This window comes from Triticum aestivum, chromosome 6D (genome assembly GCF_018294505.1).
Source record: "Triticum aestivum cultivar Chinese Spring chromosome 6D, IWGSC CS RefSeq v2.1, whole genome shotgun sequence".
Classification (NCBI taxonomy): Eukaryota; Viridiplantae; Streptophyta; class Magnoliopsida; order Poales; family Poaceae; genus Triticum; species Triticum aestivum.
In genome coordinates, this window is record NC_057811.1 from 26,642,319 (window position 1) to 26,714,407 (window position 72,089).

At 44.5% G+C, this 72,089-nt stretch overlaps 1 pseudogene; it reads left to right on the forward strand.

Annotated features, from left to right (window-relative positions):
* The first annotated feature begins 24,169 nt into the window (after window positions 1-24,169).
* On the forward strand, window positions 24,170-38,633 carry LOC123142868 (uncharacterized; annotated as a pseudogene).
* The last annotated feature ends 33,456 nt before the right edge of the window (window positions 38,634-72,089 follow it).

A 72,089-nucleotide genomic window follows, 5' to 3' on the forward strand; every position in this document is an offset into this window, starting at 1 on the left:
GGAGGTAGCCAAGCTCTTGGCGGCTGGGTTTATCATTGAAGTATTTCATCCTGAGTGGTTGGCTAACCCGGTGCTGGTACTTAAGAAGAACGGCACTTGGTGTATGTGTGTGGATTACATAGATTTTAACAAGGCTTGTCCAGCTGATCCCTTTGCTCTCCCTCAGATTGATCAGATTATTGATGCTACGGTGGGTTGTGAGCGTTTGAGTTTTCTGGATGCTTATTCCCGTTACCATCAGATCAAAATGGCAGTTAAGGACCAGGAGAAGATAACTTTTATAACTCCCTTTGGGGCCTTCTGCTATGTATCTATGCCTTTTGGGCTCAAGAGTGCCCAGGCGACTTATCAGCGCTGTGTGCAGAATTTTCTTCATAATCAGATTGGGCGCAATGTCCATGCTTATGTGGATGATATTGTGGTGAATTCCAGAAAGGAGGAGACGTTAATAGATGATTTGAAGGAAACTTTTGATAATCTCCGGGAATATAAGATGATGCTTAATCCGGTCAAGTGTGTTTTTGGTGTACCGACAGGCAAGCTCTTGGGGTTTCTGGTGTCTAACAGGGGCATTGAAGCTAATCTGGAAAAGATCAAAGCTATTACGTCTCTGGCTAAACCGGCGTATATCAATGATGTTCAACGTCTGGCAGGTCGTATTGCAGCGCTGAGCTGGTTTATCAGCTGATTGGGAGAGAAAGCTATCCCTCTATATCAGATGATGAAAAAGACAGACAATTTTGGCTGGAGTGATGCTGCTAATTTGGCGTTTGAGGACTTGAAGAAACAGTTAGCTAAGCCACCTGTCCTTGCTGCTCCGGTCGATAAAGAGCCGTTGTTGTTATATGTGGCTGCTAATGCCCGGGCTGTCAGTGTGGCCATTGTAGTAGAGTGCAAGGAGGCTGGGAAGGAATATCCGGTTCAATGGCCGGTTTATTATATCAGTGAGGTGCTTATTGTATCCAAACAGAGGTACCCACATTGGCAGAAACTGGTGTATGGAGTTTTCATGGCAAGCCGGAAGCTTAAGCAGTATTTTCAGTTCTGCCCCTTTAGGAGATATAATCCAAAACAGGGAAGCAACTGGCCGGGTTGCCAAGTGGGCCATTGAGCTTGGACCTCACGGGTTAAAATATGTGCCTCGTACGGCAATCAAGTCCCAAGCGCTTGTGGATTTCATCAATGACTAGACAGAGTTACAAGCGCCAGAAGAAAAGCCGGATCATACTTATTGGACAATTGGAGGGCTCGGGGGCTGGAGTCATGTTAACTTCCCCACGAGGTGATAAGGTTTGTTATGTTCTCCGTTTAATGTTCCCTTGCACTAACAATGCAGCTAAGTATGAGGCTTTACCCCACGGTCTTCGAATGGCTAAGGAGATGAATTTAAGCCGGGTTAAGTGCTTTTGTGACTCGGACCTGGTGGCTCAACAAGTGTCTGGTACTTGGGATTCCAAGGACCCGCTCATGGCAGCATATCGTCGAGAGGTGGATATTGTTGCTGGTCACTTCAAAGGTTATCAGGTTGATCATGTCGACCGGCGAAAGAACGAAGAGGCGGACGCTTTGAGCCGCTTGGGTTCCCAACGTAAACTGGTGCCCCCCAATGTTTTTTTTGGATGTTTTGCATAACCCGTCGGTCAAGCTGCCTACAGAGGAGGATTTGGTTGTTCCTGACCCGGAGGCTCAGCTGCTGGCAGCTCTTCATGTTATCCCAGATTGGACGGTCCCATATTTGGCGTATATGAACCGGGGCGAGCTGCCGGAGGATGAAACTTTGGTCAGGCAGATAATCCGGCAATCCAAGTCAATGACTATTCTCAATGGAGAATTGCATCATTGCAGTGTAATAGGGGCGTTTCAGCGTTGCGTATCTCCTGAAGAAGGCCGTGAGATTTTGCGTGAGATCCACGAAGGGGATTGTGGTCACCACGCCGGTTTAAAGTCCTTGGTAACTAAAACTTTTCGTCATAGCTTCTATTGGCTGACGGCTCACGCTGATGCTGAGGACTTGGTGAAAAAGTGTGATGGTTGTTAGAAGTTTTCACGTCGAGCTCATGTTCCGGCTCAGGAATTGAGGATGATTCCAATCACTTGGCCTTTTGCAACTTGGGGGCTGGATATGGTTGGGCCCTTTAAGAGGTCCAAGGATAAGAAGACCCACCTTCTGGTGGACGTTGACAAGTTCACTAAATGGGTGGAAGCAGAGCTAGTCAGTAAGTGTGATGCAGCTACGGCGGTTCAATTCATCAAGAAGGTGATTTTCCGGTTTGTTTGTCCACACAAGATCATAACTGATAATGGCACTAATCTGTCCAAGGGTGCTATGAAAGAATTTTGTCAACGTGAGCACATCCGGCTTGACGTATCATCAGTGGCTCACCCCCAATCTAATGGTCAAGCGGAGAGAGCCAATCAAGAGATCCTGAGAGGTATCAAGCCCCGGCTTATGGTTCCTTTACAACGGACATCGGGTTGTTGGGTGGAGGAGTTACCTTCTGTGTTATGGAGTATCAATACCACACCCAATAGATCTACGGGTTACACGCCTTTTTCCATGATCTATGGAGCAGAGGCGGTTCTCCCTAGTGACATCCGTCATGACTCGCCTCGGGTGGCGGCTTATGTTGAGGCTGACAATGAGAAAGCACGTCAGGAAGCACTTGACCTACTAGATGAGGAGCGTGACATTGCAGCGGCTCATTCGGCGATTTACCAGCAAGATCTACGTTGTTATCACAGCTGCCGGGTTAAAACCAGAACTTTTCAAGAAGGCAATCTGGTGCTCCGGTTTATCCAGGATCAGACTAATATGCACAAATTATCCCCGCCTTGGGAAGGACCTTTTGTGGTCAGCAAGAATCTGCATAACGGGTCATACTACCTTATCGATGTTCGAGAGCACAAAGACTCAGGTAAATCAGAGGAGGAGACCCACTGGCCATGGAATATCGCTCATCTTCGGCCCTGCTACACCTCAGCCATAGGCTCCTTTTATGTACATATTCTTGACAATGTATATATTATGATCAATATAATAAACCGGCATCCCTACTAAAGCAGGGCCTCTGCCGTTCTTCCTTCAAAAGTGTTTGGTTACATGGGGGCTTCTGTTTATAAAGCGGAGTTCTTATTACCCATTGATCCGGCTTATAAAGCCACACAAAATATTTGGGGCTTGTTACCCAAAGGTAAAAGGGGCAAAAGCACAACTCAAACATAGGCACCCATTGAGCACAACTCAAAATATTACTCGGGGGCTTTTTGCTTCTACAAGAACAAAAGTCTATAACATTCTAATAGGCTATAAAAGCCAGGCTTGGAAGTCACGTGTATTCACTTAAAACCCCGGGTTATCCTGCCTTTTTTAAGTAAGCCACTCCGCCAGGTAATCCTGGTAAGACCTGTCTAACGTTTGACAAGTCAATCTTATAAAGACCCTGAACTTGTCATAGTTAAAATGACGATTGGTTAATGTCAGGTCCATCTTATAAAGGATTTGTAAAATGGTTAACTCAGCGGCCTAGCAGCCCATGAAAATCCACGTCTTTTTCCATATTTTCTTCAGATTTTTTCCTTTTTGAGATTTATTTTGAGGAGGTTTATACTAATCTAGTGTTCATTGACCCAGTCTAGCTGTTGACTATATGTCGGCTGAACAAACTAAAAAGATTGCTGGTGTCTATTGGCCCGGCTTGGCTTTCGATTACAAATCGCCAGCGATAATCCAGTGTTTATTAACCCAGTTTGGCTTCGATTACAAGTCGCCAGTATGATATATGGATAATTCGGTGTTTATTACAACCCGGTACGGCTTTACTACAAACCGGCAAAACATGGGAGGAGTTATCAGTACTCAAGATCTGGGTTATCACCCTTACTACAAAAAGTTGGTAAACCAACGATGTGATTCAATATCACAGGTATGATATATTTCATATTTGATTATTCTTAAGTACAACCTTGGTTATAAACCAGGTTATATGTTGGGCATTATGACCCATCCGGCGGTAAACCGCAGGACACTTTAAACTTGTTGTATGCAGAAACAGGTTGAATAAAGCTGCTAAGGATCGTAAGCAGGCATAACATATCTTAAATCAAGGCAGATTAACAGTGTCATGCAAAGGGAACATGCACGATGGCATAGCAGACCAAGTATTTAAACTAGCCTATTACAAGGCGCTTTGAAGCCCAAAAGGATAATTGTTTATCACAAGCATTGCAGTGTGCAGAAGTTAAACCGAACTCCGGATCATGATTCTTCACCAGGCTGACTTGAAGGTTGTGGATCATCCTGCGCCGGTTCATCCTCCTCCTCTCCACCCAGTGGCTGGAAGTCACTGGTTGCCCAGTCAATCCTAGTTAAGGCTTGGAAGACAGTTTCGTCCCTCGTAAGGGTGGACGGTTCAACATCAGGGGCGTAGGTATGCTTACGGATTGGCGGGATAAGGTTTTGCACATCATAAGTTGGTGCGTTAACCCGTTTGTTTTTGGCGTCGTAAATCGACTGGTAATATGACAAATCAGTGTCTTCAGCCAATTTGCTTGCTAGTGGACGCATTTCCCTCGTTAGGGCCCTGAGGTCGTCATTATCAAAGTCTGACCCGTCCTCTTCCTGGCTTGGATAGCTGTTTCCAATATCCTCCGGATCAAGGTCAGATATCCATGCCTTGGCCCGAGTCAATGCAGTAAGAGCACCGGCCCTAGCAGCTGATTTCTTCAATTCCTCAAACCGGCCAGGCATCATAGATAACCTTTTCAATGTTTCCTTGATTAAAGTTGGGGGCGGTTTATTATGCCAAGCTGTGCAGATGACCCGTTGAGAGCCGGTATACAATTGCTCTATCAGTGTATAAGCAGCCTTCAGTTTTTTGCGCATGTCCGAGCCAAGATGAGTAACGCGGCTACCTGCAATGATCAAAATATTGGTAAACTGGCAGTTTCATGGATGTTGTTTATTTAAAGTTTTTGAAGAGGATATTTACCGAAGACAGCAGTGGTCATAGCATTGATTTGGTGCTTCAAGCCAGTCAGTTCTTCTGCTGCCGGTTTAAGGGCTGGTTCAGCGTCCTCCGCCCGCTTTAGCAGCGTTGCTCTTTCAGTGTCCCATCCTGCCCATTCGCTTTTAAAGCTTTCCTTCAGTTGTTCCATGGCTGTCAAAGCGCTGGTCATCTCTTCTTTAGCCTTGGACGTTTCTGCTTGCTGGGACTTGACATTTTCTTGAAGGTCGGCGATTTGAGATTCCTTTTTGCTCAGATCAGCCTGCAAGAGACATTTCAGGAGTTGGTACTGCATATTTGAAGTCCCAAGCACATAACAAGTTATACACTTGGCACTTGGGGGCTAATGCATATTGCTTCTTATCAACGGTTATTTTAAGTCCCAAGCACATAACAAGTTATACACATGGCACTTGGGGGCTAATGCATGTTTGCTTAAGTCAAGGTTATGGATTTTTTCCTCTTCAAACAAATTACAAAGATGATTATTAAGAATTTTGGAAGCTTCATGACAGAAAGGTACCGGTTCATCCTAAAGGTATAAACCGGTCCCTGGGGGCTACGCAAGCAAAAGTAAATATTGTTCTGCTACAAGTCCCGATTCACATTAATATTATGAACCGGCCCTTGGGGGCTACTAGAATTGATAGTCTAAACCGTTCGTAAGGAAAGTAAGCTTATACATAGTGAGTGATATTTACCTCATACCGCTCCTTCATCAGACCCACTAAACCAGCTTCATAGTCCCGGCTTGTGTAAAGGCGGTTTAAGAATCCAGAATGAATGCCTTGGGCATTGAGGTGGGCATAGCTTGATAAATCTGTTTTCCACTTGCCCTTGTCCATAGCAGAAAGTTCTTCCTTGGCACTATGTTTTGATAAAGCGACAGGATTGCCATGGGTGGTGTGGCCGATGCCGGTTATCATAATATCGTCTGTATTATCATCAGCAGCTTTGGCTGGACTTGGCGGTTTATCAGCCGTTTTTGCTGGGCTTGGCGGATCAGCAGCCTGACTTGTCGTATCTGTTTCCACTGGCTCAACAAAAGTATCATGAACTTGAGGTACCAGATCATCCAAGTCAGCATCAGCATTTGGGTCCAGTGGTTCTGGGTCTTCTTCCAGTTCAGTGGCCGGGTTATCACCAGTCGCTTTATTCAGTTTGGCCTTCTTTCTGGGTCTGGCCTTGGCACTGAAAGGTACAAATATAAAGGTTAGTACAATAAACAAGTATAAGGCATAAAGGGTGAAGTTTCATATGCTCACCTAGGAACAGTCTTGAGAGGAGTGTAGGAGATATGCCCTAGAGGCAATAATAAATGATATTATTTATCTCCAAGTTCATAATTATGTTTATGTTCCATGCTATAACTGCAATGATTCTCGAGTCTGCAATATCCACGAGGCTCGGAGGGAGACTCATATGCACGTGTGGAATAATAAACGGTAAGAAGTATTCCTAGTCTGGCCTCTAAGACTAGCTCAAGTGTTGCATGATGGTTCTGTTTTCCTTATCATGGGCATGTCTGCCATCAATTTTGAGAGCACAATGTTAAGAGAACATTTGTGTTGAATCAACCTGGATTGATGTTATGCTATGAGATTCATTTGTCACAAGTTAATGGTACATAACACAGAGATGGTTAACGTTTGCATGATTCCTTAGACCATGAGAGTATTGATTTTCTTCATGCTTGCTTCCTGAACTTTGGGGTTTGTTAAACGTCATCCGTAAATGGGTGGCTATTACGGCGGCTTACGGGTTCATGGAAAAGTATGTCAAGTAACTTGATAGATCAAGATTGGGATTTGCTCCTCCGACGATGGAGAGATATTCTCGGGCCCTCTCCGTGTTACGGTATCCATAATCGTCTGGCCAGAGACCTTGTGATTTGATCACTGGGATGCCGGAACACGGAAACGAGAAAAGAGAACAAAACTGGTAACGAGGTAACTTGCATGGTGGACAAATTGTTCGTCCACGTGGATGCAATAAATCTCACCTCGGGTGTTTGTGACATATCGCGAAGCAACAGGAATAGCTCACTGCAACTAGAGGTTCACTCGAATATTTATTCGTGTGGGTATAGGGGTCAATATGGGTGTCCACGGCTCCGATGTTGATCATTGATAGGAAGGGGTTCCGGGTCATGTCTATATTTCACCGAACCTATAGGGTCACACGCTTAAGGGTCATCTATCAGTTGAATACTAGACAGGAAGTCTGAGAGAAAATCACCGAAAAAGTTTCGGACATCGAAAAGTTTCGCACAGAGAGGTTATCGGGTGAGTTTTGGTGAAACCAAAAAGTTGTTTCGGGATATACTATTAAGTCAAATTGGTTTCGGCACATGCCTGATAATTCTTGGAGGGTGCCAGAGTCATTCTGGAAACTTTCTGGAATTTTCCGGGATAAAAGCTGAAATTGCTCCGGAGCTGCCGGAACCACTTCAGATGCTTTTCGCAGATGAAAATCACTAATCCGGAATTGTTTCGGAACGCGTTGAAAATAATTTGAGTTGGTACTGGAAATGTTCTAAGCCCACATAAATATTTCAGTTCGAACGGACGCTGAAAAATGTCGTCATGAATAGTGAAAGTGCTTTTTGGGATATTTATGGAAAGCCACCTTTTGGGGCTTTTCCCAAAAGGCTTCTAGAAGGACTTGGGGATCAAGGAACCCCCTTTGGGGGGCCCCCATGAAGGTGGGACGTTGGAGGTGCAGCTCCTCCATGGGGCTCCACTTGTCATCCCTTTATGCCCTTTATGCCCTTTATGTGTGACATAAATTGTGGGCATTTTTTGGGTTTTTCATGAGTCCCCTACCCCTTGGGTTTTCCTATAAATACAGTTGGAGAGGCACTCTCCACACTCACTCTTTCTCACATACAAGTGCGATTGCAATGATCTGGCTTCTCTCTCCCTCCCTGCGAAATAGTTTCGTAGAGCCGAAAGGTTGTCTGGGTTCCGGCAGGAACTAGTTCTGGACGGCGAAGCCCTGCCAGAGAGATGACACCGTATGTGTGCAACTATGTAGAGAGATTGTAATTTCGGTCTTATTTCGAGAGTGCCTCCCGAAGGGCTGTCCATGTGACCATCCGAGTTTCAAATGTCCTCCCGAAGGGCTGTTTGAGTGACCGTCCAAATTTCGAAGGTCCTCCCGAAGGGCTGTCCGCGACACCGTCCGGGGGACTGTTCGACCACCTCCCGGAGGGCTGTCCGAGGGGCAGACGAGGGTATACATCCTCGCGGTTGGGAGGTTGTAAAATCCTAGCTGCGGGGATCTGCACCGCCGATCGTCATCGACTCTACTTCCCGCTGCGTTACGAGTCGGTAACAAAAAAGATCAAACCTTGTATGCAGTCTCCATAGTGGTCCTGGGCTGGTGCGTAAGTCGGAATTTTTTTTCTGCTACGTTACCCCTACAGTGGCATCATGAGCCATGCTATGCGTAGATGCAGGTAGCGATCTAGAATACATAGAGATGCATGGGTGTTGCACAATATAATTTGTAGTAGATGAGTTCTATTACTGAAAATTATTTGTGCGGGTAGCAGATGAAATCTGTTACCCGATGTTCTTATTGCTTCCCTGGAATTTGCATATTTCTGATCTTGATAACGGCATGGTGGATTTTCAATGTTCTGGCAATCCGCGATCCTGATTGATCAACGAAGTGCTAATAGTTTGTTGAAATCCACCATAGTTAGAAAGAAAGATGAAATTTCGCAGACAAAAGGGCAATGCAGATCTGACCTGCACGGGGGTCATGCGTATGACGAAGTTCAGTATGGGGCTTGAGATTTTATGATCTCGTGTTTCATACACCCCGCAAATTTAATCTAGCGACTTGAATTATCATAGTTGATGATGGACGTTGGTAGCTTCGGTTTGTTTCGAAACCTTAGAAGCCACGAAAAACAAGTTTTTGCTTGAACCGATTAGAGGCGTCTAACTTGGTTTTGCAGGAGGGTTTTGCATGTGCATGTGATGTGGTATAGCAGTGCTCATAATAATTTGATTATGTATGAGATGACTATATGATGTAAATTGATTAACATGACCTGCGTGTCATGATTCGGCATGATGGCTGGAGCCATATGATTGTCACTTTAATGACCTGCGTGTCAACCTTAAGTAATGCACTTATTTTATTAGCTATAGAGATAGCAATATTATCTGGTGCATCGATAAGGTGGTGGCAATCTTCGTGAAGGTGAACACCGACGCGAATGCCGAAGACGAAGGAATGAAATACTTCTCCATCAGAAAGGGCTATACCATATCATGCTATTATGAATTGCCTAAGATGCTTATCCCTTATGATGCACCCTTCTTGATTGCGCGGTAGCCGCTTTTTATTAGGGTAGTCTCTCACTTAAAATATCAAAGTAGTTAGTGTTCACCCAAGTGTAGCACCGTCTGAAATTCGTATCTTTTCGGGGTGCGCCATGTACGCATGAGCACGAACGAATCGAGAGGAATGAGGCGGGTGATGTCAGACATCGCAGCAAGATCACTTGGTTGTCTTTGACGTTCAGGCAGGAGAGCCTGAGCTCGGAACACGCCCATCGAAAGATGAACAAGAATCACATAGAGATGTGATCGGCAAGTTGGCCTACCGATTGAAATTCGTGTCATTAGTGATGAACCCATCAATGGCATCGAATAGAAATATGGATCTTGAATCACTCTAAATCAGAGAGATATTGAATTGAGTGGGAGCGCACTATAGAATTAACTTGTTTAATTCTCAGTGCAATTAATTATGAACACTGTCTAAGTGTTTCTTGCAAAATAGTTGTAGAATAATGGCTCGCGATTCCACTTTCCCTGTTAAAATTGAATAGCTGTTAAATATCTGGTTAAAACTTTACGATTGGTAACGTAATATGAGGATTGTCCTCAAAAGTGCCGAGAAGGACTTTGTCCTATCACATGCTTTCCGTATCCTCTCGCTAATGCTATGGATCATGTGACTCTCGTCCTTCGATCCAAAAGCTAGAATTCTGTTATGGTCAAGTGGAATATGTTTGCTTCCATGACACCCAAACTTTGAAAGTTGGGATAGTTATATGATATTCATGGAACTGAAAATTATTTTCAGATACAAACAAAGCAATGTTTGTTTGCAAGTATTAGTAAAAGTGTTTACTATGCATTTGACTGTTGGGAAAGGGATCCAAAAGAACGCCTGTCATATAATGAAAGGTGAATAAAACAACAACTTAAAGAGAAAGGAAGTGTCCAAAGGGTGTTAGTATGACTTACACGCCTAGGAAGTCCGGGGCTAACGCCACTCTTAAGTTGGGTGCTTCTTTTGCGAGTAGGAGAAATACTAAAAGTTAAACTGTTAGAAGTATAAAGGCAGAAAGAAAGATGACTGGAATATCCAGCTCATGTATGAATGTCATACAAGTTTTTGATGTATAGTAGGCTGGTCAAAGATATAGTTCTTGGGAATTATGGTTAAACATGTTAATCACTAATTCTTGGGTATTGTGAGTTAATCACAAAGATACCCGCTCGATTGCATTCTGTTGCGAATCAATGTAAGAGCTACTATGGCCTAAAAAGACTAGCCAGAAATGAGGTTAAGGTATACACAGGGAACATAGTAAATGTTACTATACCTTCCATCGGTGTATTGCCGTCTGTATTTATTTTCATAATTCATTTAGAGTTTTACAAACTCTAGCCCATTGCATAAGGTATCTTGCAAGAAGGTTGTTCATAAGAGAACTTTTTATGTTCGATGTTATGAATAACACAAGGGCCATACTTTCATTATGAATGAGATGTATGTTATGAATATTGATAATAATACAATACCTCTGGGTTTACTTTCATAATTCATTTTAGAGTTTCATACACTCTAGCCCATTGCACAATGTTTGTTGCAAAAGAGTTGTTCATAAAAACAACAATTGTTGTTAAGTATTATGAATAACATGAGGGCCATGCTTCCATCCAAGATGGGATGTATGTTATGAATATTGATGGTAATATGATACATCCATAACACTGACGCTAAATGTCGCAAGACTAAAAGAATACCACACAAGTGTGGCACTACATTTGGTCACATTGGAGAAACCCGCATGGAAAATTCCATTATGATGGATTTTGAAGTCTTTTTGATTTTGAATCATCTGACACTTGCAACTTTCCTCCGAAAAGTGAAGTGACTAAAATACCGTTCACAGGCCATAAGGAACGAACAACAAACTTATTAGTGATCATACATTTGATGTGTGTAGTCCGATAAGTGTTGTTAGTGGTGGATTTATTTATCTTCAGAAATGACTCAAGTAGATATATGGATATTTACTTGATTGACGTAAGTCTGGATCTTTTGAAATCATTCGAAAGGTTTTCAAAAATGAAGTAGAAGTTATTGTAACAAGAAAATTATGTTTCTGCAATTTGATTGCACAAAGGAATATTTGAGTTACATGTTTAGCGAATGTCTGATGAGTTGTGAAAGGGTTTCATAACTTGCACCTCCCGGAACACCACTGCAAGTGGAAAGTCCGTGGAGATGTAATCTAACCATTTATGACATGGTAAGGTCAAAGATGACATAAATAAATTTGCCATTATCCCTTTTAAAGTGATGCTTTAGAGACTGCGGCTTTTACACTGAAAAGAGCTACATCGGGTCTGTTGAAATGAAGCCATGGTATGGTACGCCCAACCATGTTATATCTTTTCTTAACATTTGGAATATGGGGCTTGTGTAAAAGGTTACAAACCTATTCCAAATCAGACAAGTGCTACTTTGTAGGTTATACCAAAATGTTGGGTATTCCTCCCTCACTATACCGAGGCAAATAGTTTTGCCGCGAAACGGTGTGCTTTTAAAGAGAATGGTTCTTTCAAAAAGGTGAGTGGGAGAATAGTGCAACTCGACGAGATAAACAGTATCTTCGTCATCAGATCAAAGGAAAGAGACCTTGGAAGTAATTCCAGAGTTTCCTACTGCGACTGATACGGAAGTCTCTACAATAAAATGTATGAACTTCGGTCGAACTTGTAGCTGAACCACGTAGGCAAGGCTCGTGCAAACCTCTCAGGTGCGCAAACGAGATATTGTTGTTAGACAACATTATACCTACGATACACAAGGAAGCGTTGATGGGCCCTGACTCCGGAATTGGCTAAAATGCCAATACAACCCGAGTTAGTTTCCATATAAGTGATTCAAGATTAAAACCTTGATACACCTTTCGGAAGACTTAGAGTCTAACGAATATTTATGGAACTTAAAACTGATACGGATAAAAATGTTTTATCCATAAAGCTCGACTTGTTGAAATAACAAGTTCAAGAGTTGACTACGATGAGGTTGTTTTCATCGTAGCGATGCTTAAAGTCGGTTCGGGTTGAACTAGCAATTAATACATATTTCAATCATAAGATATGAAACATGGAGGACAATAGGATTTCCATGTGATGGAAATGAAACCCAGGACTTGCATGTGTTACAGTCCAAGGCATTTTGTCTATCTAGAGGATGCTAGTAAGGGTGCAAACTTCAGAGTTCCAGCGATGGACAGAAGAGAGCAAAATGGAGTTGGAATCTTCGTGCTTTGATGAAATGGTCAAAGGGGTTTGACTTCATCAATGGGTAACGAAGATGCTTGTAATTGAAGAAAGTAAGTGGGAGCATAACAATATTTCTAAAAACCTTGTGTGCTTGACACATTGTTAATTGGAAATAAATTTCTTGACACGAATTAGGACTTCATTTGAAAATAGTTTTTTGATGAAGTGCTTAGGCTAAATAGCCTCAATATTAGGCATAATGATCTATGGAGATAGATTTACCTAATAGGGCTAACCAATGAATACATATTGACAAGGTGCTACAACCTTTTAGCATTTAAAACCGCCAAGGAGTGATTCTTGCCGGAGTCACATGGAAGAGTTTTTTGCAAGACTCGATGTCCCAAAACACTGATGAGCAAAATACATGATGCAGATTCCACACACTTTTGTGTTTGGATTAATCATGTATTCCATGGTATGGAAAACAACCAGATATGTCCGATACTCCCAAGGTGTTGCGAGTATCGATACTAAAGTGATCAAAGTACTGATCGTGGGACAACAGTGAAAGATGTCATTGAGTACTAGAGTAAGTACTGATGATATGTTTTCTCGCAAGTGGAGATCATGAAGAGTTCGTTGTAAAAGGTTACATCGATACAATCTTCATCATTTCACCATGCGATTTTCGATTTAAATTGAGGGTTTTGTGTAACACACAATATGGTGGTGCAGTTAGTTGGAAATTGTTCCAAACAAGTTACTGTGGCGAATTCTATAACAGAGGCGAAGTATGTTGCCGCTTTAGAAGCGACAAAGACAAAGATGTTGAATCATATAGTTCATTCATGAACTTAGTATGGTTCCAAGAAGGCTTTTGTCAATGGGACACTATTGCAGATAGTTGCTCCATAACTCAGTCTGAGGAATCAGGTTTCGACCAATGATTCACATCTATACAAAGCCAAGTCCGCACAAAATATGAATTTTGTGAAAGCGTGAAAACACGAGGATATGCAGAGATACACATGGAGCTGAAGTTGTCAGATCCGATGGACATCTGGCTATACCACATGCGAAGCATTTTTTACACCGGTATGCCATAGGTGTAAAGTGCATTAGCATTAACTAAATTATTGACTGTAGTGCAAGTGGGAGTCTGAAGGAGATATGCCCTAGAGGCAATAATAAATGATATTATTTATCTCCAAGTTCATAATTATGTTTATGTTCCATGCTATAACTGCAATGATTCTCGAGTCTGCAATATCCACGAGGCTCGGAGGGAGACTCATATGCACGTGTGGAATAATAAACGGTAAGAAGTATTCCTAGTCTGGCCTCTAAGACTAGCTCAAGTGTTGCATGATGGTTCTGTTTTCCTGATCATGGGCATGTCTATGCCATCAATTTTGAGGGCACAATGTTAAGAGAACATTTGTGTTGAATCGACCCGGATTGATGTTATGCTATGCGATTCATTCGTCACAAGTTAATGGTACATAACACAGAGATGGTTAACGTTTGCATGATTCCTTAGACCATGAGAGTATCGAGTTTCTTCATGCTTGCTTCATGAACTTTGGGGTTTGTTTAACGTCATCTGTAAATGGGTCGCTACTACGGCGGCTTACGGGTTCATGGAAAAGTATGTCAAGTAACTTGATAGCTCAAGATTGGGATTTGCTCCTCCGACGATGGAGAGATATTCTCAGGCCCCCACGGCTTTACGGTATCCATAATCGTCTGGCCAGACACCTTGTGATTTGATCACTGGGATGCCGGAACACGGAAACGAGAAAAGAGAACAAAACCGGTAATGAGGTAACTTGCATGGTGGACAAATTGTTCGTCCACGGGGATGCAATAAATCTCACCTCGGGTGTTTGTGACATATCGCGAAGCAACAGGAATAGCTCACTGCAACTAGAGGTTCACTCGAATATTTATTCGTGTGGGTATAGGGGTCAATATGGGTGTCCACGGCTCCGATGTTGATCATTGATCGGAAGGGGTCACACGCTTAAGGGTCATCTATCTGTTGAATACTAGACAGGTAGTCTGAGAGAAAATCACCGAAAAAGTTTCGGACACCAAAAAGTTTCGGACAGCCAAAAAGTTTCGCAGAGAGAGGTCATCGGATGAGTTTCGGTGAAACCGAAAAGTTGTTTCGGGATATACTATTAAGTCAAATTGGTTTCGGCACATGCCTGATAATTCTTGGAGGGTGCCAGAGTCATTCTGGAAACTTTCTGGAATTTTCCGGGATAAAAGCTGGAATAGCTCCAGAGCTGCCGGAACCACGCTTCAGATGCTTTTCGCAGATGAAAATCACTAATCCGGAATTGTTTTGGAACGTGTTAAAAATTATTTGAGTGGGTACTGGAAATGTTCTAAGCCCACATAAATATTTTCCATCCGAACGGACGCTGAAAAATGTCGTCGTGAATAGTGAAAGTGCTTTTTGGGATATTTATGGAATGCCACCTTTTGGGGCTTTTCCCAAAAGGCTTCTAGAAGGACTTGGGGGTCAAGGAACCCCCTTTGGGGGCCCCCATGAAGGTGGGACGTTGGAGGGTGCAGCTCCTCCATGGGGCTCCACTTGTCATCCCTTTATGCCCTTTATGCCCTTTATGTGGGACATAAAGTGTGGGCATTTTTGGGTTTTTCATGTGTCCCCTACCCCTTGGGTTTTCCTATAAATAGAGTTGGAGAGGCACTCTCCACACTCACTCTTTCTCACATACAAGTGCCATTGCAATGATCTGGCTTCTCTCTCCCTCCCCGCGAAATAGTTTCGTAGAGCCGAAAGGCTGTCTGGGTTCCGGCAGGAACTAGTTCTGGACGGCGAAGCCCTGCCGGATAGATGACACCGTATGTGTGCAACTCTGTAGAGAGATTGTCATTTCGGTCTTAGTTCGAGAGTGCCTCCCGAAGGGCTGTCCATGTGACCGTCCGAGTTTCAAAGGTCCTCCCGAAGGGCTGTCTGAGTGACCGTCCGAGTTTCGAAGGTCCTCCCGAAGGGCTGCCCGCGACACCGTCCGGGGGACTGTTCGACCACCTCCCGGAGGGCTGTCCGAGGGGAAGATGAGGGTATACATCCTCACGGTTGGGAGGTTGTAAAATCCTAGCTGCGGGGATCTGCAACGTCGATCGTCATCGACTCTACTTCGCGCTGCGCTACGAGTCGGTAACGAAAAAGATCAAACCTTGTATGTAGTCTCCATAGTGGTCCTGGGCTGGTGCGTAAGTTGGAAATTTTTTGTTTTCTACTACGTTACCCCTACAAGGAGGGAGTTGTGTAGTCGTTGACTCGCCAGATGATGAATGAGGTGTCCCCTGATTATTTGAATCGGACGGATTAAGAGGTTGTCGAAAATAACCCGCCTTGGGATAAGAAGTATCAGAAATATATGAGACCTCGGATCGACGTTTCCGGACTGGAGTGTTCGGTAAACCGGCTGAAGTAACTACTTGGCCGCTATGCCGGGTTGTGCGGCGAGCTTCGTTTTACTGGTTCTTTAAAAGAAAGTTTGGGTCCAAGTGAGCTAGGGGATGAGAAAATCTTACTTACCGGTTTGCTTGACGGGTTTTCTGTGTTGGCAGAGGATCTGAACCGGAGGAAAGAATAATTACCTCTACATCATCAGCTTGGCTGGCTTCAGCGTCATCCTGATAATAGTCATTGTCAATGAGGTGTATGAAAAAAGAACCAAGAGAATCAAGTTCTACCTCTGATTCCGGATTATCCGGATCATCATCAACGTTTGGTTCAGAGGATTCAGCGGTTTTCTTCTTGGCAGGTTTTTTAGTCTTGGGGCGAGGTGTCTTTGCCGGTTTATCCTGTGGTTTCTTCTTCCAGAACGGATCATCACCCTGTCAAAGATTGACAAAATTTTGAGGGAATATTTAAAAGGATCAGGTTAAAACAAAACTTATATAATTCTTACAGCTGGCGCTTTATTGGAAGCGCAAAAGGGACTTAGCCCTGTCTTGCTACAGACAGCCTCCGGTTCATTCAGTATTTTCTTGACAGCCTCAGTGATTTCAGCTTCTGTTAGTTGAATGTCAATATGCCGTTGAGGGTCTTTTATGTCCTCCGTGTACTCGCACATTAAACCGGGGCGTCGGCTTAAAGGCAGAATACTCCAGGAGATCCAACAGCGAACAAAACCAATGCCTGTTAAACCGTTTGCAACGAAGGCCCGAAGCTCTGAAAGCTGTGGAGCGTACTTGGCTCGTTCTTTGGCGCTAAGTCGTTGGGGGAATGGATGTGTGTTGGTAAGCCGGTGAGGACGATAACCCAGCAGAGGATTCTCATCAGTTGGAGACGTATCTCGGCAGTAAAACCAAGTCTGATTCCAGTCCTTGGGGTGACTATGATGCCTGGCGTGAGGCAAACTAACATCTTTCCTCTTCTGGATTGAAACCCTGCCAAGCTCAGTATTGGGCCCATCTGTAAACTCAGTGCAACGGTTCAAGTAGAAAAAGTCTCTGAACAGCTCAACGATGGGTTCTTCTTGCAGATAAGCCTCGCAAAATACTTGAAAATTACAAATATTGGTCACAGAGTTAGGTCCAATATCTCGAGGGTGGAGCTGGAATCTAGCAAGCACATCACGGAATTTTTTGATCCGGGAGGGCTAAAACCTCGACCCAGATGATCAACGAACACGATTACTTCTCCATCCTTGGGCTCAGGAGGATTTTCCGGACCAGGAGCCCTCTAGTGAATGACTTCCTTTTTTGCTAAAGCGCCGGGTGCGACACATCCATTTAACTGCTCTTCAGTAACCCGGGAGGGGACGCAGTTGCAAGCATAGAATTGTTTGGCCATTTCAAAAAAAAGCTGGAAAAAGATCAATGTCGGTTTAAGATTCATGACTGACAAGTATAAAGCGTCGCAAGGTCAGAAGGAGAAGACATTGAAGCATATATACATGTTAAACCAGATTCTTACATTGGCAGGGTTACAAAAATGACGAATCGGCGGTTTAATAGAGGGCTAATGGTACCTGGCGGATTATAAATTTCTAAAAGTTAAACCGCCTACTTTGGTATGGAAGGTACAGATCTGAAATAACTAAGTAATGGAAAACATGTCTCACAGATTGATATGATAAATTCAGATCTGCAGCGTGTCTGCAAATCAAACTATATTCAGACCTAAAGTATGAAGAGGATGCTCTAATGATGAAAAAGGGGAACTATAACTACGACTGCACAGGAAAACATGAGATCTGAGCTCGCCATTTACACTACGGAGAAGATAGGGAAGAACAGCACTAAGCTTCGACGAACTCGCAGAAACCCTAACGGGATCTGTGGGAGGAGCAAAGGAAAGACTTACCGGGGATGTTGAACGCGGAGGCGTGCAGACAAAAATATGGTCAAATCAGGTTAATGCGGCGGCCGTTGTTGGGGCTGAGGCGAAGGTCAACGGCAGCGGCAGCACTCGAGTACTGAGGCGACGCGAGGTGGAAGAAAGACGAAGAGGCAAGGGGAGAAAAGGAAAGGGACCCTCGGCCCTATTTATAAGACGAAGGGATAAGCGACAGGCAAGGGGACGACCCGACGGCGGTTCAAGGACAAAAAACAACAACTCGAGAGCCAGGTCAAGCGGATTCGCTCCCTGGTCATCGAAACCCTAGTAATTCAACATCAACTAGATTAGGCCTTTACCTTCACCGCAAGGGGCTGAACCAGTATGAACTCCTTGCGTCCTTTGTCTCGCTTTAACCCCTTTAAGCTAACCCGTCGTGATGGCTCCACGACTAAGTCCTCACACTAGGACATCTGCCGTGACTAACCCACGACAAGTAGCGTGCTATAGCATACGAGGAGAGGCCACACTGAAGTTTGGCAATTTTTCTTATGATGGGGCTATTCCCGAAATAGCATGCTATATTGCGCTAAAATGGTATAGGTAGTAGTTACTATTTTATTGGCAGCCCATTATCCCAAAGACACATGTCTGACCTAGCCCAAATAGGAAAAATAGCCAATCCCCCATCTGACCAAGCGCTTCCAGTCCCCAACTCTCTACTTTATTCTCCACCCAACCACGCGGTCCTGTGCGCCGGCGGTTGCGGCTTCTTCTTCCTCCTGTTTGGCCCCTCTTCTTCCTTTCCTCGCTGGTCTTCCTCTTTTCTTCGTCGGTCTTCCCTCGTTTGCGGCGGCACGAAGTCGCAGCAAGCTGCGCTGCTGACAAGTGAGGCACCAAGCAAGTTCTTTGAGCTCGCATGTCCGTGATGTATGTGTTGGATCATGATGTTTGCTTGATATTAATTTCAATTATCTTACAAGTTATCCATCTTAAATCCAAGCACTCGATTGATTGATCGTCGCTTTGTTCAATAGCTAGCTACATGGAGTGCTCCAATATCCGGCAATGAGAGGTTATTCTTTAGCAATGGAGATCCCGGCGGCACCTGATTCTAAATTTGTATATTTTTTCTATGTTGTTGCCTCATGGGTTGTTGATGTTAGGCCGCATTAAAGCCTTTTTTGTACTTTATTATTGAACTACATCATTTATACTTGTTAAAGTTCTTTAATTTTAGGCTATACATGGCATTACTTTGAAACACCACCTGTAAATAGCACGCTATAGCGTGTATAGCATCTGGAGGAGACCACCCCTATTTCTCTTAACACGATATTTTTTTGTTGCTTTTTCGAAAGGCACAATCACTTATTGTTACTGCTGAATGCACACTGATCACTCTCACAAACAATTCATCATTGAAAATGAGGCCCGTGCACAGATTCTTCTCCACCTTTAGCTTGTATCTCTCGTAGTAAAATAAAATATCAGAAAATATGTAGCCTGGAACACAACATCAGCTCACATATGCTTCTGGGGGAAGTTGTATAGGTAACTAAGGCCTATACATTTATCTGCAAAATAAAATGTTGCAGGAGGATTATATACATAAGGCAACATGATTTAAATGAATGTAAAACAACACATTATATTTCTAATGCGCTGTCATCTCATTTTTAAGATGATGATATGAAGTCTGTCTTTGGTTGCACGTCTCCGTTTTCCTGTACAAGTCTATGGGATGGTGTGAACCAACTTAAGACTACCACGGTGCCTTCACGCCTTCTTTAGAAGGTGAATATGTACCATGGTTATGCTTTCAAGTGATATTTTTTGACGTAATTCTTATCAATGATTTTGTATAATGTCTTCATTTAGAAAAGTAGCAGATTTTGTTTTGATAACGATCAACCATGTAAAAATGATTGTTGTTTTGCTCTAATGTAGGTGTATTTTGATGAGTTAGGACAAATGGCAATATTGACAGATAAGATAATATCTGAACCACAGTGAACATTAAGTTTGTGTCAAAAAAATTAGCCTTTTGAATTTATTACTACATGGCTTCTAGTTCCACTCTTCTTTGGAGATGGCCCATTATTAGCTACAAGTCATGTGAAACTAATGCTGATTTTAGAACAATTAGTTCCTGTGCAATGTTTGGTACGTCATATAATGGTCTTAAACAATGTTTTCTCATAATTCCTCAGTGCAAAAACCACTAAAGCTATGTTTAAATAGGGATTTTTTCCCTTAGGCCACATTTTTCTTAGATATCCCATTTTCCATGTTGCTTTTAATTACTTGAAATAGTTTTAGGCCATCCAACGGTAACGAAGCAGCCAACCAGATCCACCTCGCATGCAAACCTTCGTCCTGTAGTGACCAGTGGTAAAAAGATCCATTAGTTTTACTACTGGAAACTAAGTGTATTACGATCAAACCTAAACCAAGAATTAAGTTGTAAAAGTGTCTACCACATTTACTACAAAAATGCAAAGAGTTTTACCATGAAGTTCTATGGAAGATTAAGTAGTAAACGAATCTAGTATTTCTTTACTACAGTACAACAAGCATATTACGGAATGAATAAAAAATTAGTCCATGGGTTTTTAGGCTGCACGCACGTACGCCAGAGCACTGAATAGCACCAGCATATGTATTAAAAAGATTATTAGCTTTTACTACATGTTACACAGGGCTTTACGACCGATAGTTCGCACAGGCTTTCACAGTAAAGATATCAATAAGTTTTACTATATGTTACATGATACATTACTGTCAATTTATGCCCATGCCTGTGAGTAATGAAGTTAACACTTTTTACTACATGTCACACGGGCTATTACTATCAATATATGACCAAGCATCTAGAGTAATGAAGTTAACACTTTTTATGGATGACGGTGTAACTCAGTTGACGTTATTCACACTAAGATTTTGTTGTCTCTTGAGGGAACATCTGGAACACTCTCTTGATCTCTAGGTACAGCCTACAAGTATGAGTGGATATACATAAGCGTGGCGCTTTAATTTCGTCCAAACACATACACACACCCCACACATAGACTCAACCCAACACTCCCTCGACTTCTCAAAAAAACACTCCCCCTGAGATGGGAGATAAGTATCTACATTACCATGTTGTTACAAGCTAAATTATATTACTTGAGTCCTAACCCTTAGTTAGACAATCTACTACATGATTCCCCAAGCTTATGTGATTTAATTCTACGAGCAAAGATTCCTCTGCGTTGCAACGGGAGAAAAAAACATGCCCCTAGCCCAGTAAGCATGGCTCAAGACTCCCACGGGTCTACATCCTCTATTTCAATATGGCGCCCTACCCGTGTCACTACTTATCCATCTTTCCACCCTCACTGATAATGAGCGTGGTGTCCACCCTATCACAATATGTATGATGGTCAATCCCAAGCCGATGATCTCAGCCACCGCATGGCTCAACCTCATTGAACCGCAAGATTGAAAGAGAATGTTTGGAACATCTTGCAATTTGTTAAAATGTTAGCTTAAATATCATGGAGCATCGAGGAAAAACAAATTTCCCATTAAACTATTAGCCAAAATAGTTGCTTCTATATTGGTGTGGCTTCCTTCTATTTGTATCTCGGGTATGAGTGAAAAAATATTCAGTCTCGAAAGACAACAAATAAATGAGAGCAAAAGAGAGAGTATTATTAAAATTGCATGCACGCCTTATATACTCAAATGAGACTGAAGAAGCAATATGCCCTTTAGTCATATACACACAAAGGAATAGGGCCATTTAGAAAATGTTTGAATTATAAGCATCAACTTGTATGTTGTGCCACTTACAATGATCTGTTCTACCAATTGGTCCACAATGACTTCACTAATGCTGGGAGCATGTATCATCTGAATGGCTTTGTTTCTTTGTTTCTGAAGAGACAATTCATAACTCGTAAATCGAACACCATTGACCCCACCTACGAAAGACTGGCTCATCATTCTTTAGCAAAGCAACCCCTATTATTGTCCATTGTTTTTCTACATGTTGCTCATGTGTTAGCTAGCTTTAGTTACGTGTTAGTTTAATATTTCACATCGAGTCAAGTAGATGTTCACTTTCACAGTTGAGCTATTGCTAATTGTCTTGTACAAAACATAACTAATCTTCCTGAAAGAATTCTTAGTATGGTTCATTCATTCACTATATATCAATAACTATTTCTAGAATTGTCGTTACTGATAAAAATTCACAAAAATGCTCAATGCCAAATTAATAGAAGCAAATTTCAAGTGTGTCAAGTCCACTTTCAATAGCATGTGAGTGAATTTATCCTACCAAAACCATCTCTTCAGAATCAATGCCCATGCAAAATAACTAATATCTCAGAATATAATTCACATCATTTTACCAAGAATTTCATCTACTAAAAATCATTTACACAGAAATGATTTAAAACACAATTAAAAAAGTTGTATTATTTCATTTTCGTTAAACTAGTATATAACAAAAAAAAGGTAAAAATATATGGAAAACACACTTTTTTTTTACAATGAGAATAATAGTAACCTAATACGACATTATAATTTCATAATAAGTTAACAACGGATAATGATGATCCCCGTGCATCAAACATGCCTAAGACAAAACTATGTTCGCCAAAGGTGCGTATTTGAGAATGTGAGCACATTTGGATGCAAGTTTCCTTACACAAATGAAATCATATGTGTTCATGATACAACTTTATAAAATTCTAGCCTGCACATGGGGCGGGCCACTATGCTAGTACAGTGAAAAGCACAAACATACATAAGTAATTGGAAAGCAATAACACTAATTACCTTCGATCCTTGGGTTCCTTATTTTATAGTAGTTTGGCACTGATCCCTCTCTATGAATAATAGTGACAATGCTAATGTCAACCACAACTTACTCCTTAAATCTCAAGTATAGGTTACAATCTTTTCTCGAGTATTTTTCATCTCCAACATAAATAGTCAATGCATATTTGGTGCTTTTAGAGAAATAAATACGCCATACTCTTTCCATCATTCAGACTTGAAGATCATGTCTTTTTTCAATGAAAAAATAGTGCACAATTTCTTTACTAGTAGCGCGCTATAGCATACGAGGAGAGGCCACACTAAAGTTTCGCAATTTTTCTTATGATGGGGCTATTCATGAAATAGCAAGCTATATTGCGCTAAAACAGTATAGCTTGTAGTGTGATGTTTTATTGGCAGCCCATTAGCCCAAAGACACAAATCTAACCAAGCCCAAATAGGTAAATAGCCAATCCCCCATCCGACCAAGCGCTACTAGTACCCAACTCTCTACTTTATTCTCAACCCAACCACGTAGTCATGTGCGCCGCCGGCGGCTTCTTCTTCCTCCTGTTTGGCCCGTCTTCTTCTATTCCTCGCTGGTCTTCCACTGTTCTCCGCCGGTCTTCCCCCGTTTGCGGCGGCATGATGTCGCCGCCAGCTGTGCCGTTGACAAGTGAGGCACCAGGCAAGTTCTTTGGGCTTGTAGGTTCATGATGTACGTATTGGATCATGATGTTTGCTAGATCTTAGTTCCCAATTATGTTACAAGTTATCCATCTTAACTCCTAGCACTCGATTGATTGATCGTCGCTTTGTTAAATAGCTAGCTAGATGGAGTACTTCAATATCCCGCAATGAGAGGTTATTCTTTAGCAATGGAGATCCCGGCGGCACCTAATTCTAAATTTGTATATTTTTTCTACGTCGTTGCCTCATGGATTGTTGATGTTAGGCCACATTAAAGCTTTTTTAGTACTTTATTATTAAACTATATCATTTATTCTTGTTAAAATCCTTTAATTTTAGGCTATATGGCATTACTTTGAAACACCATTTGTAAATAGCACGCTATACCATGTATTGCATCTGGAGGAGGCCACCTCTATTTCTCTTAACACACTATTTTTTGTTGCTTTTTCGAAAGGCACAATCATTTATTGTTATGGCTGAATGCACACTGCTCACTCCCACAAACAATTCATCGTAGAACACGAGGCCCGTGCACAGATTCTTCTCCGCCTTTAGCTTCTATCTCTGGCAGTAAAATAAAATATCAGAAAATATGTAGCCTGGAACACAACATCAGCTCGCAGATGCTTCTCAGGGAAGTTCTGTAGGTAACTATGGCCTATACATTTCTCAGCAAAATAAAATATTGCAGGAGGATTATATACATAAGGTAGCATAATTTACATGAACTAAAAACAACACATTATATTTTTAATGCACTGTCATCTTATTGTTCAGGTGATGTTATGAAGTCTGTCATTGGTTGCATATCTCCGTTTGCTTGTACAAGTCTATGGGATGGTGTGAACCAGCTTAACACTACTAAAGTGTCTGTTCTCGCCTTTTTTAGAGCGTAAATATGAACCATGGTTATGCTTTCATGTGATATTTTTTGACATCAGTCTTATCATTGATTTAGTATAATGTCTTCATTGTCATGTCTTAGAAAAGTAGTAGATTTTGTTTTGATAACAGACAACCATGTAAAAATGATTGTTGGCTTGGCTTACCAAATTGTTGTTTTGCTCTAATGTTTGTGTATTTTGATGAGTTAGGACAAATGTCAATATTGACAGATAATATAATATCTGAACCACAGTGAACATAATGTTTGTGTCAACCAAAATTAACCTTTTGAATTTATTATTACATGGCTTCTAGTTCCACTCTTCTTTGTAGATGGCCCATTATTAGCTGCAAGTCATATTAAACTGATGATGATTTTTAGAACAATTAGTTCCTGTGCAACATTTGATACGTCATATAATGGTCTTAATCAATGTTTTCTCATAATTCCTCGATGCAAAAACCACTACTGCTATGTTTAAATAGGGATTTTTTTTCCATAGGACACATTTTCCTTAGATAACCCATTTTCCATGTTGCTTTGAATTACTTGAAATAGTTTTAGGTAAAACTATGTCTATCATAGCTTGCCATAGAACTAGTTAAGGCTTGCTAGACATTTAACGGTTTATAAGTTATTAAAATATGAAATAATTAGGGGAGCCTCACACTAATATAATAAGATGATCCAATGGTGTGATTGTGAAAATATACATTTATTTGTCCTCAGCGAAAAACAAGCATTTCAGCTCACTGCAGGATCAATATATACTGAAACATTTGTTCTTTTTGTCCAGGACACATCCAGTAATATTTTTTCAATCACTCCGTTGGATCATGTTATATTTTGGGTGTGTTTATTCTTTTTTCAGGATTTTAGAGAACTTTTACACCGTCGAAAACCTTAACTATGCCTGTCCGGAAATAATTTATTCTACGCTCCGGCCGTCCCACGGCAATGAAGCAGCCAACCAGATCCACCCCGCATGCAAACCAACCTCCTGTAGTAACTGGTGGTAAAAAGACCCATCAGTTTTACTACTGGAAACTAAGAGCATCTCCAGCCGTTGGCCCCCAGGCGGCGATTTTACGCGCCCCCGGGGGCGAGCCGGTGCTAAAATCGGCGCGGGGCAAGCGGGCCGCTCGCCCCAGGGTAGCCCCAGACGCGTTTTTTTTAAATCTGAATTCGGCAAAGATCAGCTAATATACGGCAAACTTGGCATTCATATTCAACATGTTCGGCCTTTTACATAAATTATTGAAAAAAAAGGTATCTACAGGGCGAAGAAGTTGATCAGTGCGGCGAAGTCACCGACATCGCCGTCGTCCTCGTCGTCGTCGGCGGCCTTCTCCTTCTTGATGGCGCGGCCGCCCCTGCTGGACCCCTGCCGGCGTCTCCATGGCGGACCGGTGGTGGCGGCGCATTGTCGTCATCGTCGCTGTCGTCGAGGACGACGATGCCTCCCTCGTCCCGGCCACGGCGACGAGCTTCGAACCGCGCTAAGGCGGCGCACTGGCGCTCCCTCTCCGTCTGCAACCAGTCGTCGCGCGCCCATTTAAGGGCCACTTCGTCGTCGAGCGCCTCCTCCTTGACATCGCCGCCGAGCCCGCGCTCCGTCTTCACGACGCGGAGCCCCGGCTCCGGCTTGACGGCGGCGAGCCCCGGCTCCGTCTTCGTCTTGAGAAACGCGGAGGTGCTGAGGAGGAGGGACGCCGGCCACCCTTGTTGATGACGATGCCGGCGCTGCGGGTGCGCCAGCCGAGCGACGTCTCCGCGGCGGGCTCTGCCTTGATGCCGAAGAGCGCCGACGAGCCGGGGGAGTGGGAGGAGGAGCGGGAGGAGGAGGAAAAGTGGGAGGAGGAGGAGACGGCGAACCTCCTAGGCACCTACGGTCTGGCGCTTCAGCGGGGCCGGGGCCGGCACGACCGCCGCGGCAGGGTACGCCAGTGGCAGGTTGTTGCCGCCCTCGAGGTGTGCTATCACCTCGTGCAGGGTGCGGCCGGGGACGCCCCACCAGACGCGGCGCCCATCGCTGTTTTTTAGGCCACCGACCACCGGCGCCCCGTTCGTGGACGCCAGCCGTTGTGCCTGCCGCCGCTGGAAGTAGTCCGCCCACGCCGCGTGGTTGTCGGTCGCGTACTGGGGAGGGCGTGCTGCTCCTCCGACAAGGACGACCGCATGCGGTTGACCTCGGCGGAGAAGAGGCCGGGGCGCGCGTCGACGTCGGCCACCGGGGGGATGGGGACGCCGCTGTTGCTGAGCTTCCCCCCCGCCGACCCGGCGCGCATGTCCGGCGGCCGCGGGATGTTCGCCTCGAAGAGAAGCCACGACTCACACTCCTGGAGCGTGCGGCGGCCGAAGCCGTTGGCCGCCGCGGCGTCGCCGGGGAAGCGTTCGGGAAAGGAAGAAGGGGAAGGGGAGGGAAGGGGAGAGCGGCAGAGCTCGGCGGCGGAAGGGAGGGACGGCGGCTGGTTTGGGCTCGGCGGACTCGAGCTGGTGTGGCCAGCGGCGAGGGAAGCCTCTGTTTATATAGCCCCAGGCCGTGTGAACGCGTGGCGGAAGGGGAGGCGTCGCCGTGCCAGCCAGCCCGCCATTGATTCTCCGCGGGAAACCGAGGCGTTCGGGGGGAAGACGAGGCGCGTGCCGCTGACTCGGTGGGCCCGCCGCGCATTCGCGCCAAAACCCCTCGCCCCGGCGCCTCCGAGTGCCCCCAGTGTGCCGAGTTCGGCCTGGGGCCGCCGGTGCCGATTTCGGCCCAAGCCGGCGAGAAACGGGTTCCTGGGGGCGCGACTGGGTTGATTTTTGGGCGCCGGCGCGGCAAAAACGCCTGGGGAGGGCCTGTTGGGGCTGTGGCTGGAGATGCTCTAGGTGTATTACGATCAAACCTAAACCCAGAGTTAAGTTGTAAAAGTGTCTAGCACACTTACCATCAAGTTTAATTCCGGATTAAGTAGTAAACGAATTTAGTATTTTTTTACTACAGAACAACAAGCATATTACAGAATGAATAAAACAATTAGCCAATGGGTTTGCTAGGCTGTCCGCACGTACACCAGAGCACTGAATAGCACCTGCATATGTAGGAAAAAGATTATTACTTTTTACTACATGTTACATAGGACTTTATGACCGATAGTTCGCACAAGCTTTCACAGTAAAGAAATAAATAAGTTTTACTATATGTTACATGAGAGATTACTATCAATTTACGACCATGCACCTGAGTAATGAAGTTAACACTTTTTATTACATGTCACACGGGCTATTACTATCAATAGATGACCATGCATCTATAGTAATGAAGTTAACACTGTTTACTACATGCCGCATAGGCTATTACGACCAAATGTATAGAGGAGCACGAGGATGGGCGCATGTTTTCTAGTTGATTGGGTGCACCATACGGTCGAAGTGCAGAATAAGGATTTTGCGCTCGGGCGCAGATTAGCGCCACCATATAGTAAAAGTAGAATATATATATCATGGATGACGGTGTAACTCAGATGACACTATTCACACTAAAATGTTGTTGTCTCTTGGGGGTACATCTGGACCACTCTCTTGATCTCTACTACAGCTTACATAAATAAGCGTGGAGCTTTAATTTGGTCCAAACTCGTACACAAACCCCACACATAGACTCAAACCAACACTCCCCCTCAACTTCTCAAAAAAAAAAACACTCCCCCTCAAATGGGTGATAAGTATCTATCATTACCATCTTGTTACAAGCTAAATTATATTACTTGAGTCCTAACCCTTAGTTAGACAGTGTACTACTTGATTCTCCAGGCTTATGTGATTTAATTCTACTAACAAACATTCCTGTGCGTTGCAACCGGAGAAAAAAATGCCCCTAGACCAGTAAGCATGGCTCAAGACTCCCACGGGCCTACATCCTCTACTTCAATATAGCGCCCTACCCGTGTCACTGCTTATCCTTCTTTTCACCCTCACTAATAGTGAGCGTGGTGTCCACCCCAATATGTCTGATGGTCAATCCCAAGGCAATGATCTCGGCCACCGCCTGGCTCACCTTCATTGAACCGCACCAGTGAAAAAGAATGTTTGGAACATCTTTCAATTTGTTAAAATACTAGCTTAAATATCATGGAGCACTGAGCAAAAAAATTGCACGTTGAACTATTAGCCACAGTAGTTGCTTCTCAATTGATGTGGCTTCCTTCTATTTGTGTCTTGGGTATGAGTGAAAAAATATTCACTCTCAAAAGACAACGAATAAATGAGAGCAAATAAGAGAGTATTATTAAAATTGCATGCACGCCTTATATACTCAAATGAGGCTGAAGAAGCAATATGCCCTTTAGTCATATACGCACAAAGGGATAGAGACATTTAGAAAATGTTTGAATTATAAGCATCAACTTGTATGTTGTGCCACTTACAATGATCCATTCTACCAATTGGTCCACAATGAATTCACTAATGTTGGGAGCATGTATCATCTGAATGGCTTTGTTTCCTTGTTTCTGAAGAGAGAATTCCTAACTCGTAAATCGAACACCATTAACCCCACCTACGAAAGACTGGCTCATCATTCTTTAGGCACCCTTCCCTCTCTTTTCATTGTCCTCTAGCGATAGAACAAACACTGTGAGACGCAACCTAATCAACTATTAGATCTGCAGAATAAAACACACTGCATCATGCTTACTCAAGCACATGTAGGATGCATCAAAAGCCAATCGTGAACTTTTAGTTGAATTTTAAAATCATCAACGACAGATCAAAAGCAGATCATGAAATTAAAAAACCATCAATGAACTCCACCAATCCACCTCGTCGTTGGTTCTACCCACCTTGAACTCTTCGGCAAGAGGCCCGTGCCACAGACGCGATGGCGGCCTATAACCTCCTCCTTCTTGATAGGGCACAACCACTGGGAGCAATCTGAGCGAGATGATGGCGCCCTGATGTGGAACTACAGTAGCACGTCTCCACCATACTCACCGTGGACCCCTTCCATGAGGTGAGGCTTGCAAGCTTCCCAGTCTATCTCCTTCATCTCTGGCTAGTACCTCCACCGCAATGGAATCGTTGATTCCGGTGAAACCCTACTCGATTCCTCCTGCATACAGCCTCCTCAACACCTCTGACAGCCTCCTGGCCAGGCAGCACACACGATAGTATGCGTAGAGGCTCTAATCTTTATACCACACTTCTGGTGAAGCCTTACCCTACAACGGCGGCCGCAAGCGGCCATATACTGCAAATATACAACACTTCGGCCACACCTAAAAGCTTCCCTAAAATAGAACACTTTGCGCCACAAACGCTTCTCCAAAAGCTTCCCTAAAATAGAACACTCACAAAACGACAGCTCTAGTGTATTTTAGGGCACCAATTTTAGGCTGTTGTTGTAGATGAACATTTTCTGGCGCCCTAAAATTCACTTTTTTGAGCCTCGAATTTTACTCCAACTGCTTTTTTGCGCCCTATTATAGGGCTATGGCTGAAGATTCCATGAGTTTTTTTAGGGTTTTTGAATTGGCTTCTCAATTTTTGAATTTCCCCCATTGTCCAGTCTCACTAGAAAGCACAAAGAGCAAGGAACTATGTCTCCTCTCTTTTTCCCTATGAGATATTCTCTTTTGAGCTTACTTGAGCAAGAACAGTTAACAACCAGGTTCAATGCAACTAGCACACCAAGGCCCTAAATCCACCACGCTGCTCTACCACAAACACCGGCCACACCTCCTACAAGAAGTTCTCATTTGCCTTCTTTCAGCAACCAGCAAAAAACTTCTCCTTCAATCCACTATAAGACAACAACATTAGCAGCCCAAAAACAGATTCAGGCAACACAGCTCTTCTCTGCTTCTTTGCTACAATACTCACTACACCAGCATCCCTACCTCCAGTGGATAGTATCTGTACATACATCACCCATCTCTCCTTTCACCACCACAGACCAACACCGCAGATCTACAGGTTCTTTTACTTGCACGCACTATCGACGGTCATCTCGGATGAGCTTTTGATTTCGAGCAACCAGCCAGCCACACGTCCGCCTCTTGCTGCTACCCCCAACACCCACGACCTACAATTCTTGCACGATCCACAAGGAGGGGACCGGTCCCTTGTTGCACACCAAAAGCTTCAGTACCAATTTGTTGTGTTGCCCCGCACTCCTGGCCACAAGCACCTCTTCTCTCTGCTCTAGTCCACCACCACCAAAGGTTCTCCCCCCTACTCTAGACCAGTTCCTCTGCTAAGGACTACGGATGTGCTGCAGCTTCTCCCATGAAATTTTCCCCTCACTCCAGAAGTTCCACTAGCACCAGAACCTCCCTTCACCCACAACTACGACTACGAGCACCAACTTTCCTCTCACAACAAGCAATGGCTTTAATTAGTTGTAACCTGGGTGTCATGCCATATTTTTCTTACAGGGACCATACCATGTTGTTTCTTGGGGGGAAATCGGTAACACTCTCTTGCTCTCTAGCTATAACCTACATGTATGAGTAGGGTGGGACTTTGGGCCAGACCCATACAAACACCCCACACATACACTCAACCCAACATATATCCTTACTAGGATGTTGATTGGTAGAAGTTTGCACCGTGTTTCTAAGTTATGTAACTGTTTACTACTCAATCCAGTCAAATCTCCATTTCCTTACATAATAGGTGTTGAAGCCTTGAAGTTGTTGTGTAAGGCGTGAGATGATCTTGGTCCTTTAGGCATCACTTATCATAATTGCACAAGGAAAGCACATACATTTGCTATTGGTACTAATTAGTGGGGCATATCACTAGTGCAGAACCGGGCTTTAGTCCCGGTTCCTAATGGCCTTTAGTAACCGGCACTAAAGGGTGGGGACTAAAGTTGCCCCCCCTTTAGTACCGGTTCGGCACGAACCGGCGCTAACGTGCCACCACGTGGCGCGAGGCAGGCCCAGGTGCGTGTAGGACATTAGTACCGGTTGGTAACACCAACCGGTACTAAATATCTGGGGGTGTTTTGGTTTTATTTTTTATTTTTCCTTTAATTTTGTGTTTTCAATTTAATTTAGTGATTGTTTTACATTATAATGAGTTATTAAATCATTAGGTGAGGACTTGATCACTTAGGTGATCAAGTAATATATATGGATATGGCATATACTTGATCACTTAGCTAGGATCCACATGCATCCAGTCGAAACTAATCTGCGGTACTTTCACCTAATGATTTAACATATATACTTGATCACTTAGGTGATCAAGTAATATGGATAGCATATATATTTGATCACTTTGCTAGGATCCATCCAGTTGAAACTAATCTGCGGTTTCTTGCATAAAAGATATAATAACTCATATCATCATCATCATCATATTAATATAAAAACTCTTGCATCATATCATCACCAACAACACTATACTAGCTAGCTGAAAATCATCATAGTCGTCATTACCACTATTTAATCATCATAGTCATTACCGCTATCTAATCACCACCAACACTAGCTTAAAGAAGAAACATTCACTTGTACCAGAAGCAAAGATATCATTGAGTTCAACATGGTCATGATATTATAAGCGTTCATAACACCACAAAAGCAAATCACTCTTTGAGATTAAGTTCAGGACGAAGAACACGAACATGAGAGGACAAGTACTAAGATCATGAACTAGCTAAATTACTCATGCTGCTCTCTCTCAGGTAAAATAGCATAGAACATGTATAGCTCTCCTGATTCATCATATAGGAGAATGCAGATGAACATGTCTCCTAATCATGGGTTGCGGTTCTGCTTGCTGCCCCCTACTACTTCTCTGCGATCCTTAACAATTTTGCTCCAATCTTTCACTATTAACCATTCCTCGCTTTTAGAAATCCTGAATGCACTCATGTGCAATGTAGGATATCTTGGTCGTAAGCTAACCATTGACATGCGACCTTTAGTTTCGATCCACTCAGGCACAACTGTCATCCGGAGTCCCTGTTGAAGAACATCGTATAGTAATTAATATACTTAGCAATGAAAGTTTAGCTTGCAAAATAACGTATGCAAAAGATGCACTGAGGTCAAATAATAAAAATCTTACCATCTTTCCTAAATAGATGTGACCGTAGTTCAAAACGATCACTATTGGTCACACGTTTTGAGTACTAAGATTTTCAAATTCAGGAAAATAATTTGTCTTGACGGCATCAAGATCCTCAAGACATCAAACATAATGACTTATCTCCTCGCAGTTTAGTTCAGCCCCGGGACAGTGGACGGTCCTGTCTACTAAGCGCCGGACATGTTTGCTTGAATGGAAATAAGCTGTCCATAGAAATTAGTTGTCAACTATTTTTGAATAAACAATATCGAAGACATAAATATGGTTGAGAGACTCACATAATGGTAGAACTAGAGGCGTCTGCACATCGACCCAGATGTCTCTATTACCTTCAATATCATCTTCCGGACGAATATCAAAGGTGATAACCATATCAGGCTCAAATGCATAAGCCTTGCATAGTGCTTGCCAAGTTTTGCATTCAAAATAGGTGTATGTGTCTGCATTGTATAATTTGACGTTCAAAATATAACCATGCTCGGTCTTCAAGTAAACTCTATTTACCTCCATAGTTTCCATAGCACTGAAACGTATCTTATCCAAGACAAAAATTCTTGCATGGCAGGGGATGCGCTAGTAGAATAGTGAAAATTTAAAATATAAGTTGAAGCAAATGAAGCATAACTCATGCTTAATTACGAAAAAAGACTTGTCGTTGTGACTTACTGTATCCACTTCGAAGGTCTCATCCAGCTTGATGCTGAAGCGCCTATGATCAACAAGGAAATTTATGTCGCACAGGCCGCGCTGGTCTTCACAGTATTCGCACATAATGAAATCTTTTTCGTCGTCAGACGACATTTCCTATGTTCATATAGCTGAAACATTAAACACTTACTAGTTCTATTAATTCAACTAATTCAACTACTTTTATTAATTCAACTAGTTCTATTAAATCAACTAATTCAACTAAGCATTTACTAAAAATAAACTAGTTCTATTAATTTTCTTACTAAAATAAAGTAGCTAGTTATATATAGTAATATGTTAATTAGATCATCAAATCTCGTATACCTAAATTTTCTTACTAAAAATAAACTAGTTCTATTAATTCAACTAGTTCAACTAAGCATTTACTAAAAATAAACTAGTTATATTAATTCATCTAGTTTAAATCTAATATACCTAATTCATCTAACATTAACATTCTAACATTCTTATCTACGTAATTCATCTAATTAACAATTTGACATGCATTAATCTAAACAACAGAAAACAGAAAATAAGTAAAAAAAATTATGTGTGTGTGTGTCTCTGTGTGTGTGTGCAGTGTGTGTGTACGTGTACGAGAGCGAGGGGCGGCGGCGTACGTGCGGCGGCGCGAGATGGCGACGCGACGGGGGCGGCGTGACGAGCGGCGGGCCGGAGGCGACGGCGCGACGGGCCGGGGCGACGGCGCAAGACGGCAACGTACGGCCGGGGCGGCGGCGCGAGACGGCGACGACGGGCGGCGGGGGCGACGGCGCGCGGCGGGGCGGCGAGGGGCGCGAGATGGGCGGCGGCGCGGCGGCGGCGGCGATGTCGCGCGAAGCAGTTGAAGAAGTGGGGAGATGAAACTGTATTTTTCGTAAGTGCTATATATAGAAGGGGCCTTTAGTACCGTTTGGAGCCACCAACCGGTACTAAAGGCCAATTTTGGCCAGGCCAAGAGGCGGGAAACAGCCACCTTTAGTACCGGTTCGTGGCTCGAACCGGTACTAAAGTCCACCCTTTAGTACCGGTTGGAGCCACAAACCGGTACTAAAGGTGCACGCTGCGGTGCACAAAGTTTTTTTTGCTGTATTTAGTTTCTTTGTGAATATTTTTGCTTTAGGTACAAATAATTACAAACTTTATGTTATTGCTAGTAGTTTTCAAATTTGAATAGTTTAAATTTTGTAGTGCCAAGTTTCAACATTTTCAGAGTTCATTTTGTAGTGATTTTCAATTTCACGGTCATACAGCTCTCTAAACAAATCGGTAAATGAATGAAAAACAGCAAATGATGTCAGAACGTGATGAAAATTGATGACGTCGCTTTGAATGCTGCATACGGAACGCAAAAAAGTCTGGATTTTAAATTAGTTGAAAAAATGAAGTGCCCGTGTAACAGACGAGTTCTCGTCCGAAACCCTGATACTCCGAAAGAGATTGTCCAGTTTGTACACGAAGTGCATTCAATTTTTGTCGTAACCATCTCTACTCTTTTGCACATGCTATGTGGGTGAAATAATGATACCACGCCAAGTTTCAACATTTTAAGAGTTCATTTTGTAGTGATTTTCAATTTCACGGGCATTTAGCTCTCTAACAAATCGGAAAATGAATGAAAAACAGCCAGAACGTGATGAAAATTGATGACGTTGCTTTGAATGCTGCATACGGAACGCAAAAAAAATCTGGACAATCTGAATTGTCAACATGAGTGAGTGGAGAGAGTGAGGGCGTAAACATGTAAAAATATACATAAAAAATACATTGATTATCAATGATCTTTTTGTGTACAATCTGAATTGTCAACATGAGTCCTCAACGGTTTACAAACCGGTGAAGACTCATAATGCGACCACAAATTCTACACATAGAGTTCAAAGAAGACCAAGTGCTTGTGATAGTTTGAGAAGTAACATATTTAAAGTGGTAAAAATCCTGCTAGGGGAGCGAGGTGGGACTAAAAACAGCCTGCCACAACCTCTTTACTACCGGTTCATGCACGAACCGGTATTAAAGGGGCTTGCCGGGCCCCAGCCTGACAACATCTAGCCACTGCTTCTTTAGTACCGGTTCGTGTCACAAACCGGTACTAAAGGTTCGCTCCGAACCGGTACTAAAGATCTCCTCCCGCCTAGCCGTTTGAACCGGCACTAATGGTCACATTAGTGCCGGCTCAAATTCAAACCGGGACTAATGTGTCTCACATTTGACCCTTTTTCTACTAGTATATTGTCCAAAAAGGATTTGATAGTGAGAGGCCAATGAGGTCAAAACATGTCAAACTCCAACAAAATGAGTATTTTGTCATATTATTGTATGAAATATAGAGGTTATTAACATGGTAATTATTTCGGGATTGAAACATTTCATTGTTGCAACATCTCCACTACATATGATTCTATTCTTTTTGTATGTAACATGAGTTTGCATATATATTAATGATTTTTTAGACTGGTCATCAAATAGTGTATTTCTGTATGTATATGTGGACTTCTGTTGAAGTCTATTTTCCTTTTCCTGCTCAAATATCCGGTGTATCATTTTTTGAGAGGGAAATAATGGGAAAGATCCTACTACGCTTCTAGAAATTATTTAGGTGGAAAATGTACAATGGAGGGAGGGTTGCCAGAGCTACCTTATAAAGGATCTAACCACTCTTGCATTCCCTCTTTGAGGCAAGGTTTTGCTCTATGTATCATTAGCAAAGTATTCTTTGAATATGCTAAAACATTCATGAATGGTAGGTGTGTTACCATCAAATATGATCATGCTATTGTGATTCCATTAGCTCCAGCATACAGGAAACCGTCCCAAAGAAGCCTTTGTTTTGGTTCATGGTTTTACTTTCTTCTAACGTATACATGAGTTGCATGCCAAAATTCCACTCTTGGTTCAACATCCACCAAAAGTTTTGGCTAAAGTCACATCGAAAAGTAAGCGTGTTGCAGTCCTTCCTTAGAATATCTCTATTATATATCGTGTCAAGTAAAAGCCAGAAAAGTGCCTATGTTTATGTTTACAATATGGCTTCCATATCCATGACATAGGGGTGGGAGAAGGATCATGATTGGTTATAGTCTTGTAAATTTTGTTTCTGTAAAAAAAGAACCTAGCCCATAGAGAGTTTCTAGGAGCAACATCATCAAAGTAGCTTAATTTATCGAGAATAATGATAAGGTTGTTGCATTGGGAGTAGGCCATGGATGATAGGGGTGAAACATATCATATATAGATTCATAGGTTAAGGCCTTCTAAATGGTGTTCTCCTCATCAATAGTAAAATAATGCAATTGGGTGGATTTAGACTGCATAGTATGATCAGACCATGTGTCCTACCAAAACCAAACAGCATCACATCTCCCAAAATCACATTTAGCCAAAGACTAAAATTGGTTCCATGGAGACATACAATCTATCGAACAAAAAGAGCAATGCCTACCAAAGTGTTGTGGGCAGACATGTCAGAGTAATGAGCTTCCAGGATGAAGTTCATCTAACGGATGTTCTTTTTGTCGAAGAATATGTATACTATGTATAGGAACTTCATCAGTACAGCTGAATTCTGCACTCTCAGATGAAGTACCTCTACACCACATGACTTGGACCTACATGCAAGACCTCATTTGGCAAGACCTTTACCACCTAACAATATCTTTGCGTACATACAAGAACACATTTGTATCACTTTCTTACTGAAGGTCTGAAGCATAACTAAATTGATTGCTTTTTTCAAGTTAGAATTAATATGATTTGTCTTTGTACGACAACACATGCATGTCTTGAATTGACCAGATTTAATGATAATGTGATGTACATAGTATATTTATTTTTTCCAATGTAATCATAAAGTAGGATTATATTTGTTTCTTAGATTGAGAAGCAAATATTTTAGATTGAGAAACAAATATTTAGTTGTTTCGAATGGTGGACATTCGAATCATGTTGTTTCTGATTATTTCCATGTGTACTCTTTGCGGTGGGGTAAAAATTCAAGATATTATCCGTCTGAAAATCATAGAAACCAAAGGAATAGTGAAATGGGGGTATTTTAAAAAAATCCTCAAGGATCTTTGTCACTCTCAAAACCGGTCAATAATGGTAAGATCACTTTCTTACATTATAGAACATTCATCCTCGTTCTTATGATTTGACATTCTCCCCTTTCAGGATTATTTACTTTTGTGCTAAAATGAGTTTGAAATTGTATTTGATATACCTAGATAAATATGTATTTTGTAGCGTTAGTTTGCTTTCATCCTAAGTTTTAATTGTTACTGAAACATCACAGAAATAAACATGAACTGATTTTCTTGCAACCAATATCATATTAGGTGATTTCCCTATTGTTGAATGTTGAGTCTTTGAAAGACGGCTTAGAGGGAATGAAGCAGGTAAGATTGACACTTGATTTTTAATTTATTGTCTTTAGAAGGTATGGACATTCAGAATATTATGTTTAAGCTATTTATGACACCGATTCAGGTTGCAAAGATGTTAAAATTGAACAAAAGAATTGGTTTAGCAACAACAGAAGATGGTTCATATATTTATGTATGTCCTGGACACAAGGCAAAATATGGTTTCTGGAAAGGCGAGTTAACAATCGATACAAACCAAGACTCATTATTCGGTTTTGTTGTACGGGACCAAAAATCCCCAGTAAACACCATAGTTTTAAATAGCCGGCTATAGCGGAGCTATAGTCCGCTATAGTCTTTTCAGCAGGGTGCCGCTAAATGTTCTCCTTCACAAATAGCCCGCTATAGCTTAATTGGAAGTCCGTCGCTATTTTCCATAGCCCACTATTTAAAACATTCTAAACACAAGCAAGGGAGAGATAAGTATTGCGAAAATACAAGAAATCGGGGGCACTCATGTGGAATCACAAGAAGTGATATGCAGTAAGCTTGTATTATCTATTAGTCCACATGCATGGAAGTCTTATTCTCTCGATGTCCTCCTCTAGTACTTGCTGATCATGGATGTCATCCTTCTCTTCTTTCAGATCAACAATCATACCATGTTCATCCTCTTCGTTCACCAGTAGATGATGGCATATATTTTCGGCGTCCTCCTCTGGTACTAGTAGAGCAAGGCCGGCTCATATTGTCCGTATCCTCCTCCTGGAGTACTTGGTCACAACTTCCAGGCTCGGCATCCTCCTCTTGGACTATCAGGTCAAGGATTACATCCTCGACATCCTCCTCAATCCTCATGCACCAGAATGTCAAGAAATCTTTCATCAGCTTCCTCCTTGTCCAAGAGGTCAAGGCTTCATTACCCATCGTGCTCATAATTTTGCACTAGAATATTTCAAGCCCTTAATAGACCATGGATACAACAACGGTATTTCTCCTGACCAACAACATTGGATGTTTAGCGAATGTCTTGAGACTGACTATGTTATTGCAGGTTCACAACACTTGAGGCCACCTACCGGTTCTGCTCCTGGTCATTTGTGGCATAGAATGTCGTGCCCAAGGTCCAAGAATAATCATCCTGGTTTTGAAAGATCAGAAGGCTTCTCTGGCTATAGCTCCACATATTACTCTAGATTCAAAAATGGGCTAGGTAGCACGCCTCCCAACTAAAGTCATTGATGAAATTGTAGCCTTGTCCCAAGAAACATTCTGAATGATTTGTGCTAGACTGGTGTATTCAGAATTACAAGGAAGACACCAGGACATGGGTTCTTGTTTCTATTTCCAATCGGGCCAATTACTCCCAATATCCATAGAACATAATTCCTGATGTGTAAAGTGATGCATATGACATTTCATTTAGTCTCCTGATAGGATGTTTGCTAGCACTAGTATGTTCCAACCTTCATTGCTACATGTATCTTCAGATTTGGTGATTGATGAGGTTATTATGTATCTTTCTGGATAGTCATAGGTAGTTTTCCTTCTGAATAGCTACAACGTATGTCTAGTAAACTATTCCATATGGTAGATATCGCGATGGAACAAGTCGTGTAGTCTCATCATCACATTGGTGGGCTTCTTTTTTTTCTACTAAAAATCTTATCAAACACCTCCCTCGTCGTCGATTCAGGATAAATTTCCCTAGGATAAGCTATCCATTTTTCCCAATAAGCTTGGCAGCTTGGGGGAGGGGGGGCATCTAAATATCGATCTCAGTTCAAAACAAACTGAACCAGGTCATGAGAAAAACTGGGTCAAAAACCATGAGCTAGTTTACAAGGAAAAGTGGATCGAAAACCTAAACAAATTGACCCAATTATGAGGGAAACAGTCGAGTTTTTCTTTCCCATTCATGTTGTGACACAACATATATGTGCGCACAACATATATGCTTGTGGACCACCAAACGACTGGCACAACGCGGCCATCCACTGTGATCAGGCTTCCGAGGAGATGCAACATCTACTCACTGACTGCCTCTTCTAGCGGCACATTTGGCACAAAATCCTCTCCTGGTATTGGTATACCGCCACGCCCCAGACCAGACGTGGACGTTCGCAGACTGGTTGGCGTCCTCTTGCTGCCGAGGTATTTCCTCCATCATCGTCCAGCAACGGTTGTGTCTTCAACTCACTGCAGCCCTCTGCTTCACCCCTGGTACAGTCTATCCAGGAAGATGCACACCTTTGGGCTAGGGCAACAGCCAAAGGGTTTAATATTCTTCCAAGAGTCAGCCCTTTGTTTTCCTTCGGGTTGAGCATCCCGTGTTCTGCTCTAGCTTCAAGCTTGTGTACGCTAGCTTATACCTCTTCCCATATGATGGTACCCTTATACCTCTTCCCACTCCTTCTATCAATGCAATGATACGCTAGCTTATGCGTATTCAAGAAGAAAAAACACAAGAGAAAGATACAGGCTGGGATTGTTGTAAATGTGCTGAATCCTTACTAGTAATGGATGAAGACAGATATACAAACCAGCTGGAGCGTGTTAGATGTGTATTCAAACTAGCAAAGCATGAATGCCTTTCAAAACATTTAATCTCTTCAAACAAAGATACTCCAGAAAGAACTAAGATTTTTAGCTCAGAAGAAGTGGAACAAGCAACCAACAAACTGGGTCAAAACTGCATCCTCAGATTGATCAACATATTGTGGCCATCAACATGTCCAAAACAGTTCACCACAAAAGAAAAGGTCCATAATTGCCATTCAAATGAAATTTTATGATGACATGGACATACCAGTACTCGTGAATCTAATTACTGCATCAAGCGTTAGCGGTGACCAAACTAGCATGCGAGATACATAATATACCAGAGACCAACATCTAGTTTGGCAACAACACTGAAACAAAGCTTGCCATCTTGCGCCATGCAAAATCTTTGTTGTGCACTAAGGATTAAAAAAACAATTGCCTTAAGAAGCTTTAGAACACGGAAGCAAAATTCCAGTCGGCCGGCCAGTGTATAATAGAGTGTCGAGTGATAAGCAATGTCAGCCAGGACATAGAAATTAATGCATTGCAGAAGGGCCTATTTCCGCACTTTCTGAGCTCCAATATGTGTGCTAAATAACATGGCATCAGGATGACCAAGTTCATAGCCAATCCATGGTTTATTCCCTACTAAATGATAAGATATCAGCAATCAGGAACCAAATCATCAGTTCAATCAGTTTCTGCATCTAACAGGGCAGAAAAATAGCATCTAGTTAGGCCAAGTACACAGAAATAGGAATTACCAGCTTACTATGGAGAATGAAAACTCGCACCGACACAGTTTACCGATTTTTATAGCTCGTTCTTGGGTGATGTAAATCTGAATCTTGTCGGCACTTCCCCTCGGCAGGCGGCAGCAGTCTTCAGCAAGGTGTGGTGCAGCTTTCATGTGAGGGCATATGTACTTCTCCATAAATTCTTTCTCAGTCCAAAGCAGTGCTGTATAGTAGCTATGTCTATGCGCTAGCCATCCATTTTCCTTAATAAATTTCACAACATAGTAGCGGGGTCTGAGCCGGCCCTCCAGGCTGTAAGTGAGCATTGCCGGTCGATGAGCAATGTAGGCCGGCTCCAACTTCAACTCAGAGAGAAGGAACTCGGATCTGCGCTGCAGCATGTTCTTTGACCTGCTCAGCAGACAGAACCTTGGACAAAGCAATGCCCACCTCAGCATCCGACCAGCTGAAGGTGCTCTTCAAGTACTTCACTTTGGCGGCAATCTTCTCCTCGCTGAGCAATGCAACAGACAACAGAATTTTCCTAAACATCACGGAGCCAACGGGCACACAAAGACCGTCGGTAAACGCCGCCACTGCCCGTATTTGTTCCATGCTGGCGGTGAGCATCCTTGGCATAGTGGTGCACACCCTGCCAATATCGCAAGCACCTAGCGGGCACTCCTGCAGTAACGCCACATTTGGCTTGACCACCCTCTCGAGGCTGTGCGAGAGGAGACTGTTGCTACGCTTGAACGCTTGGAAGAATTTCTTGAAAGATCCGAAGAGGCGCAAGTAGTAGTTCACCTTGGAGATGACGGATTTGCATCGGAAATGGTTCGTGCAGAGCGGGGCGAGGCGCGCGATCTCAGACCGAGGCCGGTGAGCCCGTCTACGATGGGGGACAGGGTCCTCTCCACGCCGGTGCAGAGGAGTTGCGGGTCCCTAGCAACAGCGGCGGCGATGTCGGCCGTGGAGAGGCCGAGGCCAGCGAGGAAGGCGAGGACGACGTCTGGCTTGGAGGGGGATCTAAGGTGGGAGAGCTTCGTGGAGGCCTTCAGCGCCTGTGCTCGGCTGAGGCCGCACATGTCGACCAGGTACTCCTCAACCACGAATCAGGTGCGTGGGGAAACGGGGCATGCGGCGGCGGAAAGGAGACGATGGAGAGGGTAGCTCTGAGACGTGGTGGGAGACGAGAGTAGGTGGGCGAGGATGCAGCTTCAGAGGCGGAGCATGGCACAAGCGACGGCGAGGCCAACGAGCGCCGCCGGTTGGTGCGAGAAATTTTTTTGAGGGGTAAAATGCCAATTTATTACTCAAAATCCACATGTAGTGGGATACAGTTTTGGTCATGGGGTTGGCCAAGCCAGACGTGGCGTCCCAGACCCCGGCGTAAGGAAAATTTAGCTAGACTGTGTCCTTCATAATTAACAGCACGACCCTCGAAAACAAAATTACACAGAAGATGAGCTGAATTGAGAATGATCTCACTAACTATAGCACCATATCTTCCTTTGCTACCTCTGTTTATATCAGAAACGACTTGCTTGGAGTCACATACAAAAACAATATTCTGGACGTTGAGATCCACAGCTAGAGCAATCCCCTCTCTGCAAGCAATAGCCTCAAGAATTGGAGGGTCATCAATACCTTCAATAACCAGCGCTGAACTGCCCAAAAATTGACCATTGTTGTCCCGACAGACAGCTGCGGCTGAACCACCTCTTCCTTTCATTACACCCACATGTACGTGAATTTTCAGGAAACCTGGTGGTGGTGCCTTAGGTCGCTGGGGAGAAGGTGCATGACCTGCACTAGTCTGCTGTACTGGCTTCTTCTCACTGATAGTCCCCAGCTCATCGATGAATCTTTTGACAAAGGAGACGGTGGTAGTTTGCGGAGTCTGAAAAATGCCTTCGTGGATAGCGTTGGGTCGGGCAGTGCAAATCGCCCAGAGAGTGACAGTGAGCAAAACAATTTTCTCATGTGATAAAGATTCCATAAGTGTAAAGAGCCATTGCTTCGCACTGGGCTCGGATGTAGAACTCAAAACCTGAGCCATGCCATCATCAACGAGGGCCCAAGTGCTTCGTGATGTTGTGCAGTTGATTAAAGAGTGTGTCCATGAATCCAAAGACCCGCACAGACCGCAAGAAGATGTATCAGTCATGTGCCTATGTGCTCGGACATCTTCCATCGGCAAAGAGTGTTTAGAGAGCCTCCACAGGAACATTCTAATCTTGCTTCTGCTCTCCTGCTCGAAGAACCTGGTGTACCTTCCAGCCACGCCTCCCGTCGCTGTCTAGTGGCGACATGCATATTATAAGCTGATTTTAACGTAAAGGACCCATGCCTCTCAAACTGCCAGCTCCAAAAGTCCTGCATGGCTCGAGTACGGATTGGGATTCCGAGGATAACACGCGAATCCATCGCCAAGAAGATTTCCTCCACTCGTGCCTTATTCCATGTAGCATTAGTATGATCTATGAGCTCAGAGACTGGCGTGGGAGGATTGGGGATCCGACACCCGTATGGTCTCATATTTTCATCCCGAGGTAGCCATGTGTCTTCCCATATGCGTCTGGATGCACAGTTTCCTATGCGCCGAATCAAACCAAGCTTTAGTGTGTCCCTCCCATCAATAACTGCACGTCATACCAGCTGGCTGGGGTGACTTCCTGCCTGGCACAAAGTGTTTCTGGATAGTAAATACTCTTCAGGAGACGGGCACAAAGTGTTTCTGGATTCTGTAAAAGCCGCCAAGCCTGCCTGGCAAGCATTGCCAAATTTAAGAGCTCGAAATCCTTGAAACCAAGACCTCCCATGGATTTGGGTTGTCTCATTGCCTTCCACGAGACCCAGTGGGGCTTACGCTTTCTTTGCTTGCTCCACCACCAAAAATTTTTGATTAACATTTTCCTTGGTGCGAGAGATACCCGGCGTGATCAGCCGGTGAAGCTTTGCGGCGACGCACCAGGGAGAAGCCCAACTTGTGAGCAAAGCGGGCCTCGAAGCCCAACTTGTCACTCCACGCGCTCCAAGAAAACCAACATGTGAGCGAAGCAAGCCATTCATGAGTGCGAATTTGTGTATCTAGAGCTACATGTAGGCCGTTTTAAAAAAAAATCAATACACGGGAACATAGAGATGTATACTGCATTCCTGTTAAATTTTGTGACGAAATACGCTTTGGTGTGAGCTGCATAAACAAAATTATGGACTTTTATAGTGAATAGTGTATGTGCTAAATATACATGGCTCAATATATTGCATGCATTGAAGTTGGAAGAACTGTCATGCGACATGGAACGGACAATTCCACGGCCACAAAAAGGGTTCCACTATAATCCTTGAAGTGGTGGCCGATCATGAGACTTTGATTTGGCCTGCTTTTTTCGGAATGCCTGGATCTTGCAATGACATCAATGTTCTTCAATGGTTAGCACTCATGAATAGAATTGCAAATGGCGAAACTCCACCGGTGGAGTTTGTAGCACATGGTCATACATACAACTATGGCTACTATCTTGCGGATGGCATCTCCACAAGGTGGCAAACATCTGTGAAGCCATTGAAGGCACCGCAAGATAAGAAAAATATTGATTTTCACAATGCTCAAGCGGCGGCTAGGATAGATGTGGAGAGAGCTTTTCGGATTTTGCAAGCCCAATTTGCTATTGTGAGAGGACCGGCTAGATTTTGGGATCAAAAGATCATTTGGTATATCATGAACGCTTGTGTGATCATGCATAACATGATCATCGGGAATGACCGTGGGCGAGATTTAGACTATTTTCAGTATGAATTGAATGGACATCCCGTGTGAGCGCAGATGAGGGCTGTGAGGGTGGCCCACTTTGTTGCCTCCTATCATGCCATTCGACGTGCTGAAATGCATGATGAGCTTCAAAAGGATCTAGTCGAGGAGTAGTGGTCATGGAATGTGCAACAAAACTAGTTTCATTTTGTTTGTTTGTTGTATTGTTGATGAACTATTTGTTGTATTATTCATGAACTATTTGTTTGAGTTGTAATAATAACCGAACTATTTATTGTTAATTTATTTTGTGTGTGTCTGATTTTCTTGGATCTATGTTTGAGTGGGAAATGTTGTTTGCGTTGGGCATGCGCGCATGAATTTAGCGCACCTGCTGAGGTGCTACTTGCGGTGCACAATATTATAGCGCTTCTGGTAAAGCAAAACACTTGCCCAGCATGCTAAAACGCTATTTCGGCGCTGCAAAAAATGTTAGCCCCGCGCTACCGCACGTATGTTGGAGATGCTCTTACTAATTGCGTGACTGGATTAGTCAACCAATCTGGGTGCTTTACTTCTCGGATGAGTGGACCCTGATGAAGGAAATATTCTCTAGAGGCAATAATAAAGTTGTTATTTATATTTTCTTATATCATGATAAATTTTTATTATTCATGCTAGAATTGTATTAACCAGAAACTTAGTACATGTGTGAATATATAGACAAACAGAGTGTCACTAGTATGCCTCTACTTGACTAGCTCGATAATCAAAGATGGTTAAGTTTCCTAGCCATGGACAAAAAGTTGTCATTTGATGAACGAGATCACATCATTAGAGAATGATATGATTGACTTGACCCATCTGTTAGCTTAGCACGATGATCGTTTAGTTTGTTGCTATTGCTTTCTTCATAACTTATACATGTTCCTATGGCTATGAGATTATGCAACTCCTGAATACTGGAGGAACAACTAGTGTGTTATCAAACGTCATAACGTAACTGGGTGACTATAAAGATGCTCTACTGGTGTCTCCGATGGTCTTTGTTGAGTTGGCATAGATCAAGATTACGATTTGTCACTCTGATTGTCGGAGAGGTATCTCTGGACCCTCTCGGTAATGGACATCACTATAAGCCATGCAAGCAGTGTAACTAATGAGTTAGTTACGAGATGATGTATTACGCAACGAGTAAAGAGACTTGCCAGTAACGAGATTGAACTAGGTATTGAGATACCGACGATCGAATCTCGGGCAAGTAACATACCGATGACAAAGGGAACAACGTATGTTGTTATGCGGTTTGACCGATAGAAGATCTTCATAGAATATGTAGGAACCAATATGAGCATCCAGGTTCCGCTGTTGGTTATTGACCGGAGATGAGTCTCGGTCATGTCTACATAGTTCTCGAACCCGTAGGGTCCGCACGCTTAACGTTCGGTGACGATTGGTATTATGAGTTTATGTGTTTTGATGTATCGGAGGTAGTTCGGAGTCCCGGATATGATCACGGACATGACGAGGAGTCTCGAAATGGTCGAGACATAAAGATCGATATATTGGATGACTATGTTTGGACATCGGAATGGTTCCGAGTGAGTTCGGGCATATACCGGAGTACCGAGGGGGTTACCGGAGAACCCCTGGGAGTATATGGGCCCTAATGGGCTTTAGTGGAGAGAGAGAGGGGCAGCCAGGCAGGCAGCGCGCCCCCTCCCCCTCTGGTCCGAGTTGGACTAAGAAGGGGGGGCGGCGCCCCCCTTTCGTTCCTCCCTCTCTCCCCCAATAGGGAAGGGGGAATCCTACTCCCGGTGGGAGTAGGACTCCTCCAAGGCGCGCCATAGAGGGCCGGCCCTCCCCCCTCCTCCACTCCTTTATATACAGGGGAGGGGGTGAGGGAGTCCTGGACTAAGGGGTCCTCGGGCGTCCGGCCTTTTAGCCATGGGCCGGACTGATGGGCTGTGAAGATACGGCGGCCGAAGACTGCACCCGTGTCCGGATGGGACTCTCCTTGGCGTGGCAGGCAAGCTTGGCGACCAAATACGTAGATTCCCTTCTTTGTAACCTACCTTGTTTAACCCTAGATCCTCCCGGTGTCTATATAAACCGGAGGACTTAGTCCGGAGAAAGAGATATTCATTACTGTAGTCATACAGGCTAGGCTTTTAGGGTTTAGCCATTACGATCTTGTGGTAGATCAACTCTTGTAATACTCATATTCATCAAGATCAATCAAGCAGGAACTAGGGTATTACCTCCATAGAGAGGGCCCGAACCTGGGTAAACATCGTGTCCCCTGTCTCCTGTTACTATCGACCTTAGACGCACAGTTCGGGACCCCCTACCCGAGATCCGCCGGTTTTGACACCAACATTGGTGCTTTCATTGAGAGTTCCACTGTGCCGTCCCCAAAAAGGTTTCAATGGCCCCTTCAATCATCAACAATGACGCAGTCCAAGGAGAAACCTTCCTCCCCGGACAGATCTTCGTGTTCGGCGGCTTCACGCTGCGGGCCAACTCGTTCAGGAGATAACTCCTGTAACTGCTCTGGCCTTAGATCTGGAGCATACTACGCCATCCAAGGATTGGAGGTTCAACCCCACCACGGAGGCCACAGATTCCCCGGTGTTGGAGCCGCACATGGACTTAACCTCACACAATATCTGTGTCACCGAAACTCCGGACTCGTCTCTGGCTATAAGTTCCGAACCATGTGAGTCCGCGGACGCCGAACTTGATCGCTTATCGATCTTCGAGTTCAGCGCCGCAGACATCTTCCAGCACTCGCCCTTGGGCAATGTGCTGAACTCATTAAAGAACCTGTCCTTGGCAGGGGACCCATAGCCAAACTATGTTCGGTTCGAACTAGGGGCTGATGATGGAGAATCTTGCTTCGCACCCGCCGCCCACTTCATAGCCACAGTCGAGGATTTAACCGACACGCTTGATTACGACTCCGAAGACATCGACTGTTGATACGTCTCCAACGTATCTATAATTTTTGATTGTTCCATGCTATTATATTATTTGTTTTGGATATTTATGGGTTTTATTATGCACTTTTATATTATTTTTGGGACTAACCTATTAAACTAACTTGCATGATTTGAATGGAACTAACCCGGACTGACGCTGTTTTCAGCAGACTTTCCATGGTGTTATTTATGTGCAGAAACAAAATTTCTCGGAATGACCTGAAACTCCACGGAACTTATTTTTGGAAAATATAAAAAATATTGGCCAAAGAATCAAGGCCAGGGGGCCCACCACCTGTCCACGAGGGTGGGGGCGCGCCTGCCCCCCTGGACGTGCCCCCCCTGCCTCGTGGGCCCCCTGGAGCTCCACGGACCTCAACTCCAACTCCATATATTCGTGTTCGGGGAGAAAAAAATCAGAGAGAAGGATTCATTGCGTTTTACAATACGGAGCCGCCGCCAAGCCCTAAAACCTCTCGGGAGGGCTGATCTGGAGTCCGTTCGGGGCTCCGGAGAGGGGAATCCGTCGCCATCGTCATCATCAACCATCCTCCATCACCAATTTCATGATGCTCACCGCTGTGCGTGAGTAATTCCATCGTAGGCTTGCTGGACAGTGATGGGTTGGATGAGATTTATCATGTAATCGATTTAGTTTTGTTAGGGTTTGATCCCTAGTATCCACTATGTTCTGAGATTGATGTTGCTATGACTTTGCGATGCTTAATGCTTGTCACTAGGGCCCGAGCGCCATGATTTCAGATCTGAACCTATTATGTTTTCATGAATATATGTGAGTTCTTGATCCTATCTTGCAAGTCTATAGTCACCTACTATGTGTTATGATCTGGTAACCCCGAAGTGACAATAATCGGGACCACTCCCGGTGATGACCGTAGTTTGAGGAGTTCATGTATTCACTATGTGTTAATGCTTTGGTCCGGTACTCTATTAAAAGGAGGCCTTAATATCCCTTAGTTTCCGTTAGGACCCCACTGCCACGGGAGGGTAGGACAAAAGATGTCATGCAAGTTCTTTTCCATAAGCACGTATGACTATATTCGGAATACATGCCTACATTATATTGATGAATTGGAGATAGTTCTGTGTCACCCTATGTTATGACTGTTACATGATGAACCGCATCCGGCATAATTCTCCATCACCGATCCAATGCCTACGAGCTTTTCACATATTGTTCTTCGTATATTTACTTTACCGTTGCTACTGTTACAATCACTACAAAACCCAAAAATATTACTTTTGCTACCGTTACCGTTACTTCCATATTACTTTGCTACTAAATACTTTGCTGCAGATACTAAGTTATCCAGGTGTGGTTGAATTGACAACTCAACTGCTAATACTTGAGAATATTCTTTGGCTCCCCTTGTGTCGAATCAATAAATTTGGTTTGAATACTCTACCCTCGAAAACTGTTGCGATCCCCTATACTTGTGGGTTATCATTCACCCTCGGGGCTGAGGGTATGTACCAGTAGCTATGTGTTTGATATCTCTCTCGTGTTCTTGAGGTGGTACGATCTTGATGTATCGCAAGCTTTGCTATTATAGTTGGATCTTATGATGTTTCTCCCCCTCTACTCTCTTGTGTTGGATTGAGTTTTCCCTTTGAAATTATCTTATCGGATTGAGTCTTTAAGGATTTGAGAACACTTTATGTATGTCTTGCGTGGGATACCGGTGGTGACAATGGGGTATTCTATTGATTCACTTGATGTATGTTTTGGTGATCAACTTGCGGGTTCCGTGACCTTGGGAATCTATGCATAGGGGTTGGCACACGTTTTCGTCTTTACTCACCAGTAGAAACTTTGGGGCACTCTTTGAAGTTCTTTGTGTTGGTTGAATAGATGAATCTGAGATTGTGTGATGCATATCGTATAATCATACCCACGGATACTTGAGGTGACATTGGAGTATCTAGGTGACATTAGGGTTTTGGTTGATATGTGTCTTAAGGTGTTATTCTAGTACGAACTTTAGGATAGATCGAACGGAAAGAATAGCTTCATGTTATTTTACTACGGACTCTTGAATAGAACGATAAGAAAGAATAACTTTGAGGTGGTTTCGTACCCAACAATAATCTCTTCGTTTGTTCTCCGCTATTAGTGACTTTGGAGTGACACTTTGTTGCATGTTGAGGGATAGTTATATGATCCAATTATGTTATTATTGTTGAGAGAACTTGCACTAGTGAAAGTATGAACCCTAGGCCTTCTTTCCTAGCATTGCAATACCGTTTGTGCTCACTTTTATCATTAGTTACCTTGCTGTTTTTATATTTTCAGATTACAAAAACCTATATCTACCATCCATATTGCACTTGTATCACCATCTCTTCGCCGAACTAGTGCACCTATACAATTTACCATTGTATTGGGTGTGTTGGGGACACAAGAGACTCTTTGTTATTTGGTTGCAGGGTTGTTTGAGAGAGACCATCTTCATCCTACGCCTCCCACGGATTGATAAACCTTAGGTCATCAACTTGAGGGAATTTTGCTACTGTCCTACAAACCTCTGCACTTGGAAGCCCAACAACGTCTACAGGAGGAAGGTTGTGTAGTAGACATCAACGGTATGGACGACGATGTTGATGCGGAGCAAAATCAAAATCCGCCATTCACTGGACGTTGGACGGCCACTTCTTCGTACGACGTGTACATGGTGGACACACCCAAAACAACCAACGACGATGACAAAGAAAATCCAGTCGAGAATAAACCTCCTGAGACACAGCAAAAACGCCGGCGTCCTCGGCGCCGCTCTAAGTCACGTCGTTCAAAAGACAGCAATGCTGGCACCGGAGAAAATAATACTCCGGACGATGCCGAAAATAATGAAGACCTTGCTGAGGTAACATCCGAACAGGAGGAGCAAGAAAACGGGCAAGCTAGCCCCGACGAACAAGCCAGGCCCAACGACTCGGAGGACGGTAGTTATTGTCCTCTCTCCGAGGATGAGGAAAGCCTCGGCAACGAAGATTTCATCGTGCCTGAGGAACCTCTCGAGCAGGAGCGCTTCAAGCGCCAGCTAATAGCCACCGCAAGGAGCCTAAAAAGAAGTAGCAGCAGCTTCAAGCTGACCAAGATCTGCTCGTCGATAGGTGGACTGACGTGCTGGCAGCCGAAGAATACGGCCTCAGACGCCCAGCCAAGAGTTACCCGAAGCGAAGGTTGCTACCTCAGTTCGACGAAGAGGCGCCAGAGCCCATACCTCCCTCGCGTAATGCGGCCGCGACCACTACGCGGTCGGGACAGTGCGGCAGACTGACCACCACGTGGTCGGGATAGAGCGGCAACTCAGGCCGAACAGCAGCCTGCCCCACCGCCATGTAAAAATAGAGACAAAACAGTTCGGGGTCATACATACGACCTCCAGCAGACCCTGGATAGTAGACTAGGATATACCCGATCGATTTACGGATCGCGAGGACGTTCCTCGACACGTGATGATGGCTACCTATTCGGACGTGACAAACCTAGTCACACCCGAGCCGACAACCGCAGACGACTCCATCGGAGCTACGACGCGATGCGGTCAGGTATAGAGGCGCCGTACACCCTCTTTGCTTCATTGATGAAGTAATGGATAACGAATTCCCCGAAGGGTTCAAACCCGTGAATATCGAATCATACGACGGGACAACTGATCCCGTGGTATGGATCGAGGACTTTATCCTCCACATCCACATGGCCCGCGGAGATGACCTCCACGCTATCAAATACCTCCCGCTAAAGCTTAAAGGACCAGCTCGGCACTGGTTAAACAGCCTGCCTGAAAATTCTATCAGCGGCTGGGAGGACTTGGAAGAAGCCTTCCTCGACAACTTCCAAGATACATATGTCCGGTCACCAGACGCCGATGACTTAAGCCACATAGTCCAACAACCTAGAGAGTCGGCCAAGAAATTCTAGACTAGGTTCCTAACCAAAAAGAACCAGATCATTGACTGTGCGGATGCCGAAGCCCTGGCGGCATTTCAACACAGCATCCGCGACGAATGGCTCGCCCGCCACCTCGGCCAAGAAAAAACAAAATCTATGGCAGCCCTTACGGAACTCATGACCCACTTTTGTGCGGGTGAGGATAGTTGGCTGGCCCGTAGCAAAAACACAGCCAGCAAGGCAGGCCCCTCCGAGGTCAAAAACAGCAACGGCAAGCTCCGACGTAACAGACACAAACGCCAAAGCAATGGTGATAATGCCGACGACACCACAGTCAATGCCGGATTCAGCGGCTCAATGTCCAGCCAGCGGAAGAAACCGTACAAAAGAAACAATCCGGGACCATCCAGCCTGGACCGCATACTCGATCGCCCGTGCCAGATACATGGCACCCAGACAGACCAGCCAATCATACCAACAGAGATTGTTGGGTTTTTAAACAGGCCGGCAAATTAAACGCCGAGAACAGGGAAAAGGGATCACAAAGCAAGGACGACGACGAGGAGCCCCAGCAACCGAACACAGGGGGACAGAAGAAGTTTCCCCCTCAAGTCAAAACAGTGAACATGATATATGCTACACACATCCTCAGAAGGGAGCACAAGCGCGCGCTAAGGGACGTCTACGCGATAGAGCTAGTCGCCCCAAAATTCAATCCATGGTCGTCATTCCCGATCATTTTTGATCGTCGGGATCATCCGACTAGTATCCGTCATGGCAGTTCAGCCGCACTAGTCCTCGACCCAATCATTGATGGATTTCACCTGACGCGCGTCCTTATGGACGGAGGTAGCAGCCTCAACCTGCTCTATCAGTATACAGTGCGAAAAATGGGCATCAATCCATCACGGATCAAGCCCACAAAGACTACCTTCAAAGGAGTCATACCAGGTGTAGAGGCCCGTTGTATGGGCTCAATCACGCTAGAGGTTATCTCCGGGTCTCCGGACAATTTCCGAAGTGAGGAGTTAATCTTCGACATCGTCTCCTTTCGCAGCGGCTATCACGCACTGCTCGGACGAACCGCATTCGCACGATTCAATGCAGTGCCACACTATGCTTATCTCAAGCTCAAGATGCCCAGTCCACGCGGCATCATAACAGTCAACGGAAATACGGAACGCTCCCTCCGTACAGAGGAGCACACAACTGCCTTAGCAGCAGAAGTACAGAGTGGCCTTCTTAAGCAGAACCCTAATTCGGCTGTCGAGCCCACGGATACCGTTAAGAGGGTCCGAACTACCCTGCAGTAGGACAGCTCGGCTCGTCAGGAGCTCGACTAGCAATTTGGCCTCCGTCTCCGTCCCGATCAAGTGGTGGTATTCGTGCCGCGCGTACATAACTACGCACTCAAAATTCCATGGGCATCGACGGAGGCATAGCTAGCTTGTGATCCACAGTACAGCTCAACCGACACCGGATACACATACTTTCACTTTTCTTTTTTTCCCTTTTTCATGTCTCAATCCCGCAGTCCCCATCTAATGGCCTGATCATCGGTCCTCTTGAAGGACAACACACCAAGACAGCAAAAAACACAGACATATGGGGGACTTCTCTAGGTGGTTTCGTTAAACGATCACTCTAACTGTTTTTCAGGACCCACATGCAGCTCTCCCTTGGTTTTGGCATGTTAAATAGCATGTTGCTCATCGCACTACTTGTATCAAATGCGCCTCGACGTATTAATCAAATTACAAATGGAAACAGTTCGTGGCCCGAGCATTAGGGCCCTAGCCTATTATCTTCGCATCCTCTCTGTTTTCCTTTCATTTCCTTCTTTCTTTCCCTCATGTGGGTAACCTTATCAGATAGCACCCGTACACTTTGGTACGTTTCATATTTGCCAGGGGCTTCATAGCACCCCGCACTATGGCAACAAAAGTCCGAACAGTTTTTTATAGTATAGTTCGGCACCCCGAATTTAGCACTATATGCATTGGCTCCGAATCATGTCTTTGGTCAATAGTTGGGTTGCCCGGCTCCTGTGCTTGCTACCTTACGTTCTGCTATATTGGCTAAGGTAGTAAAGGGAGAACTACTGCGATTGTGCCTTGGTTTATCCAAAGGAGCACCTCAGTAGAGAAAGCCGAAAACTGATTGTCATGATGCGGCGAGAGCCGGTCAGCTCTTCGGAGGTTGCAAATCGTTGGAGATTTCTTCCGCATTACGCGAAGGATCGGTACTTCCCGATCAGGCGCTTATAGCACTCTAGTCGGATACTAGGGGCTGCGCCAACATTTTTTATTGTCAAACTCCTATGGCTAAGTGAGGGTGTTCAAGCCGCATAGTTTGATTTCCTCGTTCGTTGCGCTAAACAACTCCGAACACCTCTTCAAGGACCATATAATTGGATCAAGAGTGTTTAGATTCCATCCCGAACACCTCCGTACAACCTACGTGGGGGCAGAAGCCGACGACAGGCCAACCCTCAGATTTCATACAACACGGCCGCACAGGAGGTTAAATTTTTTAACATAACCAACATTATATTACAAACTCACTTTGTTTTATCATACAAGGTAGAGGCAACTTGAAAGCATTTATTCAAAGATAATGTCTTGCGAACACTGCGTCGCTACAATACGAGACCCCTCCAGGATGTCTCCAAAATACCGCTCGGGTGTGCGGTGCTCCTTGCCCTCGGGTGGCCCCTCGGTCACAATCTTGATGGTGTCCATCTTTGCCCACCAGACCTTGACGCGAGCAAAGGCCATACGCGCGCCCTCGATGCAGACGGACCACTTGACGGTGTCCAGCCGAGGTCAGGCATCCACTAGCCGCTTCACGAGGCCGAAATAACTACTGGGTATAGCTTCGGCTGGCCACTGCTGGATTATTAAATCCTTCATGGCCAGTTTGGCAACCCTGTGCAGCTCGACCAGCTGTTTTAGCTGATCGCTGAAGGGCATCGGATGTTCTGGCGCAAGATATTGCGACCAGATCAGCTTTTCCGTGGAGCTCCCTTCTTCGGCTCGGAAGAACTCCGCGGCGTCGGACACACTACGTGGCAGATCCGCAAAAGCTCCTGGATAACTCCGAATCCGGGTTAGTAAAAGATACTTCCTCTTCACATATTTGCTTTGCGTACTAAATGCCTTACCCGCCGCGATCTTCCCGGCCTCTTGGATCTCTTGGAGGGTGCCCTGGGCCTCATTCCGAGCTGTCTTCGCGCTCTGACGAACCTTGGCGAGTTCGGTCTCTCGAGCCGACGCATCGCGCTCCAAGGTCTCGCACTTCCTCACAGCATCCTTGAGCTCTTGCTGGACCTCGTTGACCCGGGCCTTGAGCTTCTTACGGGCGGCTTGCTCCTTGACAGCCTTACCCTCGGCTTCAGCCAGGGCCTTCTTCAGGGCCTCGACCTCGGTCGTTGCTCCTATACATATCATGACACTTCGGTCAATATATATCATTTTACTCTTTTCAAATACATCACGGGTTATTCCATACCTTGATTCTCCTGGAGCTGCCTCCTCACCTGGCCGAGCTCCTCCTCGGCCTGCTCCAGTCTCTGCTTCAGTCCGGAGACTTCGGCAGTATGCGAGGCCACGGCCAGCAGCGACGCCCGCGTATTCATTTTAGACAAATTTGGTTAGTTTCCTGCAATAAAGGATTGATCCTCTGTCCGGCTTTTTCTTTCCGAACACCGGACAGTGTCTCAGGGGCTACTGTCTATATCTGGATTTTCTCTTTTTTGCGTCGCTTACCTCAAAACCTGTCAGCAGGCTGCTGCAGGCTTCGGTTAGTCCGCTCTTGGCGGACTGAACCCTTTCAATTACCGTTCCCATAAGGACACGGTGCTCATCCACAATGGAAGCGCCTCGCAGCGCTTCCAGAAGATTATCCGGTGCCCCTGGTTGGACACGGGTCACCGGCAGAATAGGCATACCCCCTTCTTTCGAAGGAGGTTGCATGCCGGATTCTAGAGCCGCATCGGTCTTCGGAATCGAGTCCGGCTGAGGGCCGAACTGAGTACGGCCCTCATCACCAGTCTCCACGGGGATTGGCTCCCCTTGGTGTCCGGTGACGGAGGCTTCGCCTTCTGGCACCTCCTGAGCCTCTCCCCGGCCTTGGAAAGTCCTTCGGACAGCACCTCCGTGTCGCGCTTGGCCTTGGGAGAGTGAGCGGTCGGCGGTGACTCGCTGGCCATCGCCTTTGAATCCAACGAACCTCCGGATGAGGATCGCTGGGAGCTGTTGTGGTCCGGACTGCAATTGCATAATTAATCATGTCAATACAATAAAGAGGAGAGGCCGGATATATGGATATGTACGAGTCCTAGCACTTAAGACGCAGCCCGAGGCTTAGGGAGGGGGCGTCGCTCCGGACTGCTGTCGGCGTCCCACGTGGAGGTATCCGCGAGGGAGCCCTTCCCTTTTTTGGGCTTTTCTGCCTCCAAGTTCGTGGAGGCCGCCCTCTTCTTCTTTCCCTCGTCCGAGGGAGGGTTGTTCTCCTCCTCCTCCTCGTCGTCGTCGTCCTTGGCGGCAGAGGAAAGGGTCACTTCGTCTTCGGACGTCACGTCGGAAGCGCCCTTGTGATGGGGGCCGCCTTTGGCCCCCTTGGCCTTCTTTTCCGGCAGCCTATAGGGCGCCGGAACCAGCATCTTCGCCGGGATGACGGGCTTTTCAGGCAGCGGAGCCAAACTATGGATCCGCTCCACTCTCTCCATCCACGCCTAAGAAAATACAGCAAAGGTTAGGCATCCTCCTTGAACAAACAAGTAAAAGGTACGCCTTAAGAAAAGGGGAAGTTACCTCATTGGCAGGATGGGTGTGATCGTGACCACGGTTTGAATCTATGACCGGCGGCTTCTCGTTGCCCTTGAAGAGCAACTTCCAGGCACCTTCATGAGTAGTTGCGAAGAGCCCTTCCAGAGGCTGGTGCTTCGCCGGATCGAATTCCCAAAAAGGGAAGCTTCAGCGTTGGCAAGGGAGAATCCGGCAAGCCAGCATCACCTAGATCACGTCGACGAGCTTGACGTCTTTATCCACCATGCTCTGAAGTCGTGTTTGTAGCGCTATTAGCTCGTCTGATGCTGACCAGTTGGGGCCTTTCTCCTTCCAGGAGGTGAGCCGCATTGGGGCTCCGGCCCTAAACTTGGGTGCCGCCGCCCAAGTGGTGCCGCGCGGCTCTGTGATGTAGAACCACTGCTTCTGCCACTGCTTGACAGTCTCCACAAAGGTGCTTGTGGGCCAAGTGACGTTGGGCATCTTGCTCACCATGGCGCCTCCGCACTCTGCGTGCTGGCCATCCACCACCTTTGGCTTCACGTTGAAGACCTTGAGCCATAGGCCAAAGTGGGGATGGATGCGGAGGAAGGCCTCGCACACGACAATGAATGCCGAGATTTTGAGGAAGGAGTTCGGGGCTAGATCATGGAAATCTAGCCCGTAATAGTACATCAGTCCGCGGACGAAGGGTTGAAGTGGAAACCCCAATCCACGGATGAAGTGAGGGAGGAAAACTACCCTCTCAGTAGGCTTCGGGGTGGGGATGACTTGCCCCTTGGTGGGCAGACGGTGGGCGATTCCTTTCGCCAGGTACCCCGCCGCCCGGAGCTGGGTGATGTCCTTCTCTTTGACGGAGGAGACCATCCACTTGCCTTGGCCTCCGGATCCGGACATGATTGAGTGCTTCCTAGAGATAGAGAAGATGGGAACTTGGGCGCTGGAGCTCAAGAATGGAAGGACAGAGAGGAAGAGAAGGCTAGGTGAAAGAGGGGAATCCTTATCTCCTTATAAAGGCCATGAATATTGAACGCCTCCTCACTAGCCTTAAAACTCGCCTATTCCCAAGGGTTGTGTAAATGGCACGGTTGGGTTACCCATGCCCGTATTGATGAGAATCCCGCAATAAGGGGACACGATCTCTGCTTTGACAAGATGTGCCAATGGCGACTGCGTCTCGAAACATGGAGCGGCAGACGAAAAACGGTTCGAAATTATGACCGGGCAGATGTGATGTCATATTACAAAAAGTTGTCAGCGAATTGGACTCGTGGAATATTATATTCTCTCTACGGTTGTGTGTGGTGTGTGTGTTACAGGTCCGGACACATTCAATACGTCCGAAGACTATCTTGGAGTTCGGAAGAAGGAACCCGCCTTGCAATGTCAAGGACAGACCTACGCGCCGGATACCTTGTCATTGAAGCCAGGTTCAGGGGCTACTGAGGGAGTCCTGGACTAAGGGGTCCTCGGGCGTCCGGCCTGTTAGCCATGGGCCGGACTTATGGGTTGTGAAGATATGGAGACCGAAGACTGCACCCGTGTCCGGATGGGACTCTCCTTGGCGTGGAAGGCAAGCTTGGCGACCAAATACGTAGATTCCCTTCTTTGTAACCGACCTTCTGTAACCCTAGATCCTCCCGGTGTCCATATAAACCGGAGGACTTAGTCCGGAGAAAGAGATATTCATTACCGTAGTCATACAGGCTAGGCTTTTAGGGTTTAGCTATTACGATCTCATGGTAGATCAACTCTTGTAATACTCATATTCATCAAGATCAATCAAGCAGGAAGTAGGGTATTACCTCCGTAGAGAGGGCCCGAACCTGGGTAAAAATTGTGTCCCCTGCCTCCTGTTACCATCGACCTTAGACGCACAGTTCGGGACCCCCTACCCGAGGTCCGCCGGTTTTGACACCGACACGGGGCACCCCATAGACACACAAGTTGATGATTGATCTCTTAGCCGTGTGCGGTGCCCCCTTCCACCATAATCCACCTCGGTCATATCGTTGCAGTGCTTAGGCGAAGCCCTGTGCTGGTAGCTTCATCATCACCGTCACCACGCCGTCGTGCTGACGAAGCTCTCCCTCGACACTCTGCTGGATCGAGTTGGGACGTCACCGAACCGAACGTGTGCAGATCGCGGAGGTGCCGTACTTTTGGTACTAGGATCGGTCGGATCGTGAAGACGTACGACTACTACATCAACCGCGTTGTCATAATGCTTCCGCTTACGGTCTACGAGGGTACGTGGACTACACTCTCCCCTCTTGTTGCCATGCATCACCACGATAGATCTTGCGTGTGCGTAGGAATTTTTTTGAAATTGCTGCGTTCCCCAACTGTGGAATCCGAGCCAGGTTTATGCGTAGATGTTATATGCACGAGTAGAACACAAAGAGTTGTGGGCGATACTAGTCATATTGCTTACCGGCATGTCATACTTTGATTCAGCGGTATTGTTGGATGAAGCGGCCCGGACCGACATTACGCGTTCGCTTACGCGAGACTGGTTCTACCGACGTGCTTCGCACACAGGTGGCTGGCGGGTGTCCGTTTCTCCAACTTTAGTTGAATCAAGTGGCACTACGCCCGGTCCTTGTTGAAGGTTAAAACAGCACACTTGACGAAAAATCGTTGTGGTTTTGATGCGTAGGTAAGAACGGTTCTTGCTCAGCCCGTAGCAGCCACGTAAACTTGCAACAACAAAGTAGAGGACGTCTAACTTGTTTTTGCAGGGCATGTTGTGATGTGATATGGCCAAGACATGATGCTAAATTTTATTGTATGAGATGATCATGTTTTGTAACATAGTTATCGGCAACTGCCAGGAGCCATATGGTTGTCGCTTTATTGTATGAAATACAATCGCCATGTAATTGCTTTACTTTATTAGTAAGCGGTAGCGATAGTCGTAGAAGCAATAGTTGGCGAGACGACAATGATGCTACGATGGAGATCAAGGTGTCGCGCTGGTGACGGTGGTGATCATGACGGTGCTTTGAAGATAGAGATCAAAGGAACAAGATGATGACGGCCATATCATATCACTTATATTGATTGCATGTAATGTTTATCCTTTATGCATCTTATTTTGCTTAGTTCGACGGTAGCATTATAAGATGATCTCTCACTAAATTTCAAGGTATAAGTGTTCTCCCTGAGTATGCACCGTTTCTACAGTTCGTCGTGCCGAGACACCACGTGATGATCGGGTGTGATAAGCTCTACGTTCACATACAACGGGTGCAAGCCAGTTTTGCACATGCAGAATACTCGGGTTAAACTTGACGAGCCTAGCATATGCAGATATGGCCTCGGAACACTGAGACCGAAAGGTCGAGCGTGAATCATATAGTAGATATGATCAACATAGTGATTTCACCATTGAAAACTACTCCATCTCACGTGATGATCGGACAAGGTTTAGTTGATATGGATCACGTGATCACTTAGATGATTAGAGGGATGTCTATCTAAGTGGGAGTTCTTAAGTAATATGATTAATTGAACTTTAATTTATCATGAACTTAGTACCTGATAGTATTTTGCATGTCTATGTTGTTGTAGATAGATGGCCCTTGCTGTTGTTCCGTTGAATTTTAATGCGTTCCTAGAGAAAGCTAAGTTGAAATATGATGGTAGCAACTACACGGAATGGGTTTGTAACTTGAGGATTATCCTCATTGCTGCATAGAAGAATTACATCCTGGAAGCACCGCTAGGAGCCAAACCCGCTGCAGGAGCAACACCAGATGTTGTGAACAACTGGCAGAGCAAAGCTGATGAATACTCAATAGTTCAATGTGCCATGCTCTACGGCTTAGAACCGGGACTTCAACGACGTTTTGAACGTCATGGAGCATATGAGATGTTCCAGGAGTTGAAGTTAGTATTTCAAGAAAATGCCCGGATTGAGAGATATGAAGTCTCCAATAAGTTCTACAGCTGCAAAATGGAGGAGAATAGTTCTGTCAGTGAGCACATACTCAGAATGTCTGGGTACCACAATCACTTGACTCAGCTGGGGGAGTTAATCTTCCAGTTGATAGTGTCATTGACAGAGTTCTTCAATCAACGCCACCAAGCTACAAGAGCTTCGTGATGAACTATAATATGCAAGGGATGGATAAGACGATTCCCGAGCTCTTCGCAATGCTGAAAGCTGTGGAGGTAGAAATCAAGAAGGAGCATCAAGTGTTGATGGTCAACAAGACCACCAGTTTCAAGAAAAAGGGTATAGAGAAGAAGGGTAACTTCAAGAAGAACGGCAAGCAAGTTTCTGCTCAAGTGAAGAAACCCAAGTCTGGACCTAAGCCTGATAATGAGTGCTTCTACTGCAAAGGGACTGGTCACTGGAAGCAGAACTGCCCCAAGTATTTGGTGGAGAAGAAGGATGGCAAAGTGAAAGGTATATGTGATATACATGTTATTGGTGTGTACCTTACTAATGCTCGCAATAGCGCCTGGGTATTTGATATTGGTTCTGTTGCTAATATTTCCAACTCGAAACAGGGGCTACGGATTAAGCGAAGAATGGCTAAGGACGAGGTGACGATGCGCGCGGGAAATGGTTCCAAAGTCGATGTGATCGCCGTCGGCACGTTACCTCTACATCTACCTTCGGGACTAGTTTTACACCAAAATAATTGTTATTTGGTGCCAGCGTTAAGCATGAACATTATATCTGGATCTTGTTTGATGCGAGACGGTTATTTGATACGTCTCCGTCGTATCTATAATTTTTTATTGTTCCATGCCAATATTCTACAACTTTTACATACTTTTGGCAACTTTTTATACTATTTTTGGGACTAACATATTGGTCCAGTGCCCAGTGCCAGTTCCTGTTTGTAGGATGTTTTTTGTTTCGTAGAAAATCCATATCAAACGGGATAAAAACCGACGGAGATTTTTTTTGGAATATATGCAAATTTTGGGAAGTGGAATCAACGCGAGACGATGCCCGAGGGGGGCACGAGGGTGAGGGGCGCGCCCTGGGCTCTCGTGGTCGCTCCTTAAGGCGGTTGGTGCCCTTCTTTCACCGCAAGAAAGCCAATATCTGGATGAAAATCGTGTCCAAATTTCATCCCAATCGGAGCTACGGATCTCCGGGAATATAAGAAACGGTGAAAGGGCAGAATCAGAGAACGCAGAAACAGAGAGAGACAGAGAGACAGATCCAATCTCGGAGGGGCTCTTGCCTCTCCCATGCCATGGAAGCCAAGGACCAGAGGGGAAACCCTTCTCCCATCTAGGGAGAAGGTCAAGGAAGAAGAAGAAGAAGAAGAAGAAGAAGAAGGGGGGCTCTCTCCCCCTCTCTCCCGGTGGCACCGGAACGCCGCCGAGGCCATCATCGTCACCGCAATCTACACCAACACCTCCGTCACCTTCACCAACATCTCCATCTCCTTCCCCCATCTATCTACAGCGGTCCACTCTCCCGCAACCCGCTGTACCCTCTACTTGAACATGGTGCTTTATGCTTCATATTATTATCCAATGATGTGTTGCCATCCTATGATGTCTGAGTAGATTTTTGTTGTCCTATCGGTAATTGGTGAATTGCTATGATTGGTTTAATTTGCTTGTGGTTATGTTGCTGTCCTTTGGTGCCCATCATATGAGCGCGCGCGTGGATCACACCGTAGGGTTAGTTGTATGTTGATAGGACTATGTATTGGAGGGCAAGAGTGACAGAAGCTTCAACCTAGCATAGAAATTGATGCATACGGGTTTGAAGGGGGACCAATATATCTTAATGCTATGGTTGGGTTTTACCTTAATGAACGTTAGTAGTTGCGGATGCTTGCTAATAGTTCCAATCACAAGTGGATAGAATTCCAAGTCAGGGATGACATGCTAGGAGTGGCCTCTCCCACATAAAACTTGCTATCGGTCTAGTAAAGTAGTCAATTGCTTAGGGACAATTTCGCAACTCCTACCACCACTTTTCCACACTCGCTATACTAACTTTATTGCTTCTTTATCTAAACAGCCCCTAGTTTTTATTTATGCGCTCTTTATTATCTTGCAAACCTATCCAACGACACCTATAAAGTACTTCTAGTTTCATACTTGTTTTAGGTAAAGCGAACGTCAAGCGTGCGTAGAGTTGTATCAGTGGTCGATAGAACTTGAGGGAATATTTGTTCTACCTTTAGCTCCTCGTTGGGTTCTACACTCTTACTTATCGAAAGAGGCTACAATTGATCCCCTATACTTGTGGGTTATCAAGACCTTTTTCTGGCGCCGTTGCCGGGGAGTTATAGCGTGGGGTGAATATTCTCGTGTGTGCTTGTTTGCTTTATCACTAAGTAGTTTTTATTTGCTGTTCTAAGTTGTTCTCTATCTTTAGTTATGGATATGGAACACGTACTTGCTACTCATGGAGATGGGGAACCTCCTAAAACCCTCGATGCTCATTATGTGAAAGATATTATGTACTACTTTAATAATCCTGCGAAAAGCCCATTCAATTATGTCATGGGAGACACGTTGGATCAACGTGAATACTTTAGGGATTATTTCTTGACTCAAAAAGGGAAACTATTATGGGATCAAATTTATATGTTGTATTGGTATGCTAGGCAACTATGCTTGAGATATGATTATACTTGTTGCTCTAGGATGAAGGCTCCGCACCTTCCCTTTTCATGCAGATTTAATGATAATAAAACCTTGGCTTCGTATGCTAATGGTATATATGATTACTATGATGTGGAACAAATAGAAGAATTTGTTGCTTTTATGGGTGCTTATGAAATTGAACCTTTGTTTAAAGAGTGTGAAAATCTTGATGATGCTGTTTACAAACCTGAAAATTTTGCTATACTTAAATATTGCTATGAGAATTATGAATTCAGTTCTGATATTGATGAATTTATTGAGAGAGTCTCCGTTGTCCAAGAAGAGACTAATATTTTGCAGGAGTCTATGGAAGAAGGAATTGATGAAACTGTGAGCTCATTGGATGAAAAAGATGCGGAGGAGAGCGAAGAACAAAAGGAGGAAGATCGGATTAGCTACCCGTGCCCACCTTCTAATGAGAGTAACTCTTCAACTCATACATTGTTTAATTTCCCTTCGTGCTTACCGAAGGATGATTGCTATAATGATTGTTACGATCCCGTTGATTCTTTTGAATATTCCCTTTTTGATGATGCTTGCTATGCTTGTGGCCAAGATGCCAATATGAATTATGCTTATGGAGATTAACTTGCTATAGTTCCTTATGTTAAACATGAAATTGTTGCTATTGCACCCACGCATGATAGTCCTATTATCTTTTTGAATTCTCCCGACTACACTATATCGGAGAAGTTTGCCCTTATTAAGGAATTATATTGATGGGTTGCCTTTTACCGTTGCACATGATGATTGTGATAGATATAATATGCATGTGCTTGCTGCTCCTACTTGCAATTATTATGAGAGAGGACTACATCCCTCCATGTTTCCAATATGATAAAATTGCAAGAAACTGTTTATACTATGCATTGGCCTTTACTATGTGTGCATGAATTGTTCTTTTATGACATGCCGATGCATAGGAAGAGAGTTAGACTTCGTTGTTGCATGATATATGTTGCTTTGTGCTCACTACTAAATCACAAATCACTGTTAATTAAAATTGGCTTTGATATACCTTGCGATCCGGGTGGATCCATTACTTGAGCACTATATGCCCAGCTTAATAGCTTCAAAGAAAGCGCTGCCAGGGAGACAACCTGGAAGTTTTAGAGAGTCATTTATTTCTGTTGTGTGCTTTTATAAAGTTTAAAAACAAAAAATAAATAAAAAGTGGAACCTAAAACTTTTTTCATTTATTTCTGTTGTGTGATTTTACATTTTTTACTGGAACGTCAAACGGTTTGAAACTTCTTGCACTGTATTTCCATACAAATTATTTATTTTTCCTAAATTTTTCAGAACTTTTGGACTACTAGAAGTATGGTGAATGTTCAGATTACTACAGACTGTCCTGGTTAAGACAGATTCTGTTTTTGATGCATAGTTTGCTTGTTTTGATAGAACAATCGATTTCTATCAGTGGATTAAGCCATGGAAAAGTTATATTACAGTAGCTACAATGCATAAACAAAATATGAATTGGTTTTCAATTGTACCTAGAGTAGTGATTTGCTTTATTATACTAACGGATCTTACCGAGCTTTCTGTTGAGTTTTGTGTGGATGAAGTGTTCGAAGATCGAAGAGGTCTCGATGTGAGGAGAAGGAGGAGAGGCAAGATCTCAAGCTTGGGGATGCCCAAGGCACCTCAAGTAAATATTCAAGGAGACTCAAGCATGTAAGCTTGGAGATACCCCGGAAGGCATCCCATCTTTCTTCAAGAAGTATCGGAATGTTTTCGGATTCGTTTCGTTCATGTGATATGTGCAAATCTTGGAGCCTCTTTTGCATTTAGTTTTCACTTTTCTTTTATGCACCATGCTGGTATGAGATAGTCTTTAGCTGATTTATAGAATGCTCATTGCACTTCACTTATATTCTTTTGAGTATGGCTTTATAGAATGCTTCATATGCTTCACTTATATCATTTGAAGTATGGATTGCCTGTTTCCCTACACATAGAGAACCGCCATTTGTAGAATGCTCTTTTGCTTCACTTATATTTGTTAGAGCGTGGGCATATCCTTCGTAGAAAGAATTAAACTCTCTTGCTTCACTTATATCTATTTAGAGAGATGACAGGAATTGGTCATTCACATGGTTAGTCATAAAATCCTACATAAAATTTGTAGATCACTGAATATGATATATTTGATTCGTTGCAATAGTTTTGCGATATAAAGATGGTGATATTAGAGTCATGCTAGTGGGCAGTTGTGGATTGTAGAAATACTTGTGTTGAAGTTTGTGATTCCCGTAGCATGCACGTATGGTGAACCGTTATGTAACGAAGTTGGAGCATGAGGTATTTATTGATTGTCTTCCTTATGAGTGGCGGCCGGGGACGAGGGATGGTCTTTTCCTACCAATCTATCCCCCTAGGAGCATGCGAGTAGTACTTTGTTTCGATGAATAATAGATTTTTGCAATAAGTATGTGAGTTCTTTATGACTAATGTTGAGTCCATGGATTATACGCACTCTCACCCTTCCATCATTGCTAGCCTCTTCGGTACCGTGCATTGCCCTTTGTCACCTCGAGACTCGGTGCAAACTTCGCCGGTGCATCCAAACCCTGTGATATGATAAGCTCTATCACACATAAGCCTCCTTATATCTTCCTCAAAACAGCCACCATACCTACCTATCATGGCATTTCCACAGCCATTCCAAGATATATTGCCATGCAACTTCCACCATCATCATATACATGACTTGAGCATTTATTGTCATATTGCTTTGCATGATCGTAAGATAGCTAGCATGATGTTTTCATGGCTTGTCCGTTTTTTGATGTCATTGCTACGCTAGATCATGGCACATCCCGGTACACCGCTGGAGGCATTCATATAGAGTCATATCTTTGTTCTAGTATCGAGTTGTAATATTGAGTTGTAAGTAAATAAAAGTGTGATGATCATCATTATTAGAGCTTTTTCCAAAAAAAGAAAAAAAGAGAAAGGCCAAAAAAAGAGAAAGGCCAAATAAAAAAGGGAAATGCCCAAAAACAAAAGAAGGGACAATGCTACTATCCTTTTTCCACACTTGTGCTTCAAAGTAGCACCATGATCTTCATGATAGAGAGTCTCTTATTTTGTCACTTTCATATACTAGTGGGAATTTTTCATTATACAACTTGGCTTGTATATTCCAACAATGGGCTTCCTCAAATGCCCTAGGTCTTCATGAGCAAGCAAGTTGGATGCACACCCACTTAGTTTCAGTTTGAGCTTTCATACACTTATAGCTCTAGTGCATCCATTGCATGGCAATCCCTACTCCTCACATTGACATCAATTGATGGGAATCTCCATAGCCCGTTGATTAACCGCGTCGATGTGAGACTTTCTCCTTTTTGTCTTCTCCACACAACCTCCACCATCATATTCTATTCCACCTATAGTGCTATATCCATGGCTCACGCTCATATATTGCATGAAAGTTGAAACGGTTTGAGAACATCAAAAGTATGAAACAATTGCTTGGCTTGTCATCAGGGTTGTGCATGATTTGAATATTTTGTGTGGTGAAGATGGAGCATAGCCAGACCATATGATTTTGTAGGGATAACTTTCTTTGGCCATGTTATTTTGAAAGGACATGATTGCTTTATTAGTATGCTTGAAGTATTATTGTCTTGATGTCAAAAGATAGACTATTGCTTTGAATCACTCGTGTCTTAATGTTCATGCCATGATTAGATTATGCGATCAAGATTATGCTAGGTAGCATTCCACATCAAAAATTATCCTTTTTATCATTTACCTACTCGAGGACGAACAGGAATAAAGCTTGGGGATGCTGATACATCTCCATCGTATCTATAATTTTTTATTGTTCCATGCCAATATTCTACAACTTTTACATACTTTTGGGAACTTTTTATACTATTTTTGGGACTAACATATTGATCCAGTGCCCAGTGCCAGTTCCTGTTTGTTGCATGTTTTTTGTTTCGCAGAAAATCCATATCAAACGGAGTCCAAACGGGATAAAAACTAACGGAGATTTTTTTTGGAAGATATGTGAATTTTGGGAAGTGGAATCAACACGAGACGATGCGAGAGGGGCCCACGTGGGTGAGGGACGCTCCCTAGGGGGTCAGGCGTGCCCCGGGCCCTCATGGCCACTCCGTAAGGCGGTTGGTGCCCTTCTTTTGCCGCAAGAAAGCCAATATCCGGATAAAAATTGTGTCCAAATTTCAGCCCAATTGGAGCTACGGATCTCCGGGAATATAAGAAATGGTGAAAGGGCAGAATCAGAGAATGCAGAAACAGAGAGAGACAGAGAGATAGGTCCAATCTCGGAGGGGCTCTCACCCCTCCCATGCCATGGAAGCCAAGGACCAGAGGGGAAACCCTTCTTCCATCTAGGGAGAAGGTCAAGGAAGAAGAAGAGAAGGGGGCACTCTCCCCTCTCTCCCGGTGGCGCCTGAACGCCGCCAGGGCCATCATCGTCACCGCGATCTTTACACCAACACCTTCGTCATCTTAACCAACATCTCCATCACCTTCCCACATCTATCTACAGCGGTCCACTCTCCCGCAACCCGTTGTACCCTATACTTGAACATGGGTGCTTTATGCTTATATTATTATCTCATGATGTGTTGGCATCCTATGATGTCTGAGTAGATTTTCGTTGTCCTATCGGTAAATCTGGGGAATTGCTATGATGGTTTAATTTGCTTGTGGTTATGTTGCTGGTCCTTGGTGCCCATCCTATGAGCGCGCGCGTGGATCACCACCATACGGGTTAGTTGTATATTGATAGCGACTAGTATTGGAGGGCAAGAGTGACAGAAGCTTCAACCTAGCATAGAAATTGATGCATATGGGATTGAAGGGGGGCCAATATATCTTAATGGTATGGTTGGGTTTTACCTTAATGAACGTTAGTAGTTGTGGATGCTTGCTAATAGTTCCAATCATAAGTGCATAGAATTCCAAGTCAGGGATGACATGCTAGCAGTGGCCTCTCCCACATAAAACTTGCTATCGGTCTAGTAAAGTAGTCAATTTCTTAGGGACAATTTCGCAACTCCTACCACCACTTTTCCACACTCCTATACTAACTTTATTTCTTCTTTATCTAAACAACCCCTAGTTTTTATTTACGCGATCTTTATTATCTTGCAAACCTATTCAACAACACCTACAAAGTACTTCTAGTTTCATACTTGTTTTAGGTAAAGCGAACGTCAAGCGTGCGTAGAGTTGTATCGGTGGTCGATAGAACTGGAGGGAATATTTGTTCTACCTTTAGATCCTCGTTGGGTTCGACACTCTTACTTATCGAAAGAGGTTACACTCTTACTTATCGAAAGAGACATAGAGATTTGCAAAGTACATACGGATCTGAATATTGCAGACCCATTGACTAAGCCTCTCTCACGAGCAAAACATGATCAGCACCAAGACTCCATGGGTGTTAGAATCATTACAATGTAATCTAGATTATTGACTCTAGTGCAAGTGGGAGACTGAAGGAAATATGCCCTAGAGGCAATAATAAATTTGTTATTTATATTTCCTTATATCATGATAAATTTTTATTATTCATGCTAGAATTGTATTAACCGAAAACTTAGTACATGTGTGAATATATAGACATACATAGTGTCACTAGTATGCCTCTACTTGACTAGCTCGTTAATCAAAGATGGTTAAGTTTCCTATCCATGGACAAAGAGTTGTCATTTGGTGAACGGGATCACATCATTAGAGAATGATGTGATTGACTTGAACAATCCGTTAGCTTAGCACATGATCATTTAGTTTGTTGCTATTGCTTTCGTTATAACTTATACATGTTCCTATGACTATGAGATTATGCAACTCCCGAATACCGGAGGAACAATTAGTGTGCTATCAAACGTCACAACGTAACTGGGTGACTATAAAGATGCTCTACAGGTGTCTACGATGGTGTTTGTTGAGTTGGCATAGATCGAGATTAGGATTTGTCACTCCGATTGTCGGAGATGTATCTCTCGGCCCTCTCGGTAATGCACATCACTATAAGCCTTGCAAACATTGTAACTACTGAGTTAGTTACGAGATGAGGCATTACGGAACGAGTAAAGAGACTTGCCGGTAACGAGATTGAACTAGGTATTGAGATACCGACGATCGAATCTCGGGCAAGTAACATATCGATGACAAAGGGAACAACGTATGTTGTTATGCGGTTTGACCGATAAAGGTCTTCGTAGAATATGTAGGAACCAATATGAGCATCCAGGTTCCGCTGTTGGTTATTGATCGGAGATGAGTCTCGGTCATGTCTACATACTTCTCGAACCCGTAGGGTCCGCACGCTTAATGTTCGGTGACGATCGGTATTATGAGTTTATGTGTTTTGATGTACCGAAGGTAGTTTGGAGTCCCGGATATGATCACGGACATGACGAGGAGTCTCGAAATGGTCGAGACATAAAGATCAATATATTGGATGACTATGTTTGGACATCGGAATGGTTCCGAGTGACTTCGGGCATATACCGGAGTACCGGGGGGTTACCGGAACCCCCCGGGGAGTATATGGGCCCTAATGGGCTTTAGTGGAGAGAGAGTGGGGCAGCCAGGGCAGGCCGCTCGTCCCCTCCCCCTCTGGTCCGAAATGGACTAGGAAGGGGGGCGGCGCCCCCCTTTCCTTCCTTCCTCTTTCCCCCTTCCTTCTCTCCTAGTCCAACTAGGGAAGGGGGGGATCCTACTCCCGGTGGGAGTAGGACTCCTCCAAGGTGCGCCATATAGGGCTGGTCGTCCCTACTCCTCCACTCTTTTATATACGGGGGAGGGGGCACCCCATAGACACACAAGTTGATCATTGATCTCTTAGCCGTGTGCGGTGCCCCCCTCCACCATAATGCACCTTGGTCATATCGTTGCAGTGCTTAGGCGAAGCCGTGTGCCGGTAGCTTCATCATCACCGTCATCACGCCGTCGTGCTAATGAAGCTCTCCCTCGACACTCAGCTGGATCGAGAGTTCGTGAGACGTCACTGAGCCGAACGTGTGCAGATCATGGAGGTATCGTACTTTCGGTACTAGGATCGGTCGGATCGTCAAGACGTATGACTACATCAACCGTGTTGTCATAACGCTTCCGCTTACGGTCTACGAGTGTACGTGGACTACACTCCCCCCTCTCGTTGCTATGCATCACCATGATAGATCTTGCGTGTGCGTAGATTTTTTTTTTTAAATTACTGTGTTCCCGAACAGCTAATGCGAGTCGATGGCGGACATGCAACTAAAGACGAAAAAAGGTCGAGCCCAGATCGAACCCACTTGTTAGTCGATGGTGGACTAGCAATTAGGGAAAAAAATTGGCCAATTGCGAGGCGAGTGTGGACTACGAACCGGGTCAACAAAATGTTCACGATCAGTTGTAGGTTGAGAGACTTTGCAACTAAGGTAAAAAAGGGGTCGGGCACATATCGAGCCAGTTGCAAGTCGATGGTAGTGCACTTTCAACTGGGGGAAAACATTGGGGAAAGTTCGAGGGTGGATATGCAACTGAGGTGAAAAAGGGTGGGCCAAGTTGCGAGTCGAGGGTGAACTTGCAACTGATGTAGAAAATAAGAGGCCGAGCCCAAATCGAGCCTAATTGCGAGTCAATGATGGACTTGCAACTGGGAAAAAACTTCAAGATGAGATGTGAGTCAAGGGTGGTCCTACAACTGGGACAAGAAAAAAGGTCAGACCAGGTTCATGTTGAAAGTTACTTTGCAACTAAAGGAAAAACGGTCAGGCCTAGATGGAGCCTGATTGCGAGTCGATGGTGAACTTTTAACTGAGGCAAAGACGGTTCATGCCCAGTTGCAAGTCAAGTATGGATGTGACGCCCCCGATTCGACCGTACACTAATCATGCACGCAATGTGTACGATCAAGATCAGGGACTCACGGGAAGATATCACAACACAACTCTAAAACATAAATAAGTCATACAAGCATCATAATACAAGCCAGGGGCCTCGAGGGCTCGAATACAAGTGCTCGATCATAGACGAGTCAGCGGAAACAACAATATCTGAGTACAGACATAAGTTAAACAAGATTGCCTTAAGAAGGCTAGCACCAAAGTAGAAATGATTGAAAAGGCAAGGCCTCCTGCCTGGGACCTCCTAACTACTCCTCGAAGCCGAACTCCATGTAGAAATCATCCTCGGGATCTCTAGCTCCTGGACTCCAGCATCTGGTTGCGACAACCAGGTATAGAAACGGGATAAGAGGGAGAAAAGCAACCGTGAGTACTCATCCAAAGTACTCGCAAGCAAGGCTACACTACATATGCATGGGTATATGTGTAAAGGACCATATCGGTGGACTGAACTGCCGAATGCCAGAATAAGAGGGGGGTAGCTAATCCTGTCGAAGACTACGCTTCAGGAAGCCTCCATCTTGCAGCATGTAGAAGAGAGTAGATTGAAGTCCTCCAAGTAGCATCGTATAGCATAAACCTACCCGGCGATCCCCTCCTCGTCGCCCTGTTAGAGAGCGATCACCGGGTAATATCTGGCACTTGGAAGGGTGTATTTTATTAATTATCCGGTTCTAGTTGTAATAAGGTCAAGGTACAACTCCGGGTCATCCTTTTACCGAGGGACACGGCTATTCGAATAGATAAACTTCCCTGCAGGGGTGCACCACATAACCCAACACGCTCGATCCCATTTGGCCGGACACACTTTTCTGGGTCATGCCCGGCCTCGTAAGATCAACACGTCGCAGCCCCACCTAGGCACAACAGAGAGGTCAGCACGCCGGTCTAAATCCTATGCGCGTATGGGTCTGGGCCCATCGCCCATTGCACACCTGCACGTTGCATACGCGGCCGGAAGCAGACCTAGCCTAGTGGCGTTCCAGTCCAATCCGGCGCGCGCCACTCAGTCGCTGACGTCACGAAGGCTTCGGCTGATACCACGACGCCGGGATACCCATAACTACTCCCGCGTAGATGGTTAGTGCGTATAGACCAAATTGCCAGACTCAGATCAAATACCAAGATCTCGTTAAGCGTGTTAAGTATCCGCGAACGCCGACTAGGGCCAGGCCCACCTCTCTCCTAGGTGGTCTCAACCTGCCCTGTCGCTCCGCCACAAAGTAACAGTCGGGGGCCGTCAGGAAACCATGGCCACCTCTACCGGGGTGGAGCCACCTGTCCTTTCAGCCCCCTCATCAGAATCACTTGCGGGTACTCCTCGAGCCAACCCGACTTTAGTCACCACACGTATCATGTATATAAAGTATATAGCATATACCCGTGATCACCTCCCGAAGTGATCACGGCCCAGTAGTATAGCATGGCAGACGGACAAGAGAGTAGGGCCA